Raw genomic sequence first — 72,089 nt, forward strand, 5'->3', positions numbered from 1 at the left:
CCTCAAACAGAGGAACTTAGGGCATCTGCATGACAACCCTAGGAAGAGGTACTTTCCTGTCATTAGGAAGCTGGAACATACGGAGGTCAAATAAATCCCCCAAGGTCACACAGCTGATTTGAAACCCCAATGCTCTGACTCTGGGAATCTAGGTTCTTAGCCACTTTGCAAAATTACCTCATCAAAAATTGGTTAACAGACCCATCACACAAATGTTCTATATACAAATATTCTATTTGTACTCTAATAATTAATATTAAAATTAATATGTGTCTCTTCATTGTTCTCAGGAATTTTACTCCTTCGGCATGGCTCATTTCTTTTCGTCATTCTTTTTCTAATGGGAAGTCCCATTAGCAGAGGCATGTGTTGTAGTCCCTTCTATCTGAACCTCCATCTCCCTGATCCTATGTCCCCTTACAGCTGCCCTTGAACCTTCACAGTCAATTTCTCCAATGATTTCTGTTCACTCCCTACCACTGCTTCGATTAATTAGTGAACCTCCTACCTACAAATCTACCTTGCTCTGCACCACTCCATGGAAACGGCTATGTTAAACCCAGAGGTCATGCTTATGCCTTCATTTTGTGCAACCTTTAGCAAACAGGACACAATTAATCACTCTCTCCTTTTTGAAAAGTGCTCCTTTGGTGGCATCTCTGGTTCTAAAACTGTTGGCCTTTCTCACTACCTCCGACCTTACCTGGTTTTCCTTCACCGGCTCCTTGTCCCTTACCTGGCATGAAGGTGTCCAGGGTCTTCATAGCAACAGCTCTGGCCCTCCTCCGTCATCTCCCATCTATTCTCTTACAGTCAACTGAGCTACCACATCAATTCCAAACCAGTCTTTGGCTGATCATGTTACATTTTTTTTTACCTCTTTTTCATTCCCAATATGAATATCCAATGCTTCCCAACATCCCGATTTAGATGTCTTAACTATGTCCAGAATGGGACCCTTGATTTCCCCACACCACTTGCCATCAAAAACAAAAACAATATAAAAAAGCCTTCATCCAGCTACCTTCCAACCAATTGCTTAAGCCAGAAATCTAGGTCATCCTTGATTCCTCCCCATTTCTTCTCATGCTCCCCATCCAAATCATCAGCCTGCATACCCTTATTCTATCACCAAAGGCCCATTTGCCAGATGTTGGTTGAAGGGCAGATGCGTCATCCAGTTCTGGCCACCAGGAATCAGGGGGATATTTTCTTTATCTGTAAAATGACACACAGGAGGCAATGCCTCTCTTTTCCAGGGGAAGAATGAAACTGCTGCTGCAATCTTATGGTTCTGTGAGGAGATACTGCCAAATGGTAAGGATGGCAAAGCAGAAAGACAGCAAGAACCGGGGTACAGGACTGGCTGCAGATGTAACCAACCCTGGAGGTGCCCTGTGTCTGCACTTCCTATTATGTTAAACTCTTGGCTTTAAGATACCTTTCACTGGGTCTGGTGTTATTGGAAAACAAAAGCAATCTAAACAGCATATCCCATCTGCATATCAAATTTCCTCAACACGTTGTGGTTTAAAATAACAACAAACTTGGTATCTCTCATAGTTTTTGTGGATCAGGCATTCAAAAGTGGCTTAACTGTATTTTTCTCCTTTGGGGTCTCACAGGAGGTTGTAGACATAATGAATGGGGCTGAAGGTTTGACTGCGGCAGGTGGATCCACTTCCAAAATGGTTCATTCACATGGGTCATTTGCATTCACAATCTGATGTTTGCTGCTGGCGCAGGCCTCAGTTCCAGGTCATGGGATTCTCCCCCGGCTACTGAGAATCCTCCCAACACAACAGCTGACTGTTCCCAGAATGAGTGTGCCAAGAGTAGGACAGCCAAGTAGAAGCCGATCTATTTGCCAACCCAACCTCAAAAATCACTTCTGCCGCAAGGTATTCGTTAGCAGGGAATCACTGAGTCTAGCCCAGATCTGAAAGGAAGGAATTAGGCTGCATCTTGGGGAAGAACATAGATATTTTAACAGATTTATTTTTATTTTGTAACCTTTTTTTAAAAGAATTTAATATAAAGAGAACAGATTTCATGTATTTCATATTTATAATTCTAAGAAGCAATGATGCTTCCTTCCCTCTCCCCCTCTGTTAGTCCTCCCTCCTTCCTTCCTTGTTTTCTTTAATTTTGAAATAACATACTTCCAATTAGTTTATAATCACAATCATAATGCACCACCAACCATAACGTTCAACAAGTTAAAAGTAGAAAGGCCACTGTTTCACAAGAATATAGACAAGGGCTATAAACAATAATCAAACCATAAGAAGTCAGTTTAATTCTTATATATTTTTTGTATTCTATATTAACTATCACATATCAGAGAAATATACAATAATGCTCATTTGGGAACTGACTTATTTCACTAAGAATAATTGTCACTCTCCAGTTGCATCCACTTTGTTGTAAAACACATGATTTCATTCTTTACAGCTGAGTAGTATTCCATCCAGTCATCAATTTATAGACATCTGGGTTGATTGCATATCTTAGCTATTATGAGTTGAACTGCTATAAATATGGGGATAGAGATAACTCTTTCATATGCTGATCTCATTTCCTTTGGGGAAATTCCCAATAGTGGAATTTCTGGTCATATGGTAGATCTATTTTCAGTTTTCTGAGGATTCTCTATACTGTCTTCCATAATGGCTGTACTAGTTTACATTCCCACCAACAGTTAACTAGGACACCTTTTTCTCCATATCCTCAGCAGAACTTACTGTTTTTTGACATTTGGATAGTGGCCATTCTGACTTAGACAATGTGAAACCTTACTGTGGTTTTCATTTGCTTTTCCCTGATAGCTAGCGATCCAGAACATTTTTTCATGTGTCTGTTGGCCATGTGTATTTCATGTTTTGAAAAATGCCTGTTCTCTGCTCATTTCTTAACTAGATTATTTTGCTGTTGTTGAGTTTCTTGAGCTCCTTATATATCTGGATATTAATCCTTTATCAAATGAATAGTTTGCAAATATTTTCTCCGATTCTACTGGTTGCCTATTCACTACGTTGAGTGTTTGCTTTGCTGTGCAGAAGTTTCTTGATATAATCCCATTTCCTTATTTTGCTTTCACTGTTTGTGTTTCTGGGGTCTTATCCAAGCAGTCTTTGCCTATGCCAATACCTTGAAGAGTTCCCCAATGTTTTCCTCTAGTAATTAAATGGTATTTATATCCTTGATCTACTGTGAGTTGATTTTTATAGAAGGTATAAGGTAGGGACCTTGTTTGGTACTTGTGCATGCAGAGAACCAATTTTTCCAACACCATTTTTTGAAGAGAACATCCTTTTCTCCAGGGATTGATTTCAGCTCATTTGTCAAAGATCGGTTGGTTATAGATGTACGAATTAATTTCTAGGGTTTCTATGGTGTTCCATTGGTCTACATGTTTATTTCAGTGCCAGCACCAGGCTAGTTTGCTTATAACTACCCTGTAGTATAGCTTGAAATCAGGTATTGTTATGGCTTTGTTTTTATTGTTTAAGATTGCTTTAGCTAATCAAGATCTCTTGTGTTTCCATATGAATTTCCAGATCATTTTTAACAGATTTTAAAGTATGCATTGTTTCTAAATTATACATTTAAAAAATGTATAGCTTTTGTTCTTGTTTTATGTTTTTGTTTTTATTATTTTCTTTTTTGACTCATTTGTTTCAATTTTCTGCTCTTTTCTTCTTTTTCTCCCTCATACAAACTGCTGAACTTTTTACCTAGAATAGAGTCAACCTTATGTGTATAAAGTTAAACGAAAATAGATCTTAGTAAAAAACAAGACTGGGAACAGGAGAAAGAAGAGGAAGAGGGATAACAGTGTGGGTGGGAGGGCAGGTATGGTGGGAAGAATTACTATGTTCTTAAAGTTGTATTTATGGGGCTGGCGCCGCGGCTCACTAGGCTGGCTAATCCTCCGCCTTGCGGCACTGGCACACCGGGTTCTAGTCCCGATTGGGGCACTGGATTCTGTCCCGGTTGCCCCTCTTCCAGGCCAGCTCTCTGCTGTGGCCAGGAAGTGCAGCGGAGGATGGCCCAAGTGCTTGGGCCCTGCACCCCATGGGAGACCAGGATAAGTACCTGGCTCCTACCATCGGATCAGCACGGTGCACCGGCCACAGCACGCCAGCCGCGGCGGCCATTGGAGGGTGAACCAACGGCAAAGGAAGACCTTTCTCTCTGTCTCTCTCTCTCACTGCCCACTCTGCCTGTCAAAAAAAAAAAAAAGTTGTATTTATGAAATGTATGCAAATAAAAAATTTTAAATAAATAAAATGTATTTGAGAGGCAGAGAGATTGAAAGAGAAAGACAGCCTGTATTAGCTGGTCCATTACACAAATGCCCACAATAGCTAGGGCAGGGTGGAGGCCAAAGCTGGGTTCTAGGAATTCAATTCAATCTGCCACCTGTGTGGAGGAACCCACTTACTTAGCCATCACTGCTACCTCCAGGGTCTGCGTTAGCAGGAAGCTGGAGTTAAGATCCAGCCTGGGAATCAAACCCAGGTACTCTGACAGGGGATAGTATCGTAACTGGCATCTTAACAACTAGGACAAACAGCCACTATCAGACATTGTAAAACCACCATGTGTACCTTTTATCATGTCATCTTAAACCCAGTGGTCACCTCATAGTTCGTAGAATTTTCACTCCTCTCTACTTCAGAGTTCTCTCACATGTGAACATACCTGCTTGGAAGGGTCCACCTGTGGCTGACCTTCCTGGAACATCTTTATTAAGTGGCCTCTCCCAGCCTGTTAGTCTCTGCCTTTGCCTGTTTTACATTTCAGGAGGGGAGAGCCAGCTGTATCTCTGGTTCTTAACAGAGCATCGAGTACATATTAGGCACTCAAACATAATTACGGAAGGAATGAATAAACGAATGAACATATGCACCCACAAAATGTTTTTAAAGATCTGCAGAAAACATTTGGCAAAACTACTCAGAGGAAAATGTCTAAGATGATGAGGTGCTTAAGAAGTTTAAGATGGAAAGTGACATTATAGCTATCTTTTAAATATTTAAAGGTCTATCATCAGGGAAAAGATTAAGTTTATTCTTCATAATTCATGGAGAAATGGAATGAATAGGTAGAAATAATGAGACAACAGAGTTTAGGTGAATAAAAGACATTTCTAATGATTAGAGTTATCTTAAAAAGTGGAACCAGTAGACTGAAGCGACTAATCTGCCTATCATTCAAAACGTCCAAACAGCTGCTATAACATCACCTGCCCCAGCATCAGGGAGGAAATTCAGATATTTGAGACTCACTAGACCAAAAAACTGTTGGCTCCTTTTCACATTCTAAGACCCCCCATAAGTACAAGCCACAACAGAATAGTATTTTTGAAAATTCTAAGGTTTTTTTCATGTCACAAAATAAAGAGAGAATCATTGAAAAGAAAATCTGACTCTATACTCTCTTGCTTTTGGAAGGCTTGATTATACAGAAAATGGAAACCTTTTAAAGATCCTTGCTTTCTTTATCATAATAATTATGTTTATTTTAAAATATAAATATTATCATGTTGATATAATATATTCATTGATCTCAGCACTAAGGAAACTTTAATTGAATATATTCCTATGTACAGGGCATATTTTCTAAGCTCTTTGGTTTCTGTAAATAATACACTACACAAGGGGTCTTCAAAATAGGGAAAATTTATATTATCAAAAACTTTGCATAGATTTCAAAAAATGTTTGCACCAAAGTAAACTTATCTTTTAACTATTTTCCATAAGCTTTTGGAACTAACTTTGTATAAGCTTTAGCTTCTCCACTTGCATTAAATCAATATTAAACATTGCCTAAAGGAAAAAAAAAGTCTTAAAAAAAAAAGAGATGTCTTTAGTGAGTACACAAACTCTGATACATCTACACCCTAGAATATTATACAACAATAAAATGAAATGAGCCATCAAGCCACAAAAAGACATAGAGAAAACTTAAAATGCAAGTTTCTAAGCAAAAGATACCAACTTGGGAAGGCTACACATTGTACGATTCCAGCTATATAGCTTTGAAGAAAAAGGAAAAACAATGGAGATGGAAAAAGATCAGGGCTCAGAGAAGAGGCAAGTATGAACATGTAGAGCACAGGGGATTTCTAGGGCAGTGAAAGGCATTCTAGATAATGGCATTCAAATTTGAAAGAGAAAGAGGCAATAATGTAATGTAAAAGAGTAGATTTCAAATTTGGAAGATGTAGGATTTGGAGGAAAATGGGAGAAGAGGGCACAACTTAAGCAGGCCAAGCAAAATGAATGAAGGTTCAAAAGGAGAAACATTACAACTGGGTATATTCTTACCAATAATATTTAACATCATAAATATTCATATAGGTCAGTGAAGATATTGGTCCTGACAGAGTTTATGATTAATTGATGCATTCAACCAATACCTATTTGAGCAAGACAATGGGATAGGGTAATACTTTCCAGATGTTCACAGATGCCAACCAACCCTTAGGAAGCTTGCCTGATGGCATGTGTTGTCACTGCTTAAAGTCAAAAATCTGAAAAATGCATAATTTCATAAAATAAAGCATAGACCCAGAAACTAGTCATGCCTGGAAAAGGTTTCTTGTACAACAACTCACGGCCTTTGCACCAAGATTGATACAGACAGGCTGGTGCTTTAATGGGAAAAACCAGCAATTATGTATTATGCTACCATTTTAAGTTTTAAGTTTTTCAATGGAAGAAATAGATGTATCTGTATTTCTTATTAATACAATATTGCTGGAAACTGCTATTTTTGGTAGCCGTAGGAGAGGTGGATTAGATGAATAAGAACAGGGTGTGTGATCAACTTTTCATTATATACACTTCGGCAACTCTTGAACTTTGGATATATTTCATAATCATAAGTAATGTTAAAATATAAAGAAGAGAACACATAGAAGTCATTAAATAAAGAATCCCATGATTGACAGAATAAAATATATCTGGGGCATTTTCTCTGACCAGTAGTATGATACATAGCTTACTGATGAGGTGCAAGGGAAAATAACAATCCAAGAGTCCCCAAGTGTCTGATTAATTTCCAAAGCTGAGATCCAGACCAAGATTCATCCTTATGTATCCACAGATGTGAGAGAATTGATCCTCCTGCTCATGTCTTGAAGTCACTTCTATATTAAATATCCTTACCTTTAATTTTTCAGGCCTTTAGATATTTCATTCAAAATTAAATTGTACATGTTAAGTCATAGCTGGAGGTTTCTAGAAAAATTTTTGCTACTTATTTTAGCAATGCCAGTAACTAACATGCTCAATGGTCTGATGATATTAGTAATCAGAACTATGAGGATACATTTAAAAGTTTAAAGAGTAGCAGTTGTAGGGGCTGGTGCTCTGGCATAGTGGGTAAAGCCGTCACCTATGACGCTGGCATCCCACTGCCTATGACACTGGCAACCCACTTGGGCACTGGTTTGTGTCCCAGCTTCTCTGCTTCTGATCCAGTTTCCTGCTAATGGACTGAGAAAAGCCATGGAAGATGGCCCAAGTGCTTGGCATAGAGCAATATATGGAAGTTAACAGATATCCATAGCTAGTCCTAAGTATTATTTCAAAACCACAAATCTAATTCATTTTATTCATGACCACTTTGAAAATTTATTAACTAACAAGCTGTCACACTGTGCAGCGGCAAAATCATTAACCCAGTAGCATCCTTAGACTTGAACCAAAGATGAAGCTTTTCATTTCCACCTTCTTTCTGATTAAACAGAATCTGTTTTATAGGGATTACTTGGTTTAATGCAGCTAATTCAGTACAAAACTGAGTTGGCTACATAAATTATCCAAATATACTCTTCTTTTTCAAATGTACATAAAGTAATTAAAACATTGATAGGTAAGAAGTAAAGTATTAGAGTACACCTAAAGTCAGTTCCCAAAAACACATAACTCACTCTTTCAGATAACTGAAAATACTGTGCAATCAATTGGCTTGAAAGGAAGAAGACCAAGACATTCATGTCTCAGAGCCAATATCGATAGTCATAGAAAATACTTCCACCCAAACAATCCTAAATACATGAGAACATGCAGCATGGGCAAATTCTTCTTATGAAGGATGGCCTTTAAGACAATCTGAGAGTTATTTATTAAACTGAAGTGTAGTATTAGTGCTCAGAATCAGGTGTTCTTCACAAAGGTCACATTCAACAGCAACACCTTGAAAACAGAGCTTGTGCCTGATGTTTAAGTGCACTGTGATGTTAGTTTTGCTCATGCCCTGTCCCTCTGCTATTTACATGGCCACACATGTCAGTGGAACTTCTGTTATCTCAAAAGCCTGGGAAATACAGTTACTAATCCATTACATTTTTTTTTAACAAATTAAGACTCCCAAAATGAAAAACAAGGGATAAAAAATCACACAAGCTTCTCTCTCATGGTGTGCTAAAGTGGAATCAACTAAAATGCTGCTATTTTTCTCCAGATTATGTTGATCCCAACTACTTCTGTTTTTACCCCGATTAGTCCAATTGGCCATTGTTACAAGAAGGCATCTGAAGTAGAATTTCCCTTTCTATAACAGCCCTGTTGCAGATAATCCTAAATGTCTATATTTATGAAAGCAGGTCATTCTATTTATAAAAGAAATTACATTGCCATTTAGACCGATATCACATCAAAATAATCACACTGTGTGATTATTAGAAGAATAATAGCAAACTAGAATATGTATAAAGACATACATGCCATACCTGCACACAGACCCACAGAGAAGCTCATTTTATGAAAAACTATTGCATTGAAATCAAACTAAAGGCAGCTGAACACAGTCATATATTATTTATTTGTAATGAAAATTGATTCAAAGAATTTCAGAGGTGGAGAAGGAAGATGTTAAAAGGATTATTGGGAAAAGAGACTTTAGCTAGTTGCTTTAAATTCAACAGTCATGTTAACAATTTATGGACTTTATTATACCCTCAAAATGAACAATAACCCAGTAACAACTCCAGTAGAAAGACACTAAATTTTTGTAATATGGGATAATCAGATTGGCAACCATAGATGCAATATATATGATTCAAAGAAGAAACAATTCACAATAAACAGCTGAATACAAATTTTGTATAAGAAAAAATTTCATTTTTAAGACCAAGTTAGGAGAAAAATCTTCCTCTCATTAAATCTCACCCTTTTACTTTTCCCTTCCTCTGTAGAAGAATAACAAGAATATATATGAATATCTTAGAGGCACATATGTAGCAATGCATCATAACAGTCATTAGTAACAAAAGTAATTCATCCAAAAAACGGGCTAACATTTTCCTAGGGTTTAAATTTATCACAATATTTTTTCAATTGCTTTTCTGGTCATTGATTATAATATTTCAATTTAAGGACATTAGCTTTTAAACTTAAAAAAGTAATTATTTCCTTAAACTTTATATCTAAATGATGTGTGGAACAAAATTTAAGAAAATTGCCACAACATATGCCTCTCCAATCTTCATTTAATTGTATTTACAGTAGAAACTTTTTCTCTGTAGTACAGAGGAAATAAATAGATAATGCTGAACAGAAATAACAAAAACAAAGGCATAATAATACCAGATTTCAAGACATGCTACTGAGCCATTGTTACCAAAACAGCATGTTACTGGCATGGAAACAGACACACAGACCAACGGGGCAGAATAGAGACTCTATAAATGGATGCTGGGGAAGTTGGATATCCATATTTAGCAGACTGAAACAAGACATCCTACCATTCACCCTATACAAAAGTCAAATCAGAACAGATCAAAGGTCTAATTGTTGAAAGCTGAAACTACTACAAGAAAACAGGGAAAACTCTTCAGGACATCAGAATAGGCAAAGGATAAGACCCTAAATGCACAGGAAACAAAGCCAAAATAGAAAAATGAGACTATATAGAATTAAGAACCTTCTACACAGCAATGCAAAAAATCAACAAAGAGACAATTGATAGAATGGGAGAAAATATTTGCAAATTATTCATCTGGCAAGGGGTTAATATCCAATATATACAGAACCCAGAAAATTCAACAACAAATAACTCAGTTAATAATGGGCAAAAGATCTAATAGACATGTCTCAGGAGAAGAAATACAAATGACCAACCAATACAGGAAACAAATGCTCAAAGATTACTGGCTATTAGGAAAACGCAAACCAAAACCACAGTGAGGAATCATCTCACACCATTTAGAATTGCTACTATCAAAAAGAGAAAAATATAATTCTGGCAAGGATGTGGAGAAAAGGAAACTCTTATACACTGTTGGTGGGAATGCAAATTAGTATACTCATTACAGAGAACAGTATGGAATTTTCTCAAAAAATTGAAGAGAGATACCATTTGGCCCAGCTATCATACTTTTGGGTATATATCTGAGGGACCTAAAATCAGCATTTGAAAAAAGAGATACCTGCATTCCCATTTAGTCACAATAGCCAAGATATGGAATCAACCTAGGTGTCCATCAAAAGATGAATAAAGAAAATGTGGTACACAGAAGAAATGGAACATTAATCAGCCATAAAAACAATGAAATCCTAACATCTGCAGTTAAATGGATGGAACTGGAGATCATCATGTTAAGTGAAATAAGCCAGATACTCAAAGACAAAGTTAGTAGGAAAACACCTAGTTTTAAAAAATGGGCAGACATGAGAGCATTTCAAGCATGGAAAGCCAAGACAATGTGGCAAAAAATGTTCTACATAAAGGATCTCTGTGAGTGAGACCCTAGTGAAAAGAAGTGGCCATCAAAGAAGGATGTACTTTTCTCTGAAGGGAGAAGTATTTGGACTTGTCCAAATACTGATGGAGTTTGTGGACTCAAAAGGCTTCCATAACCTAGACAGCTCATGTCAAGAGCCTTGGATGGTCATTGACATCATACATAAGAGTTTTAATTGTTAAATTAAAAACAGGAGTCACTGTGTACTATCTCCCATGCAGGACTTCCATCCTCAATGAGTTGCACTATGAGAGCTAACTGTAAAACTAGTTCTCAGTTTGTGTGTGTGTGTGTGTATGTGCGTGCGTGCAAATTGCTGAAATCTTTACTTAGTATAGAGCTGGTCTTCTGTATACAAAGTTAATTGAAAATGAATCACAATGGAAAATGGAACTGGCAAGAGGATAAGAAGGAGGAAGGGTAGAAGTGTGGGTGGGAGGGCGGGTATGGTGGGAAAAATAACTATATTCCTAAAGCTGTACTTAAGAAATTTGTATTCCTTAAAAATAAATTTTAAAAAATGGGCAGAAAGTTTCAAAAATAGTTTTATCAAAAAAGATACTTAGAAGTCAATAAAACATACAAATGTATGCTCAATAAGTAAGTACATGAAAAGCTTAATATCATATGTCATTGCAGAATTGTAAATTAAAACCTCAGTGACTTACTATCACACACCTATTTAAAATGGCTAAAATGTAGACTACTCATATCTGTCTTTTTGACAAGAATAGGAAACAATCAGAATTCTCATCCACTACTGGTGGGAATGTGAAGTAGTACAACTACTTTGGGAAATAGTTTAGTGATTTCTTAAAAAGCCAGATGAACACCCACTACATAACAAAGACATTCTGTGTATATGCCCACAAGAAATGCAAACCTAGATCCACACAAATACTTGTACATGAATGTTCAACAGCACCTTGATGAATAATAGCCAAACCTGGAAACAACCTAATATTGAATAATAGTTAACAATGTTTGTCAGGTGATGGGAATTATGCTAACAATTTAACCATTTTAACCCCCCTTTCCTTAATCATCGTATCATCCAAGTAATTATTAGCATTATCATTTCACAGATGGGAAGACTAGATTCAAGAGGATTTAAGTTAATTTTCACAAAGACACTGAACAAGCAAGTAGTGGCACAGGAATTTACATTTAGTCTGACCTAGAGCCAGATCTTTACAGTGCAAGATCATCCTTCCTAGACACATCACCAGGTGGCACAGTTAACACAGGTGGACACGGGGGATCACTGCTTTCTCCTTGAAACACTCCCTCGCCTGGGTCTCAGAAGACCACATACTCCCAGATACAACTACTCAACAGCTGCCTATTCTCAATCTCCTTTGCTGATTTCCTCTTATCTTGCCAACCTCTTCTCTTGGAGATAGCCCTTGAACCTCCTCTCTTCTCCCTGGTATCTCACTGTACTCTGAGATGGCATGCAGACTTGTTGCTTTAAATATGTTCACGCTGGCGCCGCGGCTCACTAGGCTAATCCGGGTTCTAGTCCTGGTCGGGGCACCGGATTCTGTCCCAGTTGCCCCTCTTCCAGGCCAGCTCTCTGCTGTGGCCCGGGAATGCAGTGGAGGATGGCCCAAGTACTTGGGTCCTGCACCCCATGGGAGACCAGGAGAAGTACCTGGCTCCTGCCATCGGATCAGCGCGGTGCGCCGGCTGCAGCGGCCATTGGAGGGTGAACCAACGGCAAAAGGAAGACCTTTCTCTCTGTCTCTCTCTCTCTCACTGTCCACTCTGCCTGTCAAAAAATAAAAAAAAATAAAAATAAAAATAAAATAAATATCATGTTCACTAATGACTCTGGAATCCACAAGTCCAGCTAGTATCTCTCTCCTGAATGTCAGTCTCAAAAATTCAATTACATTTCAGACACCATCACTTGAATGTTTAAAAGGTATTTTGATTAAATAGGAACACCAGTTCCTCCCACTGTCTACCCCATCTCAGTTATTGGCTATTTCATCCCTCCAATGGCTCAGGTCAAAAATTTCAAGAGTTTTCTTTACTTTCTCTCATTTTCATATCTCACATCTAATCTATCTGTTAATTTATTGGCTCTATTTTCTACATATACTATCATCTGACCAGCACTCACCACTTCCACTCTCACATTCTGATCGAAGCCACCATCATCTCTTGCAGGATGTTTCAATGGCATTTCTATTTTTACCTTTGCTCCTCTACTGCAAACAGAATAATTCTATCAGAACATGAGTCTGATCATGTGATCCTTCCTTTCAGAATACCCCAGTGATTTTTCATCTCATTTAACTTTCTTCAACAGCCTACATGACCCTATAGGACAAAATATCTATCACTTCTCTGACCTCATCTTTTGCTGTGAACATAAAGTCAGCAAGGATGCCATCCATACAATGAAGAGACCCCACAGCTGGCTCTCAGGTAACAGAACTTCCAAAGAGACTTCAACCCTGACCTAGAAAACATCTACTGTACCTTAAGAAGGAGTGAGCTTTACATCTTAAGGCCATTGCAGAAAAAGAGATTAATGTTTGCCTTTCCCTGCATATAGATAACACCCAAAGTGGGAGGGATTATTGGAATGTAATGTACTTCCTGAATCAAAGATCACGTCTGTTAGCTATTAGCTGGTGTTATTCAATTTTCAATGTGATTGATAAGCACACTTACATCTGCACAATTTAAATCTGACTTGTTTCACATCCTCACTCTGTAAGAAAAGTGTAAAACCTGTAACCAAATTGATGTGTGGAACAGCCTGCTCAGACCACTGACTAGTGGTTTCTGGGTTTAAATCCTCAGTTTAAGTTGCTGAATAAACTTCGACTTTGATTTTTAGGCCAGGCTCTGCTTTTTCAGCTAACAGCAAGAATTTCAGTGTCAACCCTGCAGCTCCACATTTGCTCTCAGGGCCGTTTCCTTGGCTAGTTGGAAAACACAGCCCCCAGCAATGCACAGGACAAATTCCATCTCCTTCATCAAATGGCAACTTCCTAGTGCTGCCTCCCTTCAATCTCTGCAATCATTTTCCCAGCTTCAGTGATCTCCGTACTGTTTATCACTTCCTGTGCTTTAATCTGTTGTAATACCAAGTCCATGAGCACTGATTTACCTACAACACACAATGGTGCCGGCTTATTATAAGTACTAAATGAACATAAAAAGGGGCAAGGAGAAATGAATACAAGTGTCTTACCTGGATTCCTTGGAAAGCAGAGCCTAAGACAAGGCCTTGAGCACAGGTACCATACTTGGGAGGTGATCTGGTGACACTGAAGGGAGGGAATAGAGAGAATGAGATAGGGGAGGATAAAAAGCCAACTGAGGTGGCTTTAGCATCATGCTGGGTCACAGACCTGATTCCCTAAGACATTCTGAGAAGCCTAAGGGATGTCTTGCCAAATTGTCCCTTGGAGGACAGAAGGTAGGCGCATTTATCCACAGGTACACATTCCCATTGGTGAATTATTGCCTAAGAATGTTAACTACCTTAAATCTTCCAAGGGCAGCTGCATGTGCCTGTGAATATCAGCATGTGTCTATGTGTGTGTCAGGGGAAAGGGGGCAATGAAATCCTTCAGGCCTCTGTAGCACCAAGAAAGCAAAGCGCAAAGGAAGACAGTGGCTGAGTAAGATGCTCCGACCATCACACCACAGAGACACCAACTTGAGCAGCTATTCACTCACCAAGTCACGTTCATAAAAGCTATGGAAGCCAAGTGAGAGAGCATAGTGCCCGGCCTTAGTACAATCACAATAAATTTAAAAATGCATTAACGAAAGTAGAAAGTGAGGAGCCACTGTGTCATCCCTCTCCAAGCTCCGAGTAGAAAGCATCACGGAGTCACTTCCTGCTTGGGAAAGGGAGAAGGAATAAAGTTTGCACATCAGACTTCAAACCCACTACCAGCTCAGCTACGGTGAATTCTGGAGTTGGACAGAACACCCCACGGTCTCTGCCCCCAAACCAATAAGTGCAGACTGAGCCTTTTGAACCTTCCTTAGAGATAGCCAAGGACAACATCCAGCACCCCTTCCCCAACCTCTGATGGACAGCACAGCAAGACTCCAATCCTTGGAGACTAGGGTAGGAAGATAAGCTTAATAGTTTGTCTTGAAGCTCACTGCCAGGCCTGCCTCTGTGAAACTCAGCACCAGAAATACAGCTACCCCAGGCCAGTGCTCATAGGTGCAGCCTCTAGACATGCCCCAGCATCAGGCAGAGACATGTGCTCTGATAGAACAGATTCATGTTGGCCCATAGAGCTGTCAGCATCATTCAGGTTTGGCACTCATCCCTGGGACCATGGAGAGCCAGGTAACTGTGAGACTGGTGTGCAACCCAGCCTGGAGTCAGCCTGGAAAGCCAACAGACTGCATTTACCAACCTTCTCCCAGCCTCAGGCAGACAGAAAAGGTAAGTCCTCAACCACTGGGGAATAAGACAGATCAGTTGCACTGGAGTAAGACTCAGCACCAGAAATAGTCTAGTGGCTTTCTATCCCCAAACTAGTACTCACAGACAGTCTTAAGGCCTGAAAAATATCGGGCAGAAATCTGTGTCTTTATAGGATAGATGAATGTTTCAGCCCGCATTGTCCCCCCGCCTCTCATGTACTTGGCATGCATATGCAAAATAGCATGGGGCCCAGTCGCTGCAAGTCTTAGGTGAACCCAGCTTACTGTCAGCAGGTGCCAAGGGACTGTCTTCACCACCCCTTCTACAGACAGCAAGGATCAAATCTCCAAACATGGGGCAGTGGGCCATGAAGTGAACCCAGAATTGCATCTGGAAAAACCACTGGGAAGATTCAAATGGTCCCTGTTCCCAAGCCAGTACCTACAGGCAGGGCCTCTGGGCCTGCTGTGGTCTCAGGTGGTGATCCGTGGCCCCAGTCAATGGATATACCTCTTGTTCAGCACCACCTGGGATTGGCTGCAGCAGCCTCAGGCTATTCATTCACCTCAGCAGCAGGCACCCCATAGCAACCCTGGCCATCCTCAGCGCTGGGCTACTCTTGGTAGCCTTTGGGCTCTGAGTATGACTTAGCATCGTGACATTGGTAGCTACAGGACTGGTGACAACATTCCTCCCCCAAGCCCAGGCAGCATAATATGGAAAAGCTTTCCTTCTGCTTGGGGGAAGAAAAGGTAGATGGAGGCCAAGCCATTGCATAGAAACCTGGGGCTGGCAGCACAGGGACTTGTGTGTGTCCCTGCTGGACTTTGACCAGAGCTACCTAACCCCTGACCACAGCTTGACCAACATGAGTACCCAAGTGACCTTTTCAGCATGACCTTTGAGCTTGTGTTCTCATGACCCCGCTAACAGTACACTAACAGCTAGTGTGACTTTGCCCACAGGCTACTACCAAGATCAGTGAATACCTGGATGGGTCTGAGAGGAGCCCCAATACCTTCACTGCTACTGTCATCAATTGCTGTGGATGGATATAGGGCAATTACACTACAGGAAATAAAGCCAAAGTAGCCCATCATCTGATATCTGAAGACACAACTATAGAAAAAAAAAACTTTTATCACAAAAGAGACTCATTAAAAGTAATAGAATGGTCCAAGAGGGATAAGATGACGATCAGCAATAGCCTCAGGATGAGTGACTTCATGGTCCAATTTTGATAAATTATATGTATCCAGAAATGTATCCCCTTCTTGGGTAAGTTCACAGTGGTTCACCAACACACACTGTGATCCACCCAATTTCTTCAGAGGCTGGAAAACTGAATGGAGAAATGACAGAAGTCATCATATTTTTAATGTCTCTACCAATCGTGCAACCATTGACCCCCATACTGTACTCCCTACCCCAAGTGAAATAAGCTTCTGATTTTCTATCTTGGACCTGGAAGGACAGATTCCAAAATATTCCACTTGGCCCATCCCACCATAACTTTTACCCAGTATCAGAGAGGGCTCTGTCAGCTGTTAAGTACGTGCCCTTGGGTAGTCCACAGACTCAACGGACATGCTGAGAGACAAACTGTGGCCAGAACTCCTTTTATCACCAAGCCTCTTGGTACTAGTGTCAAATTTAGTTACTGTGCCAAAGAGCCCTTGAAGATCTATTGATTTACTTTCCACACTGTGTGTATATGTGAGTCCTGGGGATGACGGCTCAGAACCCATAGGACATGTAATTGGGGGAACTCCTATTTAAGAGTCATGCAGTTGCATTACAGGGTTCTTCCTCAAGGTATCCGAGTCCCACACAACTGATGGTTCCAGTAGTGAGGTTACTTTTAGAGAAACAGCTGAGGTCAGCATTTTCCCTTCTAATTCCTCTGTTTTTCTGGTTTCAAGGCAAATAATATGCTTAGGCTGTCTTCTGTCTTGCCCTTAGGGACACTTTGAATACAAGCCTGAAGGTCAAGGTTACCTGCTTGACACTCTGATTTTTTTTTTTTCTGCTAGCTATGGAAACTACATAAGCTTCAGTTTGTGAGCTAAATGTTTCCCTAGGTCTTCTGCTATTCTAGAATCCTATGACCCTTGTCATTCCTATTAAAATCAGGGATCCTAGTTCCATGACAATGTCTCTAAAATTGTGATGTCAGAGCAAGCCAGGGTGCAGGCCACCCTACTTATCACAATGGACAGTAACCCTGTTTTAGTCTTTTTTCTCACATCGACCTTCTTAGCTTGAACGCCCCCAAAACCAAAACCTATGATATCCACTTCTATAAAGGCTGATTATTTGGGAGGGGATTCTAGGGAGAAGTAGTGAGGGAAGATGGAAAAGGATGTGGAAGATGATCTTAATTGTGCTACTGATGTTACTGCTGTGGGCAACAGAACTGTTTCCTTGGGACTTCTTGAAAAGACACAATATGGCCTACAAAATTATTTTTTCATAGGATAAGAAGCAGGAGTGTTCATCCACTGCCTACTGTTGCCCCTTGGTTGAAGGGTTCCAGATGTGTTAATTTACCAACACTTCAAAACTGTGTGACATGAGTTGAGAGAGCTACGGCTGGCACCAGCAAAGTCAAGAGAATCTTCAGGCGGAAAGCAACAAGTCCTGGTAAATTTGAGAAAACAGATACTGTCAGGGAGAAATGCATGGATGCTTGTGTCCTCCTAAGTTAGAAATCAGAAATGATAGGGTTGGCATGGTTAAACTGCTACTGTGACAGCAGCATCCCATATCTGAATCCAGGGTGGAGTCCCAGCCACTCCACTTCAGATACAGATCCCTGGTAATGTGACTGGGAAAAAGCAGTGGAAGATGGCCCAAGTAATTATGCTCCTGCCACCCATACGGGAGATCTAGATGGAGTTGCAGCCTCCTGGATTCAGCCTGGCCCAAAGCCTGCTTTTGCAGTCACCCGGGGAGTGAACCAGCAGATGGAAGATCTCTTTCTGTGTGTCTCCCTCTCTGTCACTCTGATTTTCAAACAAAAAAAATCTTTTATAAAAAAAAAAAAAAGAAAGAAAGAAAGGAGGGGGGATTAGAGATGATATGCAGAATGGGTGAGGACAACAAAGGTTTCTGACACAATGGGATCATCAATTTCTTAGAAGTTGAAAACAAATTCATAGCTACAAGTCTTTAATTTGGTTCACCCTATGGTTATCATAGGAGTAAGTGGGCAGAAACTGGGATTCAATATTTTTTAAATACTTTCTGTATAACAAAATATTTCAGATTGTCTCCATAATCCCACATTTGACATGCGCAAATATTTTGCAGATAGGGTAGTCAGAGAAGAGCTATAATCAGCAGACACTTGGGCACTTGACAGGAAAGAAGTGAAGAAGCAAGCCCCGTGGGTATCAGAGAAGGCCGTGTTCCAGGCGGGAACAGAAGATGAAAAGCACTGATGCTTGGTGTGCTTGGAGATGGTTCGATGCGCTCTGAAGAGTAGCCTGGATGTGAACCATCAAGAACAAGTTCAGCCCGAATAGCCGTGGAAAAGGTTCTGAACTTTAATCTGAATAAAAGGGTAGAGCCTTCCATGGTTGAAATGAGGCCTGGCATATTATATTCTGTCACAGGTTCTGCAAGGATAACTCCAGCTGCCACATGGAACTAAAGTTTGGAGTCTGAACGCTACGGTTATTGTGCAGGCATGAGTAGCTGGCACCTTGTAACACCTCCTGTACTGTAATTTTTTTATACCACCATTTACCTTCTCAAGTGTATCCCAGGACCCCTTGAGGGCAAGGAGCTCATGTGTTTAATTTATGAATTATGTATGTGACCTATAATATGCCTGCTTTATAGATGCTTAATAACTATGATATAGCTATGCTATAAATGGGTATTAAATCCATGTTATTCAAGGACATTAAGGCATCACTGAAATGCCTTATCATTGAGTCTCCTTAGGAAATTAAGTTCTCTAAGCCTCAGTAACAACATTTGTAAAACGATGGTAACACTGGTCTAAGAGCGCGGGTAAGTATTAAAGGAAAATACCTCACCAGACCCTTTTTTTTTTTCCTCACTGCCACTTAGGAAACACAGGTTGCTTCAGTACAAACCATCACTCTCAATGCAAGAAACAAGTCTTGCCCTTCTCGCATACCTGTGCAATTTTAAAAGGTGTGCGTGGTGGCATAAACATTAATCCAAGTCCTCTCTCTCTGGGTTCCAAATCATGTTTCAAAAGTCGTCCGTCTTCTCAAACTTCGAGCGTCCTCCTGAAAGTAGCATCTTCCTCCCACACCATTCTGTTTCTTAAAAACAGCTCAACGACCTTGTGTGTCGCATTTCACACCGTAAAGTGACTGCAAACGTGTCCCTACGTGTGTTCAACGTCTGAAGTCGGAACCAGTCCTCAACCTGTGGGGCTTACTTCCCAAGCGGCGCAGTGGCCGGCCACGTTTCTGGTCCGAGCCAGGATCACCCCACGTCAGAAGGGACCCGAGTGTGACGTCATCCACCCTCGGCGGGCCCGCAGGTACCATTCCGGTGAGAACACGGAGGCACACAAGGGTTCTGCGGATTTGTTACGTCTCATTTAGGTACGCGGGAGGGAAAGAGGAGGACTCGGGCTTTTTAAGTCCAGGTGACGCACTCTGCTCGCGGCCGCCTCCTCCCAGGGCCACTTCCCTCGTGGGCACCTCAGGGCTGGGCACACGAGGCGACTGCACCCCCGGGAGCGGCAGAGGCTTGGGAGCTAACAGGATGGAGACACTCTGACAGGATCGACGCCGCTTTGCTAGGGCAGAGGTGAGCCACAGCGGTACCGCCCCGCCGCGGCCCGCGGCCATGCCCAGTCCCACTCCCCGCCGCCGCCTCCTCCAGAGACGATGGCGCATGCGCGAGGGAGTTCCCGGCGCGCGCCGACGTCCGCCCGAGGCGCGAGGGGGCGGGGCCGCGCGCTTGCGCAAGCGCGCCGGGACACATAGGCGGAAGTGGCGCGTGGGCGCCGGCGATGCTAGCGGTTTCCGGGGAGGCTGCGGCTGCGGTGAGAAGCGCAGGCGGAGGCCAGGGAAAGAAGGAGGTGATGGCGATCGACTTGGGGCGGGGAGACGCCGCTTCTGGATGAGGCGCCGCCCGGGCTGGGGTCGCCCTTCCAGGTGACCTACCGACGGGGGTCGGGGGGCTGGCGTGGCCCTGGGGCCTCTCCCTGGCTTGGCACCGAGACCGCTTCTCCCTGCAGAACCTGCCCGGTCCAGACTGGGGGCATTCGAGGAGCGATCCAGCCGGGGTGGAGGGCGAGAGTGGCTGCGTTGTTTTTAAAAAGCGGAAACGTGACGCGGTTTCTAGGGAGGAGCGTCTGCCGCTCCCGAGCCGGACCCCAGGCCGCGGTGTGTGGACCCGGAGGGACGAGGCCACCTGCGGGGGTCTTCCCGGCAGTCCGGGGGTCTCTGGGCGCTGCCGCTTGCCAGCATTCCCTGGGACTGCGTTTGCAGTGTATCGCGTCCCCCGGGGGCGCTGTGCCTGGAGTGCAAGGTGCGTGTTCCCGCCGGCTTCCGAAGGCGCCGGGACTCGGTTCTGCGCGTTCTTCCCCTCTTTGCGGAGGGGTTCGCGCCCCCGGGTTCTTTCCGTTGGAAGTAGAAAGTGGAATGATTTGTTACGCCAACAGAATTTTCTTTTTATTATTTCCTCAGTGTTGGGCATCTGCATTTCTTTCACAGTAGGATATCCGACGTCTAGAATTGCTTTGAGAGATACAACCAGTATTTGCAAGTAATTTATATATACATTATATATACACATTAGATCATAATTTTGGCTTTCAAAGGAATATTTTTCAAAAATTAGCCGTGTCTCAAACTCTGGAGAGGTTTGCATAAACAAGATAATGTTATTTTTCTGTTTTATAATGTTACCCTACAGGCAGGATTAGTATCCAGAGTGCAGTTAATGGAGGCACAATGGCAGGATTCTTTTATTTGTAATATTGCCTATGGCAAATGTGGATGGAGTCACATTTTTTTTCAAGTGACCAAACTATAAGGATCTATTTTATTTTTTTGAGACGTAAAGTTACAGGGAGAGAGGGAGAGACAGAAAGAAAGAACTTCCATACACTGGTTCACTCTCCAAATGGCTCGGCCCGTCTGAAGCCAGGAGCTTCTTCCGGGTCTCTCACCTGGGTGCAGGCGCCCAAGGACTTTGACCGTGTTCCACTGCTTTCCCAGGCCATAGCAGAGAGCTGGATCAGAAGAGGAGCAGCCAGGACATGAACCCGCGCCCATATGGGATGCTGGCACCACAGGCAGAGGCTTAGCCTAGTAAGCCACAGCGCTGGCCCCAAGTTACATTTTCCTCATATTCTACCTTTCTTTGGGGGACTGTATCCTTCAGGTTGATAAAGACTAGGTAGGAAATAATTTTCACTTGAGTAGATCATTCTAAGTCAACATTATCACCAATTATTTATCGTTCTTTAAATTTTCAGTAGGTGCTGGAAAAGCTACCTTTTATTTACATTTTCGCAGTTATACCTTCAAGAAACTGAAGCTAAATATCTGTGTTGTGTTTAGAAAGAGACTTCAGGCAGTGGTTCACGCCTGTGATTTTCTTTTCTACTTTAGTTTCAAGGCTTGTGAACTTCTAAAACAAGCTAACATATCTGTCATTTAAGTTCAATACGAATTTGAATGCTTGCTTGATTTATTTTTCAGTTGCAACGTAACTAGGACTTTGATCCTTTTTTTTTTTAGCATGATAGTGAATATGTATGATTAGTGTTGGAGATGGAAGGTATATGGCAGACATTAGGATCACAGTTACTGGGTGTCAGGCCTTCGTGGATATACTTCTTGACCTGTGATGTTCTGATTAATAAACTGCATTCCAAATTCAGGGCTTTCACATGCAGGCTTTGTGGTACTGATGCCTAAAGTAAGCAAAGGAAATGAACTCATTTCCATGTTCATTTCAGATGATTTGTGGGAAATTCAGGAGAGATATCAGTATCTTTGGCACACAGAGATAGGAAGCATAACACTGGAGGCATCATTTAACTACACAAAAGGTCTCACTCTGCAGCTGCACAAGGCTGCCAGGCGCTCTATATAGTGGTGGACAGGAGCAGGGTAATGTTGATTAAATGGTTTTTATTAAAGTACAATAGAGGTCTTCATTTCATATCTTTTGTTTTTGTTATATGCTGACGATGACATCATCTCTTACCTTAAGGAATTTGAGTGTTTGTAGAAGAGGCAGACGTGAAAACCCAGGAAGTGATGTCATCATGATTTGGATGTGCTGTGAGAAACCAGGGCCTAACTCGACAGGGCTTTACTCATAGGTGCAGTATGATCTGCATTGATGTGAGCAGTGTGTTAGACAAGTTATAAAAAGAGGAAGAGATTTTGAACAGGCTGATCTAGGCAAGAGAAAATGGTTGCTTGAAGGTAGAGTTGAAAACAGATTTTAAATATTTATAGATGTAGAATCAACAGGAATCTCTAAAATGCAGAATATGAGAAAAGGAAAGACTCTTAAGATAACTCCCTGGTTTATCCTGTGTTTCAAACAATATACTGTTAGATGAGATTTGGTATATAAGAAGAAGAGAGGGTGTGTTTTAAAAAGAAAATACTGGGTTCAGTTTGGATATTTTTAATGATGAAGTACAGTGGCGTAGTATCAAAGAGTCATTTGGAAATGAGAACTGAATCTTAGAGAAAGTCTGATTTGGAAATCCAGATTTATATTCCCACTACATACAGGGTGCATCAGCTTCAGCCCACCGTATTTCTAAAAGTTGAATGATGGTAGCTAACATTTATCCACTATTCTACTGTATGCCAGGCACTTTATCATTCTAACAAAAATCCTACAATAGGCACATTTTAACCCTCCTTTTAAAGATACAGAACCTAAAACTCACATGATTTGCTAAGAGTCCCCAGCTAATAAATCCCAAAGGCAGATCTTGAACTCAGATCTGTCAGAACACTAAAGCATGGGGCCTGGCCTTGTAGTGCCGCAGATTAAGCTGCTTATATATATACCAGTGCCAGTTCACGTCTCAGCTGAGTCACTGCCCATCCTTCCTGCTAATGCACCTGGGGAGGCAGTGCATGATGGCCAAGTCCCTGGGCCCCTGCCTCCTACCTGGGAGACCCAGATGGAGTTCCTGGCTGCTGACTTTAGCCTGGTCCACACTTAGCTGTTGCAGCCGATTAGGAAGTGAGCTCATGATGGAAGAGTTGTCTCTGTATCTCTGTCTCTATCTCTGCCTTTCAAATAAGTAAATAAATCAATCTCCTTTTAAAATTCCAAATTATGGGGAAAGCATGATTATATACTACTTTTGATGTTAGCTATAGTTGTATTGAGTCATTACAGTATGCTTGGCATTTTGCTAAATTGCAAACAATTCAGAAGAATGTGACTTTGGGGAAGAGTTACCTTCTGGAGAAGTTTTTTGATACCAATAAAAGCAGGAAAAAGACATTTCCCAGAAGTTTTATTTATTCATATGTGTAAATTTACCATTATGCATATTTTTTTAAAGATTTATTTATTTATTTGAAAACGTTACACAGAGAGAAGGAGAGGCAGAGAGAGAGAGAGGTCTTCCATCCGCTGGTTCACTCCCCAGTTAGCTGCAACAGCCAGAGCTGTGCCAGTCTGAAGCCAGGAGCCAGGTCTCCCATGGGTGCAGGGGCCCAAGGACTTGGGCCATCTTCTACTGCTTTCCCAGGTCATAACAGAGAGCTGGATCAGAAGTGGAGCAGACAGGACTCGAATCAGTGCCCATAAGGGATGCTGGCACTGCAGGCAGCAGCTTTACCTGCTACGCCACAGCACCAGCTCCCATTATGTATACTTTCAGCCCAACCTGTTTTCTATAAGATTTTCAATTTTGCCCATAAAATTTGCCTACACCATAGTCCATTTTCAAACATAGGCATCAGGTGAGTGATAGCAAGAAGCAATTTGAGAGTATCCAGGGACAGAACCAGTTTATTTGGTTTATCTGAGTATTGGATGTAGAATAGATGCCAGATAACAAGGTTGTAGAGAGAAACAGTATTTCAGATTTGCCTTTAAACTTCTATGAGAGTATTCCAAAGAATTCATGGAAAATGAAATTGAAAGCTTATTTTGGTGCAAAAAATTTTGAAGTCCATGGATAATTTTTTTATAAGACACATTTTCCATGAACATTTTGACGCCCCTCATATCTTCTCCCAGCTGGAGGAATTAAGGATAGTATCACAAAGGAGGGGACAGTAAAGCAGAGCTTCAAAACCTGCCCCAAAGAAAAAAGACACCAGGTTTTAAAGAATATTATTAACAAAGGCAAGAGGGTTTTCAAAGTCCATGGTTTATTCTAGGAAGGAACAAAGTAGGCAGAGAGGAAGCTTAGAAACCGGTGTGCAGCTCAGTTTATCGGAATGGTACTGTATATCCGTGCGAACACAAATGTAAGCATAGTGTTTAGGGTTTTGTTTCCTCTACATTCTAGTGCAGATTTTATCAGATGTTTAAAGGAGATAATTTAAAGCATAGTATATAAATAAACTCACTTCTGGGCCAGCATTGTGGCTCAGTGAGCTAAGCTGCTGCTTCTGGTCCTGACTTCTGCTTCGGATCCAGCTGCCTGCTAATGCACCTGGAAAGGCAGCAGAGGGTGGTCCAAGTACTTGGCCCCTACCACCCATATGGGAGACCAGAATGGAGCTCCAGGCACCTGACTGTGAACTGGACTGTCCCTGGCCGTTGGCAGCCGTTCAGGGAGTGACCCAGCAGGTGGAAGATCCCTGCTCCCGCCCCAGTCAGTCTTTCAAATAATAAATCTTTAAGAAAGTAAAATTTTAAAAAATAATTAAAGAAACCTCTCAAGGGAGTCCCACAAGATGATGTAAAAACTTACTCAGGAGTGGTCACTTGGTACAGTGGTTAAGATAGGACTTTGGGACACTTACCCCATGTCAGAGTACCTGGATACAAGTCCTGGCTCCACTTCTGATTCTAGTTTCCTGCTGTTGTGCACCCTGGAAGGTAGCAGGTTATAGCTGGGTTTGCGTCCCTGCTACCCATGTGGGAGACCAAGGTTGAGTTCCAGGCTCCTGGCTTTGGCCTGGCCTAACTCTAGCTGTTGTGGGCATTTGGGGAGTAAACCAGGATATGGCAGATCTCTTTCTGTTTGTGTCTTTCTCTGGCTTTCAAATAAATGAAAATTTAAAAATAAATTTAGAGATGATTATAACAATGTAGAAAGTGAGAACAAAGTTAACAGGAAGTACAGGGAGAAAAAACATAATAAAGCATCATAAAACTACATTTATTGTTTAGGTATGTGGCAGGTATCCTATAAAACAAATATTTTGATGGCCTTAGTATCATTAGTTACAAGTGACCCAGGAGCTTGACCCCTAATTTGAGTTACTGAAAAGGACCTGGATAATCTCTGATTTAGCAGACTGGAGGAGCGGCATCTCTGACTCTTGCCATTTTAACATCAACGGACAGTTTATTTTAAAAAGATGATTAGGGCTGGCATTGTTGCATAGTGGGTAAAGCTGCCACCTGTGATGCTGGCCTCCCATGTGGACTCTAGTTCTTATCCTACTGCTCCACTTCTGATCCAGCTCCGCCCTAATGGCCTGAGAAAAGCAGCAGAAGATGGCCCAGTTGCTGGGTATCCACCACCCACATGGGAGTCTCATGAAGCTCCTGGCTTCAAGCTGGCCCAGCAGATGGAAGATCTCTCTGTCTCTCCCTCTGAAAAATGATTATCAAAATAGAGGGCACATTCAGAATTATCCTCATCGGTTTTTAGCCCTGAGACTTGAAATTTTCATTCTGATTGGAATCGTAATAATCTTTTTTAGTAAAATATTTTCTTCAAAAGTTTGTTCTATTGTTTGGCATAATTTGTCAGTCTATCTTCAGCCTTTGTATCAAATTCAATTTTTTCAGTTTGTATAAATCCAACGAGAAATTAGCCATCATCTATCTATGTGCCTTCACAGTTTTTCACACAGACTAACAAAATATGACACGTTTTCCTTCCTATTCCATCCCAACAGCTTTTTTAATTGAGATGATTTTTTCTAAAGGAAGAAAAAAAATTTTTTTAAGATTTATTTATTTATTTATTTGAAAGAGTTACAAAGAAAGAAGGAGAGGCAGAGAGAGGTCTTCCATCCTAGTCTCCCATGTGGGTGCAGGGGCCCAAGGACTTGGGCCATCTTCTTCTGCTTTCCCAGGCCATAGCAGAGAGCTGGATCAGAAGAGGAGCAGCCAGGACTAAAACCGATGCCCATATGGGATGCTGGCACTGCAGGCAGTGGCTTTACCAGCTATGCCACAGTGCCGGCTCCAGAAAAATATTTTTTAACCTTAAAGATACTATTGTTAAATCATATTATCCTTTTTATAATCTCTGAAAAAAAATCTAGCTTTTTTTTTTTTTTTTTTTTTTTTTTGGACAGGCAGAGTGGATAGTGAGAGAGACAGAGAGAAAGGTCTTCCTTTGCCGTTGGTTCACCCTCCAATGGCCGCCGCGGCCAGCTCACCGCACTGATCCGATGGCAGGAGCCAGGAGCCAGGTGCTTTTCCTGGTCTCCCATGGGGTGCAGGGCCCAAGCACCTGGGCCATCCTCCACTGCACTCCTGGGCCACAGCAGAGAGCTGGCCTGGAAGAGGGGCAACCGGGACAGAATCCGGCGCCCGAACCGGGACTAGAACCCAGTGTGCTGGCGCCGCTAGGCGGAGGATTAGCCTAGTGAACCGCGGCGCCGGCCAAAATCTAGCTTCTTAAGTAAAATAATTCTTTGACTTTATTTTAGAAACATGATTAGCAAGTATGTTGTGCGATTAGTGTTTAAGGGAACATCACTTACCTCTCCTACAAAATGAATATTGGCATTAATGTGGAGACTTAACTACTAAGGGCTTTAAAAATTATATACTTACATATAGAAACATAAAAGTGTGCTCAGTTCTTTGATGAAATAAATACTGAGTTAGCTTTTGGTTTATTGCTATGAAAATAAGTATGAAAGATACTCAATTCATGATTGTCTTTATCAATTGGAGGTAAATTATTTAGAGAGTAGGCCTACTGGTTTTGACTTGGAAGCCAGAATAAGAGAGCTGGTATGTTCATATTCAGAGAAAATGAGACTTAGAGTGTAATTTTAAAGTATAGTTCGGAGTACTACAAGTATTTGAAACATAATCCCTTAGGATCTTAATGTTTTGCTTTAATTGCTTGTTTCTTCTTGCAGGCCTTGACACAGCAAGCAAAAGAAAAACTCAGTGAAAGAGAGGAAACCAACAAAGATAACTTTGGAAACCCTGAATGCAACAAAATAAGAACAATGGATCTCAAGTTCAACAACTCCAGGAAATATATTTCTATTACTGTGCCGTCCAAAACCCAAACAATGTCACCACACATCAAGTCAATTGATGACATTGTAGTTCTTGGCATAAATCTCAGCAAATTTAACAAACTTGCTCAATTTTTCATATGTGTTGCTGGAGTTTTTGTGTTTTACCTAATTTATGGATATTTACAGGTAAAAAATGCATTTGTGATGTTAGTTATTTATAGCAGTTGAGGTCCCTGTGGGGACTTACTAGTAGTTTTGCTCAAGATATTTTCAGTTATAGGGTTCCAGTTGATTTGTAAGTTTTGAGTTTTTTAGTGTAGCGATAAATAGGGCTTCTTCAAAGGAACCCTTCAGAAAACAGGAATAAAATTTTAGACTTAAATATTTGAAGTGGGAAGATTATCTTATGATTACAGTATTTTCAAGGATGAAGATGGCAAAAATCAAAAGAAAGCAGCCTTGACTATTTTTGAAATCTTTTTTTTTTTTTTTTTTTTTTTTTTTTTTTTTTTTTTTTTTTTGACAGGCAGAGTGGACAGAGAGAGAGAGAGAGACAGAGAGAAAGGTCTTCCTTTTGCCGTTGGTTCACCCTCCAATGGCCGCCGCGGCCGGCGCGCTGCGGCCGGCGCACCGCGCTGATCCGATGGCAGGAGCCAGGAGCCAGGTGCTTTTCCTGGTCTCCCATGGGGTGCAGGGCCCAAGCACCTGGGCCATCCTCCACTGCACTCCCTGGCCACAGCAGAGGGCTGGCCTGGAAGAGGGGCAACCGGGACAGAATCCGGCACCCCGACCGGGACTAGAACCCGGTGTGCCGGCGCCGCTAGGCGGAGGATTAGCCTAGTGAGCCGCGGCGCCGGCCTGAAATCTGACATGATTGTGTTTATTTTTTTCTGGTGTGACAAATGGTTAAATACAATGAAAATGTATACTTAAATAATTGAAAAATTATAAAATTTTATTATGTTTATTAAGGTTTAGATATATTGAGGTGTTTTTTTTTTTTCTTAATTTTTTTGACAGGCATAGTGGACAGAGAGAGAGAGACAGAGAGAGAAAGGTCTTCCCTTGCTGTTGGTTCACCCTCCAATGGCCGCCGCGGCCAGCGCACTGCTGCTGATCTGATGGCAGGAGCCAGGTACTTATCCTGGCCTCCCATGGGGTGCAGGGCCCAAGTACTTGGGCCATCCTCCACTGCACTCCCTGGCCACAGCAGAGAGCTGGCCTGGAAGAGGGGCAACCGGGACAGAATCCAGTGCCCCGACCGGGACTAGAACCCGGTGTGCTGGCGCCACAAGGCGGAGGATTAGCCTAGTGAGCCCCGGTGCCTGCAGATATATTGAGTTTTAATATATGGTGTTTTTAAAAGAAAGAATGATTCAAATACTTATCAGTATCTTGAAACATACTTTACAAAAAAAATTCATAGCACAGTTTACTGTTATTTCTTAGAGCTCACTAATAAAAGATCATTTTTGCAAATATTTTGTGTTTTTCCACTGTTATCTCTTTAATCCTAAAAATTTGAATCATTCTGTTGTGTTTTTGTTTTGGTTTGGTTTTTTTTTTTTTTTGAAGCACCAATTGTATTCTCTTTCTTGTTGGTTTTCTCGTCTAAATAACTTTGCCAGAATCTTAGTTTTCTCTCATTTTTGCTTGTTGGAAACATTCCTAAATTGCAACAGTTTATTTCCTGTTTTTTTTATATTTTTAGATAGTTGCATCCATTCAGCCAGCGGTGAATTCCTGACCATCAAAGACGTGGGCTGGATGGATGAGGATCCAGGATAGTATAAGCAAGAATATTTGTGTGAAGGCAGTTTTATAAATGGCCATTTAAATTGTAATTATTTGTAGCCCTTAGTGATTGTACTTTTTTATGCATAATGTAAGTGAGCTTTTGTAATTCAAGAAAAGGAAAGCCATGTAGTTTCTTAAAACATAGATAATATTTCTGCTATTCTTTAGTACTGTTAAGTTAGGGTTATCTTAGAAATCATTGTACTCTTTTTCATTGTCTTATAGAGAAAATATAAAGACAAATGTAAGTGGAGAAGACGGAATTGTGACCTTTTTTTAAAAAAAGATTTATTTATTTGAAAGAGCAACAGGCTTGGGGGCAGTAGAGAGAGGGAATCTTCCATCCACTGGCCAAACGGAAGCCAGGAGTCAGGAACTCACCAGGTCTCCCACATGGATGGCAATACTTTGGCCCCTTCCATCGCCTTCTCAGGCATTTTAGCAGAGAGCGGATGGAAGGCGGAGCATCTGGGACTCCTGGCACTCTCACGTGGATGCCAGCTTTGCAGATGGTGGCGTGACCTACTGCACCACGATGCTGGCCCCGGAACTTTGTTTTTCAGTTAGCTTACAAGAATGTTATCAAGAGTATTAATGTAAAACAAAACCATGAATTAAAAAACTTAAACTGATTTCCCACTATAAGGTGATAGAAAACCGTGATAGCACGAAACAATTAAAAATATAGGCCGGCGCTGCAGCTCACTAGACTAATCCTCCGCTTGTGGTGCCGGTACCCCACGTTCTAGTCCCTGCTGGGGCGCTGGATTCTGTCCCGGTTGCTTCTCTTCCAGTCCAGCTCTCTGCTGTGGCCTGGGAAGGCAGTGGAGGATGGCCCAAGTGCTTGGGCCCTGCACCCGCATGGGAGACCAGGAGGGCACCTGGCTCCTGGCTTCGGATCAGCACAGCATGCCAGCTGTAGCAGCCATTTGGGGGGTGAACCAACGGAAGGAAGACCTTTCCCTCTGTCTCTCTCTCTCTTACTGTCTAACTCTGCCTGTCCAAAAACATTTTTTAAAAAAATTAAAAATATAAATTTGAATTTCTTGCTGAGAAATATCTTTTTTCTAAAGCACACCACTGTTACCAAATAATTTGAGAACAAAGTTAATTATTGCAAAGACAGGTGATTTGGAAATTCACCACAGGGCTAACATCATGGTATAGTGGCTTAAGCTGCCACTTGCGATGTCAGCATCCCACATGGAATGGGGACCATTCAGGTCCCGTTTGGCTGCTTCACTTCCCGTCTAGCCCCGTGCTAATGCTCTTGGGAAAGCAGCAGCAGGTGGTATAGGTGCTCCCACCCATTTGGGAGATCTAGAGGAAGTTCCCAGCTCGTGGGTTCAATCTGGCCCAGCCCTGGCCATTGGAGAGTGACCAGTGTATGGAAGGTCAATCTCTCTCTAACTCTGCCTTTCATAGAAATAAAATAAATTTTAAAAACAATTTACCCTATAAATTTCATTAAATATTTTCTATTCGGTAATCAGATAGTTTAATTTGTAAGTGCACAGTTTTCTTTTTTAATTACATAAACCACTGTTAACTATATTTGCAACTTTACCACCTTCACTTGTGAAAACTGGCATTGCTAATGACAATTGCATATCAAAATAGTTCAGTGAAAATGGTGGGTTTGTTAAAAAACACGATGGAAAGTTTGGTTTATTCAATTCAAATTAAACCAAATAAGTTAGAATACTTGTTAACAGCTTAAGAATGATTTATTAATAATAAATGTAAATGTTATATTTAGGCAAATTCACCATTCCCTCCACAGGGAGTAATTTTGAAAAATAACATTATCAATATGAGCCATGTTCCTGCAGAAAAACAGGCCTAAAGTGATACTTTTTTTTCCTAATTTTTAAAAATTTTACTTCATGTATTTATTTGAGAGGGAGAGAGACTCCATAGGACTGGGCTGGGCAGAAGCCAGCAGCTGGAAACTCACTCCAGGTCTCCCATAGGTGAGGAGTTCGTGTAACCAGCAGGAGCCCAACTGCTTGAGCCATTGACTGCTGCTCCCAGGGTCTGCAGTTCATGAGGTTAGGAGCTGGAGCTGGGTGTCAAACCAGGTATGCAGTACGTTAAGTGCATGAACGTGTCTCCATCGCTAGGCCAAAGGCCTCACCCAATAGTTGACTTCTAATGGAATATGTTTTTTTAAGATTATTTATTTATTTATTTGAAAGTCAGAGTTACACAGAGAAGGAGAGACAGAGAGATCTTCCATCATCCACTGGTTCACTGCCCAGTTGGCTGCAACAGCCAGGAGCTGTACTGATCCGAAGCCAGGAGCTTATTCCAGGTCTCCCATGTGAATAAAGAGGCTCAAGGACTTGGGCCGTCTTCTACTGCTTTCCCAGGCCACAGCAGAGCTGGATTGGAAGTGGAGCAGCCGGGACTCGAACCGGCACCCATATGTGATGCCAGCACTGCAGGCGGTGGCTTTACCTACTATGCCATAGCGCCGGCCCCTGAAATATGAGTTTTATATAGTAAATTAGTTCTTGGGTCAGACAGCTTTCTCATTGTTTTACTATGCTTTAATAATTTGGTCTTTTTGAGGGGGCTGGCGCTGTGGCGTAGCGGGTAAAGCCACCACCTGCAGTGCCGGCATCCCATATGGGCGCCTGTTCAAGACCCGGCTGCTCCACTTCCAATCCAGCTCTCTGCTGTGGCCTGGGAAAGCAATAGAAGATGGCCCAAGTCCTTGGGCCCCTGCACCCGCCTGGGAGACCTGGATAAGCTCCTGACTCCTGGCTTCGGATCAGCACAGCTCCAGCAGTTGGCAGCCATCTGGGGAGTGAACCAGCAGATGGAAGAATCTCTCTCTCTCTCTCTTTCCTTCTCTGTGTAACTGACTTTCAAGTAAAATAAATAAATCTTTAAAAAACAATAATTTTGGCCTTTTTTTTTAGAAAATGAAGCATCAGATAGTATTTCTTCATAATTACTTTTTTTTTTCCTGCTGTCCTCATACTGTGAGTTCTTTGGGCTTCTATCCTAATTTAACTATGAGAAGCCATGTGATCCGGTTTTTGTTTTCTTTTTGGTTGAGTATGAGATTCAGTTTCTTTTAAAACAGTGTATTTGTAAAAATTTATTGTGAGGAAATTAGTCTTCTACCCTGAGCTTAACATTATTCATGTGTCTTTGACAGGAATTAATATTTTCAGTGGAAGGTTTCAAGTCCTATGGCTGGTACCTTACTTTAGTGCAGTTTGCATTTTACTCCATATTTGGCCTAATAGAGCTTCAGCTTACTCAGGACAAACGGAGAAGGTATGTGTTTTGTTGTTTCCACATTTTTGACAGTAACTTCATTAGTATTATTTGAATTTGTCAGTGGTGGACATAATGAATATGCATGAAATCTACATTTCCTATAAACACAACAGATGTAACAGCCACCAGTGTTTTTCAGTATAACCAGCTTACCAAAAATATTAAATATGCTGTATCATTTACTTGTACACTGAATAAAATGACATCTTGTTTTAAGTATAATGTTACAAAATAAAAATGACAACTTGGGCTCTTAGTATTCAGAAACTATATATTTTTATAAATTTCCTTGAAATAGACATGATTACTGATAAAAATTTACAGCACAACTGACATGAAAGTAATGTAACAAATTATAAATATTTTTTTTATAGTATCTTTAAAATGTAAAGATGTTTTGTTTTGTGGAATACGTTGTCACCAACATTGTCCTGTAATATCTAGTTGCCAGTGTATTCTTAAACAGAAGGGGAACATATTTTTCATCATTTTATCAAAATCAAAAGAATTCATTTAATAGTATCTTTTAATAATCATCTCAATTTGAGAAAAATCTTGATATATTTTTGACATACAGAACAATAGTCAATAAAACAACGTAGTTAGGAATTTGAATATAAGATTTGATTGGTTAAATATAAGAATTATTGTTTTCATCATAACCTTATTTATATGTATTTCATGTGTGTTGGGCAGTTGAAATGTAATAAGAACTGTGGTACTGACATTTAATCTTCTTTGATGCAGATGTTTAATCCTTTAAATTTTACATAGCCCCCCTTTATTTTAATATGAATGATTTGGGGGGCCAGTGTTGTGGTACAGTGGGTAAAGCCACCATTTGCAGCATCAGCCTCCCACATTGCAGTGCCAGTTCCCATCCAGCTTCCTGCTCATGTGCCTGGGAAGGCACCAAATGGTGGCCCATTTTCTCGGGTTCCTGCTATCGACATGTGAGACCACGGTAGAGTTTCTGGCTCCTGGCCTTGGCCTGGCCTAGACCAGGCTGTTGCATTCATTTGGAAATTGAACCAGTGGATGGAAGATAACCTCTCTCTCTCTTTCCCTCCATGTCTGCCCTTTTTAATTAAGAAATCTTTTTTTAAAGTGGTTTTGAATTTTATATGAAAGTATATACAACTTTTTTTTTACTTTTCATTTTATTTGAAAGGCACACATACACACACACACACACACACACACACACAGAGACATGGAGAGATTTCATCCATTGGTTCACTCCCACAATGTCCACAACAGTCAGGGTTGGGCCAGGGCAAAGCCAGGAGTCTGAAACTCAATGCACGTCTCGCTCACGGGTGGCAGGGGCCCAAGTACTTGAGCCATCATCTGCAGCCTCCCAGGGTGCACAGTATCAGGAAGCTGGATCAGAAATAGAGGGCCCAGGATTCAGACCAGGCACTACAATATAGGTTGCAGGCTTCCCAAACTGTGTCTGAACCACTCTGTCAAGTGCCTGGCCATCCATCCCTTTTAATTTTCTTCATTTGTTTTCATTTTATTTAAAAAGCAGAGAGACAGAGTATAATCTAAAATGCTTGAATGTGTAATTTAGCTTTTTCATTGGTCTACTTTTGCCTCTTTATTGCCAATAAATTGTTGCCTTTTCTAAATGAAAAGTGGCATAAAGACGATACATCTCATGACTTGTTAAATTTCAAAAAGAAATGCATACCTATCAACTACCCAGGTAAAATGGGGAGTTGGCCTCCAGCCACATATTTCCCAACCTTTCACCATTACATAATTAAAATAGAATTATATGTATTAGATTTAAACATAAGTGAAAGAATTTGGGCAAAGAATTTCTGTTGTAATAAATGTAATTATGAATCGAAACCTTTTCTTTGTGGGGCACATTTTTTGAAAGTCTTTAAAGCTACATTACAATGAAAATACATCCATTCACGTATGTGTGTCTTAATCTCTGAATATATCCCCACTTCCAAATTTAGGTACTGCTGTTTAGACCTTTAATGAGCTAAGCTCTTCACTTCGCATTTGTTTTCTTCCTATGTTTATGTGAATACCATTGTACTGGGAGAAGAACAGAATTTAGAGTTAGAAAACATGGATTTGGGTCTTGGCACTGCCTCTCACTAGCTCTGTTAGGACCTCAGGGAAGTTTCTGAAACTTTCTCTTAGTTTTGAGTATGAAATGTATAAGGTGTGCTAAATAAAACACATTGTAAATTGTTTGACCTCCACATGCTACTTGTTTTTTGCCATAGATTGCCCTGTAACTTTAATACTTTGAGTTTTTAATTGGTTCTGGGGAGGTTTTTGTTTTAATAACATTATTTTTATAAATAACATTTTTAAAGAAGTAAGCAATTGAGATAGTAAATAAAATAGAAAGCTTGTGGATCCTAGAAGCAAACTGATGAAATCCAGCTTCTCCCACCAGTGAGAACACAGAGGCATCTAGGCAGAGGTTCCCGTGGAGTCAGGTAGCTGCCGCTCTCGAAGCTGGTGCTTCCTGAGTTTAGGCCCACAGAATTCCCAGCTGGTTTTCTTCCTGCCTGTACGATGCTGCTCTTCTAATGCCTTGTGATTTTTCTGACTTGAATGGTTTTATTTTCTGGCCATTGTTTTCTGCTTATCTTTGAGGAAATCTGGGGCTTGCCTCTAGGATGCTCTGCAGATGTGTTCTGTCCTCGTTCACTGATGGTAGCCCTCTGCGGGTCCAATCCCAGTCAGCAGGAAAAAGTGTTTCTGTACGTTGATGCATACTGGCCCGCCACATTATTTCACTGTTGACTCTTGGCGTTAGCACATATGTAGAAAAGGTTTAGAAATTAAAAAGCAAATGTAAATGATACATTTTCAGTAAGTTATTTTACCTTATAGCTGGTCATATAGGAGATGAAAGAATTTTGTTGCTTGATTAAAGTTCAGTACAAATCCCAGAAAAGAAATAACGTCTAAGTGTAAGATAAAGTTTGATAAAGCTCATGAAAAACTGTTATTAAAAAATGAATTTAGTGCAAAAAAATAAGTATATAGTTTTTCATAATATATTTCTTCCACATACTTATTGAAGACCCCTAATATGCATAATTTCAAAAACTTGTTGCCCCAAAATAAACATAACTTAATTGCATTTCCACCAACTTTTTGGAGTAACCTCATATGTAGCATTATCAAATTACTAGTTTGATAATGGCAGTAGTGTTCCATTGTGTTTATCACACTAATGCACAACATTATATTAGGCCATTATTCCATGTAAGCATGTGTTCACATATGGCTCAAATTTCTAAGGATGCCAAATTTAAGAACCTCTACTAGGAAATCCATATAGAGGCAATGTTAAAAGATTTGAGATCACAAAGAGAGAGATACCTCATTTTAAGGTTGAATATTGCAATATTTTATAGGATACAGACTTGTGAAATATTATGGGTATGGAAATCACGTCTAGAGTTGCAGACCATATGCATTTTTTTTTTTTTTTTTTTGGGAGCAATTCTGCTCAGGTCATTCTAGCAGAATAGGTAGAAGTATTTTTCCTAATGCTAGATGAAAATGTTAAGACTTAGAACAATAAGTGAGAATTTAAAAATTCACCTTAAAACTTAGTTAAGGTGCCTTTTACCATTAGAGAGCCAAATATTTTTTTTATTTTTTTTATTTTTTTGACAGGCAGAGTGGACAGTGAGAGAGAGAGACAGAGAGAAAGGTCTTCCTTTGCCGTTGGTTCACCCTCCAATGGCCGCCGCGGCTGGTGCGCTGCGGCCGGCGCACCGCGCTGATCCGATGGCAGGAGCCAGGAGCCAGGTGCTTTTCCTGGTCTCCCATGGGGTGCAGGGCCCAAGCACCTGGGCCATCCTCCACTGCACTCCCTGGCCACAGCAGAGGGCTGGCCTGGAAGAGGGGCAACCGGGACAGAATCCGGCGCCCCGACCGGGACTAGAACCCGGTGTGCCGGCGCCGCTAGGCGGAGGATTAGCCTAGTGAGCCGCGGCGCCGGCCCAAGAGCCAAATATTTTTTAAAATAAATGCTTTTTTTCTGAATTCAGCCCAAATGGTTTTTCATCTGTAGTTAGAACTGTTAAAAAAAATTATCAACATTTATACCTCCAGTAACAATCAAAGTGTAACTATCTCTTAATACACCACTTTTCACATAGTTGAAAGTTCTCATTTATGTAAGCTGTTCTTTTTATCTACCTTCTTTTATACAAGTAAACAGTGATACAGCCTTCAGGATAGAGATATTTTTACTGGTATTTCCAGATTTCCTAACCAGAAATTAGAAAAGTAAGTAGTCATTTACACATTGTGAACACACTATCTTACAGTAGTATGAATTGGGTCCCAAAATGAAGGTTCTAAAAATTGTCTTTTACAGAATACCAGGAAAAACCTACATGATAATAGCTTTTCTAACTGTGGGTACTATGGGGTTATCAAACACTTCCTTGGGCTACCTGAATTATCCTACCCAAGTCATCTTCAAGTGCTGCAAATTGATTCCTGTTATGCTAGGAGGAGTTTTTATTCAAGGTATAGTAATAATATATTTTCATACTGTTTGAAACTAGTAGGATATGTTATAACATCTAGCATTAGGAAAAACATTAAACTTCTGTTAATATATTTAATAGCAGTCTAGAAATTGTAACAATTCTGAGTGATAGTTTACAAATAACATATTATAAAAGCACTGATATTTCTCTGGTATTCCTTAGTACTTGAAATCAACAACTTGAATTTGGGAAAAAGAAGAAAGTTTTTTGGGTTTTTTTTTTTTCCTCTTTTTTTTTTCCTTTGAGAATTACTGCTTTTTCATCAATATTATATTTACATTTTCAAAAATACCTGGAAAGTTTTCATCTCTTCCATTCTATTCTTCAGAACCCCACATTCTCTCCACTGTACATTGGTCAGTTCTCAAAGTAAAACTTATTCTGGGCAGAACTGCTTTTGTAACTAACCCTGCTGGCTTATTGATCTCTTAGGCCCAGATAAGGGACAAGATGTGCAGAAGAGGAGGCAAGGGTAGCATAACTGTCATGAGGAATATTCATATTTTCATAGTAGAGTGTTTTGTGTCACTGAAGTTCTTACACAGCCTGATTGTATTGTATGTATCAGATGCCTTCCCAGAAACCCTTTGCATGTTAAATGAGAATGTAATGTCAACAGCTTCACTTATCACTTCAGGGGAACTGTCCTCCCTCTACCCCTATTAAAAATCCCAGTTAACTTCCTAGCGGACTTTGGACACATGATACAAGGGGGCTTCAAAAAGTTTGTGAGGAAATGGAATTAAAAGATACTCTCTGCTTTCCATTAACTCTTGACCCCTCTCCCCTTTGTATTTATTTATAATATTTACAAAGAGTTCCACTGTATTTTAGTTTTTAAATATGGATATAATATAATGAGCTAGTTCTCACCTACCTAGAATTATCCCATTACATTGTCTTTAAACAGTAAAATAGCAAGTTTATTACCCTGGTTATGTTATAACCTTAAAAACTACAAGAAAATAAATGTTATATTTAAAGTAAAAAGGCACTAGTTTCAATGAAATTTTTAAATAATTGTGTTATCAATTTTCATTGAAAAAACTCATTATTGTAACATAAAATAGGGTCATTTTTTAACTTATAAAGACACGTTGGTACCCACTATCTTCGGAACTGCCCTTCAGTGACTATCTGAGGCGTTGACCTGAGGGTTCTTCTCATAATTTTGGCATTGGATGGAAAAAAAAAATCAGATCCCTTCGTGCTTGGGTAAACGGATCTGCCACTGGCCTGGTGGGCGCTTGCATAATGAGGCAGAGTTCTGTCTGTCCCTGCAGGGAAGCGCTACAACGTTGCAGATGTGTCGGCTGCAGTGTGTATGAGCCTTGGCCTCGTCTGGTTCACCCTGGCTGACAGCACAATTGCCCCAAATTTCAACCTAACAGGTAAGGCAGTTCTGTTCCTATTACATAGGTATTTTAGTTTCAGCCAGAAGTTTTGAAATTGCATGAGAATTTTAAATGGTGTAATTGTCATATCTAATAAAAGGCTTTGGACCTTTTCATATAACATGTAAAATATCACAACTCTGGAAATAATAATTTGTTAGTGTTCTTGTACTTTGACCTGACAGGAAGGTGTTTGCTCCGTGAAAATCCGTAATTTTCTAGTAGATGATATATAGATCTTTAATCAGCTGAATGGGGCATAAATCCTAATAATTTTCTTCTCATTTAAAAAAAAACTCTGAAATTTTCACATCTATTTGTCATTGTTTTAGCTAAAGCAGGAAAGATATGCTGTACTTTAAAAATAAACTTCTTATTCTGTGAATTATTAAGCCTATTTAATGTAATTTTAAAATATGTTATCTTAAAAACTAAAAAAGAGAAAGGGGGAAGGGAGGGGGAAGGGAATTTAAAAAAGAAACTGGAGAATGTAAATGCAGACAGAGTATTCAGGTCTTCCACTGTAAACAAGTTTTCCTCATAGTGCATTTTTTAAATTTTGTTAATTAAATTTATATTATCAAAAGCAGAATAGGTATAACAGTGTATTTAGAAATAAATAAGAATTTTTAAAAATAAGTATTAGAATCCTATTTTTACTCTAAAGGCCTTTCAAAGAAATTATCTAGTGTCCTTTAAGTATGGTTATTCTTGAATTATTCAAATTTTACCAATAAGACTAATTTAGTGGTAGCAGTTTTAGAGAAGGAACAGAAATTGTCCTAACTTGACAAAAATAGTGTTTAGAGATGTAAGTCTTCAAAGAAACATAAGTGAACAACAAAATAATAAAAGTAGTCTTGGCAACTGTAATTATTTGTAAGGAAAAAAACTATTATGTAATGAGAAAAAACACAGCTTCACTGCCCTTCCTAAGAATCAAAATGTCAGGCCGGCGCCGCGGCTCACTAGGCTAATCCTCCGCCTTGCGGCGCCGGCACACCGGGTTCTAGTCCCGGTCGGGGCGCCGGATTCTGTCCCGGTTGCCCCTCTTCCAGGCCAGCTCTCTGCTGTGGCCAGGGAGTGCAGTGGAGGATGGCCCAGGTGCTTGGGCCCTGCACCCCATGGGAGACCAGGAAAAGCACCTGGCTCCTGGCTCCTGCCATCGGATCAGCGCGGTGCGCCGGCCGCAGCGCGCCAGCCGCGGCGGCCATTGGAGGGTGAACCAACGGCAAAGGAAGACCTTTCTCTCTGTCTCTCTCTCTCACAATCCACTCTGCCTGTCAAAAAAAAAAAAAAAAAAAGAATCAAAATGTCTTCTCAGTTGTCAGTCTTCCTTATTAACTGGCTAAGCAGGTCGAGTTAATGGGGAATGTAGAGTTCTGCCTCTTGGAGCAGCTATCTAACAAGCACAAGATTCCGGTAGAACCTGCTACACCTGTGCTTTCCACGTGGCTGCACGCACGCCCTGCCTGGTTTTAAAGAAAGCCTGTAGTTACAGATGTTTTTAACCAGGCTGAAGTTTTTGAGGAACCTTTTATTTTCACATGGCAGAGACTAAACAGAAGTTATTCTTGAAAACAGAACTCACTCTTCTGCTTAGGAAAAGGCAGTTTTAGAGAAGGAACAGAAATTGCAGTGAGAGATACAACTTTGACTTTCCGTCTGAATTACATGGAAATACAACATTGGATAAATTCCCAGACCCTTTTGTGCTTCATCCTTGAAAAAGAAATAATGGGGGCCAGCATTGTGGTGTAGTGGGTAAAGCTGCCCCTGTGATGCGGGCATCCCATGTGGGCACCGGTTCATGTTCCGGCTGCTCCACTTCTGATGCAGCTTCCTGCTAATGTCCTGGAAAAGGCAGCAGAAGATGGCCCAAGTGTTTGGGCTCCTGCCATCCATGTGGGAGACACGGAGAAGCTCCTGGCTCCTGGCTTCCATCTGGCTCAGCCCTGATCGTTGTGGCTTCTGGAAAGTGAACCAGCAATAGAAACTCACTCTCTCTGTCTCTCCCTCTCTCTCTCTAACTCTGACTTTAAAAATAAATAAATAATTCTGTTTTAAAAAAGATAAGGAGGGGCCAGTGCTGTGGCATAGCAAGTAAAGCCACTGTCTGCAGTGCCAGCATTCCATATGGGTGCCCATTCGAGACCTGGCTGCTCCACTTCTGATCCAGCTCTCTGCTATGGCTTGGGAAAGCAGTAGAGGATGGCTCAAGTCCTTGGGCCCTGCACCAGCATGGGAAACCTGGAAGAAGCTCCTGGCTTCAGATTGGCACCGCTGCAGCCATTGTGGCCATATGGGGAATGAACCAGTGTATAGAAGACTCTCTCTCTGCCTCTCTGTAACTCTGCCTTTCAAATAAATAAATCTTCAAAAAGAAAAAAAAAAAGATAATAACTGCCTCATCCAAAGATACTGGGAAGGAAGAATGAGATGATGGAATAGTGGATATGAAATCACCTGTACCTGACAGCAGTGGAGTGCTGACAGTGACAAAGAGGGACTGGGATGGTTCCAGTGTTTCTAGAATTTCACTGTAACCTATGGTAACCTTTGCTGAGTTCCATGGACATATTTTTAAAGAGAATTAGAACCAACCATAGTTACTCATGAAGAATAATTGATGACCACTTATGTCTAATAGATGTAATAGATGTCTGATCTTTTAGAGTATGTTTGTTTTTTGTTTGTTTGTTTGTTTTTTGACAGGCAGAGTGGACAGTGAGAGAGAGAGAGAGAAAGGTCTTCCTTTTGCCGTTGGTTCACCCTCCAGTGGCCGCCACGGCTGGTGCACTGCAGCTGGCGCATGTGCTAGTGCCGGCCGCAGCAGCCATTGGAGGGTGAACCAACTGCAAAGGAAGACCTTTCTCTCTGTCTCTCTCTCTCTCTCACTGTCCACTCTGCCTGTCAAAAAAAAAAAAAATGGTTATTTAAGATAGGTATAAATAAATCTTTGTGTAAAGTTTGTACATAAATTTACTTGCTCAACTGTGCCTTTAAAATACTCCCCTAAGCATATGAATAAGATTGTTGACATTACTTGGAACATGTTTGGACTGCCTTTGAATGGCTTCTGAGGAGTTAGGACTTGAATAAGTATGAATACTTGAAAAATCTTAATTGAGGTACATACACGTGTACATTTCTCCCCTAAACCTTATACAACAACAACAACAAAAAAGAACTTAAGTAAACTCCATCAGACTCCGAGGTGTAACTTAGACTGCTCTTTCCTCTTTTAGTTAATAACCTGCTCCTCACATACATGTGCACATTTGTACACTTCCCGGGAAGGAGTTGACTTGCCGATTTATTTCTGCCTGCTGTACTTGATACTGTAATTGTGAAATAACAATATATGTAAACTATTCAAAAATGAATGTGAAAAGAGAATTGTTTATCTGGAATCTAAATTGAAACAATTTAGTTGACAAGCCAGTCACTGCTGAATGAGGTGTGGGTCAGAGAACTGTATAGATAGGAAGGGCTCATAAAAATATGAAAGGATCCCTTTATTTCAGAAGTTCTTACGTTTGGGATGCACTTTTACACAGAAATGACTTGGAAGTCAGAGAGAATATATAGTATGGAGTATTGTTCATATCAGTATAGAATTCTAGTCAGGACCTATTCTTAAAGAAGAAATCTTGAGAACTGTATGCTTGCTTATGGCTTTTAAATAAATGTTTTAGTTTTACATGTTAAGTACCACTTACCTGAAATGCTTGGAACCAGAAGTGTTTCACATAATGGATGATCTTGAGAACAGGACCCAAGTCTCCACATAGAATCCCCTTCTGTTCCATGCACACCGTATGCACGTTGTGTGCAGTTAATTTTATGTAGTATTTTTAGTGTGTCTGTATTTGAATTGTGACCTGTCACATGAGGTCAGATTTGGAATTTTCTGCTTGTGGCACCATTTTGGGGCTCAGAGTTTTCAATTTCAGAACAGTTACTCAAGTAGATCTTCAAATCTTCAAGGTGTTCTCTGATTTAATAAAGTCTTTCAAGCATATAATCTTGTATAAAAGCAGAACAGTTATTTAACATGATATTGAAACAGTAATGGTGATAAGCATTAACTGTTAGTGTAGATTGCTTTTTTTTGTCTTAATATTGTCAATGTGCTTGTTAAAACTGGCTGTAGATGAGAATATTCATTTAGCGTTATGGAGCAAATATGGTTGAAAATCTGCTTTTGCTTTCTATCAATTAAGTTTCTGATAAAACTTGCTGTAGTCCATATGTTTAATAAAGAGTTGTTTTTTTTTTTTATACTTCTTGAAGGTGTGATGCTTATCTCCCTGGCACTGTGTGCAGATGCTGTCATCGGAAATGTTCAAGAGAAAGCGATGAAGCTGCACAATGCCTCTAATTCTGAAATGGTAAACATTCTAGTGTTTTCCTTCACATCAGACAAACTAAACAGCGGTGATACACCTCAGATAGTTTGTCATCATTATTTGCATGAAAAAACAATCACTGTTATTGCTGACAGCTTATTATATATTTGATACACTTTTCCCCTGTTGGCTTATAGAAGTTTTTAGTATTTTTAAAAAATTCTTTGTTATGTCATTTCCTGCTTCTTTGTATTTGATGTTATTTTTCCTGTAGAAGTTTGTGATTTTTATGTGATTCAATTTATCTTTTCCTTTATGGCTTCTGGCTATGTGTCATGGTTGAAAGGACTTCTCCAACTCTTTTTAAGATTTAAAAAAAAAATTATCCCTATTGCTTACTTGTTTTATGATTTACTTTTGTATTAAATTCTTGGCCCAATCTAAAGATTCTAAAAATGTGTTTTCTTCCATATGGCTACTCATTTGTCCTAAAACCATTTATTAAATAACCCCCTTTTCCAAATAATTTTAAATGCCTTCACCATATTTACATTCTAATACAGGATTCAGGGTTCTATTCTTGTGAGTTTACTTTTCACCTGTACCTTAAAGGCAGCAACTTGATCTTGCATGGGCCATGTTTAGCACTAGCCACCAGTACTGCTTCTCTTTTTCAGATTATTGCTGTCAGTAGTTATTCTTGGGTGTTCGTATCCACAAATAAACTAGAAATCCCTTTGATAATGTGCTTGATATGGCATTAAATTATAAATTAATTAATTCAGGGAGAATGGCATCTTTACACTTGGTTGTTTGAGTCCAATAATGAGGTATGATTTTCCTTTTGTTCAAGTGACATTTTTTAATGTCTGTTAGAATGTTTAAGTTTTCTTCTATAAATCCAGCACATTTTTCCTTATGTTAGGTGCTTCATCTTTTTAATTTTAATGTAAATGATGTCTCTTCTTTTTCAGTTCATCTTCTAACTGGTTTTTATTTGTATATAGGAAAGTTGTGTGTGTGTGTGTCTAGGTGTTTACTTTATCACCAGTCACCTGGCTGGACAATAAAGCATACTGAATTAACCATATATGAATGTAGGACTGTTAAAGATAGGCATGTAGGACTATTCTTGCCTATTACTTTTTTTTTTTTTTTTTTTTTTTGACAGGCAGAGTGGACAGTGAGAGAGAGAGACAGAGAGAAAGGTCTTCCTTTGCCACTGGTTCACCCTCCAATGGCCGCCGCAGCCGGCGCACCGCGCTGATCCGATGGCAGGAGCCAGTTGCTTCTCCTGGTCTCCCATGGGGTGCAGGGCCCAAGCACTTGGGCCATCCTCCACTGCACTCCCTGGCCACAGCAGAGAGCTGGCCTGGAAGAGGGGCAGCCGGGACTAGAACCCGGTGTGCCAGCGCCGCAAGGCGGAGGATTAGCCTAGTGAGCCGCGGCGCCGGCCACCTATTACTTTTAAGTACTTTAAACTTGGTCAGGAATTTCTTGATTATAATTAGTCTTTCTAGATAAGGTAATAATGGCCTGAGGGAAACCAAGGAAGTAGTTAGAAAGCTAATATAATACAGAGGTTAAGATAGTAGAATCTAGAATGATAGCCTCAGTCCACAGCATAGCATCCCTAATTCTTACTTGGAGAAAACTACTTAATGTCTCTTAAGTCTTGGTTTCTTCATATGGATATTGGGCGACTTAAGAGTCCCCATCTGATAGACTGTGAGAAGTAAATGGAGTGATCCATACAAAGCAGTAACAGAGTATCTGACACACAGCAGGTTTCAAAGTTTGCTGCTACTGCTGCTGAATCCTTCTATGGGAGGGTAAAAGACTGGGAGAAAAATGTTAGTAGGAAATACACCAATAAAGAATGCCCTGTACTGGTTAATTTCATTCTGTTTTAATGTCTTTTGCAAGCTTAATGTTTGTGGGTTGTTTTTTTTTTTTTTTCATGTCTTTTAAAATAGCTTTAAGGGTTTTTTTTTTATTTTGTTTATATATATTTTTAGAGCCCTGGCATTAAAATCTGGTTTGAATTCAGTAATTAAGCCAGGTAAGAAACAAATATTTATGTAAACATATATGAGAACATTAGAACTGCTATATTATTTGTAACGTTAAATAACATGAAGACCTAAACCATTAGAATCAACTATCATTTCCAGAAAGTTAAGCCATATTGAAATGATGATACCACTTTAAAAATGTTTTCTTTTGCAAACTTAACTAAATACATTCATTGAGCCATATCTCTGTAATCTTCTGTTTTCTACTTTTGGTTTGATAGTATTTTTTTCCACTTTGTTTTTATCTACTCTAGGTTTTGTATTCGTACTCAATCGGTTTTGTGTACATTTTATTGGGCTTGACATGCACTAGTGGATTAGGCCCTGCGGTAACATTTTGTTCAAAGGTAAGCACTAATGACATTTTTTAAATAACCTTCCATTAAAGTTTTCTCTATATTTCTGATTCCCCTTGTTCAAAAATAGCTATTACTGAAGCAATTTGGTAACTCATTTAATATAATATATGCAGATCAGATATTATTTAATATGATTGATATTTAAACTTATTTTATTCTTGCTGTACCCTATAAGTTCATTTTTAAGCTGTTCATGATGTAGAAATTGGAAATTTTTAATTTCATTATTGTTACATTAAGTCAAAACTAAATAAGAATCTTTGCTTGACTGCATTGTCAGATGGCTTATTATTGCTCAAGAGGTTGATTAAAATCCTGTAGTTCTGTTTCATTTGTAATACCTCAGGGTTTGTTTTGCATTTTTCTAACAGGCTTTTTTTATTTGTTGCAGAATCCAATTCAGACCTATGGTTATGCTTTTCTTTTTTCCCTCACCGGGTATTTTGGAATCTCCTTTGTTTTGGCTTTGATTAAAATTTTTGGTGCACTTCTCGCTGTAACAGGTAGGAGAGAGAGATTTACTTGCCTAAATTAGGAAATGACCTTTTACACTTTCTCTAATGCTGTTTCACAAAAACAAGGGCAGCATCTCTTCATTAAAAAAGAACATTACATATTTCACCCATTTATTCTTTGTTTAGGGTATTTCTTTAAAATTCTAAAGAAAATGATGCTTGATCTTAATTTCTTCTTTTGAAGGTGTAATTTTAAAAATAAATGTAAATGTTTGTCTAAATAATAACTTTTAGATTATTTAAGAACTTGCTGTAAAAGGATAAGGTAACACCTTCAAAGAAATACTACCTTTTTTGTACATTTAACTTACAACTGAAAATTCCACTTTTGTTGCATTTAAAGTATGACAGTAGAGCCTGGGGACGGGTAAGTCAAGGAAGCAGGTAAAACAGCCTCGTGGGATGCCAGCAGCTACTACAGATGTTGCTGTGGCTGGGGGTGGAGTGCTGCCAATGGAGATGCACGCAGGTTCTCTCCTCTGACTGGGACAAGGGAAGGATCTGCAGGCCTCGCAGCCATCTTCCAGCTGCAGTACTGTGCCTTCGAGGGAAACATTAACACAGATGTACAAAGAGGATTGTGAAAGTTACTTGTCTTACCCAGAGCTGGGCACTACTAAGATGTTAACATATCCTTGAAGTCACTGTTTTTGAAGGACAGCCACTGCCTTAGGAAAGCCTCTCTGTTCTGCCAAATTAAATCAGTCTCTCTAAGGTATGACTTAGAGACTCCATGACTCCATGGTACCCTGGCCTCTGTCTACTATTTATGACAGTTTACTTGTTCATTATTTACTGTCTAGTACCATGAGATGGAGTACTCCTTAGTTGCAGGAGCAACGACTTTGGTGATGGGTTGGTTTTCATTTTCCACTGTTTCCTTGTAACCTCGCATAGGTTCTGTCATAAAGTCGGCTAAAATATTTGTTGAATAAGTTTTTCCAAAATAGTATATAGTAGCATGTTGTAATGAGCATTTTTACTCCCTACAGTGACAACCGGAAGAAAAGCAATGACCATTGTACTTTCATTTATATTCTTCGCTAAACCCTTCACATTTCAGTAAGTATTTTTAATTCAAAAAGTTTCTCAATTTTTTTTTATGTTTTTTTTCTTTTTTTTCTTTTTTTTTTTTTTTGAAGATTTATTTATTCATTTGAAAGACAGAGTTATGGAAGAGAGATGAGAGGTCTTCCATCTACTGGTGCCTTCCCCAAATGGCCACAGTGGGCTGGGCTGGGCTGAAGCTAGGAGCCAGGACCTTCGTCCTGGTCTCCCACATGGGTGCAGGGGCCCAAGCACTTGAACCGTCGTCTGCTGCTTTCCCAGGTACATTAGCAGGGAGCTAGATTAGAAGTGGGGCAGCCAGGATTCAAACTGGCACTCCTATGATAGGGATGCTGGTGTTGCAGGGGGTGGCTTAACCTGCTGCTCCACAAAGCCAGCTCCAAAGTTTCTCAGTTTTTAAGATACTGTGTCTTACATTTCCTCTTAAACAGCTTCAAACTCAACTTTACTATTTTTTGCAATAAATGTATTAATTGTTATGTAGCTTCATGTGTATTTTTTTGATCTCTTTGATGTGCCTTCTGTTTCAGAAATGTTTATTATTCAGTATTTGGAATTTTTGGTTTTATATACTTAAGTTGCCTATCCAGATTCCATTGTGAGTAAGAGTAATGTGTATACTGTTGAGATTCATGGATCCCTCCTTACCTTACCTATGCCCTTGTAGTTCATGCTTGTAACAGTTATGAGTTTGTTTACTGCCCCCTTCCACAAAGGATTTGAGGTGGGAAGTATTCTGTAAGTTGTATCCTAGTGACTTACTTACTTTTGGCTTTTTGTGAAAGCATTTACTGGTATCTTTATTGTCTAGTGTGTATTTGAAATTAGCTTCTTTTAAACTTATGTTGGTCAATAATTGTGATGTTTCAAACCCAAAACCAGTATAAAAGTTTAAAGGTAACCATAAAATGTATTTCCATCACTATATTATAGATTATTATTTGTTGTCTATAAACTGATTTTTCTTCCTGAATGTGCTAGGTATACATGATTATATATATTTACAGTATAATTATGATGATTCCCTTACTTTCTCAGGGATATGTCCCTTTTTCTCCCTTTATATTCTTCCCAGCTTAGACAACTGTTAGGACCATTGCTTTGAATTCCCAAGATGGCCTTTGGTAGATTTATGTGGCCAGTGCTTTAAGTTTATTCATATGACTTTTGGTAAAGATTAGACTTGACTATGCTGTCATCTCCAGAGTTCAAATGAACTACATTTTGTATCATATTTTGTAAAATACCTTTTTGTTGTACATACTCAGTGTGAAAGAAAACAGAAAACCATCTAATCTAACAATACTATTTTTATTTTAATAATATCATTATAGGCTTCCATTAGCAAAATTTTCTTTTGTCAAGAATTTATTATGGACTGATCACCACAATTCTGTGGTAATAAGTTGTTGCTCTGTCAATTTTAATATTCTTTTCTTATTTATTTCTTTTAGGTATGTATGGTCTGGTTTGTTAGTTGTCCTTGGTATATTTCTCAATGTTTACAGCAAAAATATGGATAAAATAAGACTACCATCACTGTGTGATTTGATAAGCAAATCACTGGAAGGAAGAAAGTCAAGGACGTTGGCACAAACTGTATAGGCGGTGATTCATCCTATTTAACATAGAATGTGTAAGGGAGCAATCATGAATTAACTTTCCAAAAGGATTTTTTATAAAAACCACAGGATCTGAAGGCATTCTGTCTCTTTGTGGATGAATTCCATCCCAACTGGCTGTGGCTTCAGCTTTTCTGCAGAACCCTGTCGGACTGTTCGGCTTCTGAAGCAAACAAGAGAACTGCGGCCGGCACACCTTACAATAAAACGTCAGTTTGAAGGACTGTAATTCCTAGCAGGTTCCTGAGAGTTTCACTGGAAATGGACCATAGTGCAAGACTATCGGATATCATTATAACATATCGAAAATGTTGATATGTAATAGCAGAATGTTGTGTCTTCATTCTCTTTCTGTGGTGGTGTTTAATTGATTCTCTGTTATAAGAGTAAACTGATGATTTAGAGACTGGAGAGAATAGCATTCATTACAAATAAAATGATTCTATGATTTTTTTAAGGAATGTTTTAGTAGTATTTTGTGATAGAGATAGAAGTGAAGATTAGAGTAAGACTTACAAACTTTAAAACAGATCTTTCTGTCATAATTTAAAAATATTTTTAGAGAAAAAAAATGCTTTAACCTTTCTGTGGGATATAGACAAGATAGTAAAGCAGTCATCGTCCTGCCTCATGTAAGTATGTGCCACAAGAAAAGTCCACTGCTGTTCATGATGAAGTACTAAAAAATAGTATTTTAGATTTTGTAATTGAAGACAAAGTAATCTATGTTTTAAATATTTTATTAAATATTAATAGCATTATCCAAGTTTTTCACATAAAAGTGAAAATTCAGAAGTGTGAAGGTGAAATAAGATAAATTTAAGTTACACAAGTAGATTTGGCAAGTTTGGATAGTATTTTATGGGTAGTTTGTGAACAACAGAAATTTATTCCGCACAGTTTTGGATGCTGGGAAGTCCAAGATAAAGGTGACAGTGGTTTTGGTGTCTGGTGAGGGCCGAATCTCTGGCTCATATTTTGACTCCACTGGCTGTGTTCTGACAGGGCAGAAGAGGTAACTGCCCTTTGGTCTGTTTTGTAAGGGCATTAAACCTTCCTAATTACTAACACCTTGGGAGTTAGGACTTCAATGTATGAATTTTGGGGAAGGACATAAACATTCAGACCATAGCAATATTGCTTCCATAGTTTGGCGTCTAAACTCCTAGATTTTGGTCCTAGCAGTGATTTTTGGAATTATTCCCACTGTATTGAAATGAAAATCCTGTTCATCTTCATTTTTCAGTATAAATAATGCTGGTTTAAAAATCTTAGCATCTGTGCTATTGGTGATAATATTTATATTTTATAACTATAATTACTTGAAATATTTAATCTCATTCTTAAAATTCCATTGTATTCTGATGGGTACTTTAATGCCTTCTCTGCATATATAGGTACAACAGAAGCCTGTGAAAATACATCATGAGGAATCCTGACTGTTTTCATATTTCCCATTTGATAAATTCTATTGATCTTTCCCCAAGAAGTAATCACTTTAAGTTTTCATATCATAAGAATGAAGCGATCTGAAAATATATACTGCCTTGACCTCTTAAGACAATAAGTTAATTCCACCAAATCCTTCATGAAAAATTATATTGACTTCAATGTCATTTGATATGCTCAAATGAATATTATCTCAGCAACTGAAATAAGTTCCAGTAAGAGAATTCAGAACATTCGCAGTTTTGTGTGAGGATGGAATGAGAGGTTGACAGTGTACAGCCCAGAGAGGGCCCTCACCAGAACCTGGCCTTGCTGGCACCAGGTCTTAGACTTCCAGTCTCCAGAACAATGACAAATAAATCTCTTGTCTAAGACACCAGTCTGCAGTACTTTGTTACGGCAGCCCAGACTGAAACAATGAGTGAGTGTTTTCCAAGTGTAATTAGTCTGTTTTTTATTACTTTAACTAAAATACCTGAGAGGAACTGCTTTGAAAAGAAGCACTACAGATTGAAGTTCCAGGATGAGGGAGCCTGTAGTCCAGTGTCCGTGGAGGCTGTGAATGGCGGGAGCAGAGGCAGGATCACATTGTGAGTCAGGAGGCAGAGAGAACCAAGGCCGAAGTTGAACTCATAAATCGAGAACCACCCTCTGAGAGCACACCCCCCACTTACCCAGAGATCTCCCCGTTGTCCCACTTCTCAGATGCATCAGAGGAGATCAAGTCTCCTCTGTTAATCCATCAGCCATTAAGACAGAGCTTTTTTTTTTTTTTTTTTTTTTTTTTTGCCCTAAATATTTATTTGAAAGGCAGAGAGAGAGATCCTCCATCGCTAGTTTACTTTCCAAATGGCTGCAACAGCCAGACTGGACCAATCTGAAGGCAGGAGCTTCTTCCGGGTTCACCACGTGGGTGCAGGGGCCCAACCACTTGGGCCATTTTTCACAGTGTTCCTAGGTACATTAGCGGGGAGCTAGATCGGAAGTGAAGCAGCCAGGACTTGAAAGATGCTGGTACCACAGCAATAGCCCAACCCATTGTGCCCCTTAGCTCCTTTTTCCTAGCTACTCCGTTGCCTCTATCAGTATTAACTACCAACCAGGAGATCTTGTTTTTAAAAAAATATCTCAATTCCCTAGTGTTGCTGTGAGGCTGAAGATTCAGCTGCAAGAAGCTTCGAGGTTTCGCTTAGGCTGCCACTGCCCTCAGTGGACCACTGCGGGAGGAGCAAGTTTGTAGCAGGTGTTTTCAATGTCAGGACATCTTAAAGTTTAAAGAAATTTTACCTAATTTTCTTCTCAGGCTTCCCATTCTGTGTGGTTTGACCTTATTATTCCTCTCATGGTCTCTTTTCAAACTGAAGAATAATCTTATGTTGGAGAGTTGCTGGTGTCTGTGAAAAGAGTTCTTTAGTTATTGTTGGTGTTTGAGAGTTAATATTCATTACTTTCTCCATAAATTTTTTTAAGATGTATTTATTTATTTGAAAGGCAGAGTTACACAGAGGCAGAGAGAGAGAGAGTCTTCCATCCCCTGGTTCACTCCCCAGATGGCTGCAACAGCTGGAGCTGGGCTGATCTCAAAGCCAGGAGCCAGCAGCTTCTTTCAGGCCTCCCAAGCGGGTGCAAGGGCAGAAGGACTTGGGCCATCTCCTGCTGCTTTCCCAGGCCATAGCAGAGAGCTGGATTGAAAGTGGAGCAGCCGGGTCTCAAACAGGTGCCCATATGGGATGCCGACACTGCAAGTGGCGGCTTTGCCCACTATGCCACGGCACCAGCTCCACTTAAATGTTACTTTTAAGAAATCTTCAATGAAAGTTAAGATAAACCTGTAATTCCCTCCCAGTCATGGTCTGTTGTTTTAATGTCATGGCATGTAGTTAGAATACTACTTATGCTATTTTGTAGTGACATTATGAAGAAAATGTTCACTTCAATGATTTCCTGCTGTTTCAGAATGAGCCATGTGGTACAGGGAAATAGGTCTCAACACTTAAGGGATTCTTCTGAGGCTTTAATCACAAAATGTGTTACATTAAGTGTCTTAATCCTGTGATCCCCCCCCCCCATTTCCAACATAATTAATTAGATCACTTTAATCATTTTAACACAATTGATAAGGTTTAAATAGATAAAATAAGTAAAGAAATGTGGGTCGTTATTCACAATAGTTAATGATAGCAATAAGATGTTGGAGTCTGAGTATTATAGATCTCATTGTGGGACTCTGCGCCCATTATTTTTCTCCTCGTGCCAGCTGCAGTGAGACTAAAAAGAGCTGTAGATGGTGTTTCCTCTCTGATTCAGTCGTGTCTATGACCAGTGCAGCACAGGAGTAAGACAAAAGCCCAGCCTGCTATAGTCTGCTGCTGAAGTAGACTCAGTGCAAGGCGACTACAACCAGCCACAGGTGCTCTTGCTGTGATGGAAGTCCAGTGAACTGTGGCTCGAAACTCTGCCTCATGCTAGAGCAGGTCTAGAACAGCTACTGTGCAGCTACTGGCTTGAGGCTGGGTAACCATTAGGATTTTGCCCATCGTTGAGTTTTAGCAGCCCAACCCTGTGGCCCCGTGGTCCTATGGTTCCTTGCTGTCTGTCCTAGGTTTGTGGAAGGGTGATAAAGGCAGCCCCTTGGCCATCCATACTGGCACTAAGCTGGGTGTTACCTAGTACCGTTACTGCAGCCTACAGCGTCTCAGGGGTGCATACCAAGCCCCCTTGAGTCTAGTGGTGATACACATCAGAGCACAGCTCTCCACCTGATGCCAGGACATGTCTAGAGGCTCCATCTGCGAGCACCTGCCTCAGGGCTGGAGGCCTTTGAGCGTCACCCAGTGGTGAGTCTCGTGGGTTTCAGGACTCCGCTCCAAGGCAAGCTCCTAAGCTCCCTCGCATGCCCTACTCTCTAGCCGCTGGAGTTCCATTTTAGATTTTTGCCAGTGGTTGGGGGGTGGGGGGTGGCAGAAATAGAGCCCTGGCCACCTGGCTAAGAGGGTTCAAATATTCAATCCGGGTACAGTCCTGGGGCTAGGGGCCATGAGACCCTGTATGACTCAGTTTCATTACAATGGGCCTGGCACTTGGAGTTTTAAAAATATTCCTTACATTTGCTTTATGTTACCAGTATATTTTCCTTTATGTGTCATCATCATTCTGAATTTCTGGGCTGTCTGTTCTAATCATTGTGTTTCCAGTGGCAGCTGTTTTCAGTTAACTCCTTTTCTTTTGCAGTAATCATGTACCTAGCACAGTCATTAGCAGTCTCCCACCAACCTTTCTTCTTACTGCATATGCACTGTACTCCTTCCTCCACTTGTTTCCACTTAGCCACAAGGTTAAGGCAGCCTCAGTCTCCTCAAGATGTCTCACTTCAGGGTATTGTTTTATTTTTTCCTAGCATACAAATGTCGGTCTGTTGTAATTTCTCCCTCCCTCTCTCCTTTCTCTACGCTTCCTAGTTCCTCGGTGGTTGTTTGTGGAAGAAGCTGGGCCTGTGCTAGTCTATCTTGGCAGGAACCAAGACTAATTAAAAAGTAAGTTCCTCCAATTATTTGTCTTAATGATTTATACTCATTTTTCTCAGATTCGCTGTTCTGACACATGTAAATGATCGTTTGCTGGATGCTATTTTAATTCAATTTATTTTAGAAATATTTGGTTGCCAGTGTAAATTGGTAAATTCAAATTTAGGCAGTAAAGTTTATAATATGCTGCAATTCAAATATGAATTTCAAACTTGATGGAGGAAAAATTAAGGATGGAAATATAAAATAGGATTCAGTCTTAACACACAGAAATATAGATTGATTATTATGACTAATTAGGTAAGGATGCTTTTAAGACATACACATAATTGAGATTAGGAAACTTTACTCCACCTTAAATGTTTGATTATTTGAAAGTATTACCAACTCATATGCTTTATGAATTTCCCTAATTCTATCATTTGTACAAATTCCTGTGAAATTGGGAAGGAATAGGTTGTCTTTTACAGACATGGAAACAGGTCTCTGGGAGACAAAAGAGATACCTAAAGTCCCCTGGAGCAGATGACAAAATGGCCCTGAATCAGCTTCCTTGAGCCTCAGTGCGATGCCTGTGTCATAACCCAGCATTCCAGACCCTCGTGCCTACAGCACCAGGTGAGAACTGTCACCCTCTCTAGCTGTTTATGGCCTCCCAAATGACTCAACACTGCCGGTCCTCTCTGGCTCACTTAATCTGGACTGAAACATTTTTCCAGAAAGGACTTCTATGGGCAATCCTGCTGGTGTACCTATTAACCTGTCTAAAGAGACTGGCCTCCTGAACCTGGCTTTAGGGTGGTGTGCAGAAAGGGGTTATCTGCTCACGGTTCTTATCAACCAAGTCTACCTGTGATGAGGGAGATGGCCTTGTTACAGGTAGTCACTTCAGTAGTCCGTCAGTAGATTATGGGACTTAGTCACAGACACAAGTGTTTAGGTAGGTACGACATGGGGTGGGGATAGAATCAAAACACCAATCAGAACCCAAGTGTCAGTTTAAAGGAGTTACTGGGCAAGGAGGCAAGGCAAATCTGCTCAGAAAACATCACTGGGATTAGAACACAAACAGAAACTTAATCAGAAGGAGAGAAAGATAGAGAATGTCATCTCCAATATCAAGGAGATCCAAACAGAATTTGGTTTGCTGAGCTGTGAAGTCCAAGGTCACTTTGTCTCCCCTAGCGAGAGATCCAGATGGGATTAAACCTAAAGCTCTGTAAGGGTTAAAGGTCACTAACAATGAATTTTTTTTTTTTTTAATTTGGGAGCAAGGTCAGAAATTATACTTGATTTTATGTGACTCTCCATGTTAGCTGGAAGCATTGTTACCAAAAAGAAGGATGAGACTAGGATTAAGGATCAATATTTCAGAATTGTTATTAGTAATGTGATGAGATTTAGCAGCATCAGCTGCTTCATTTCAATATTTCATTCTCCACATTGAAAAAGGGGTGATTAAAAACAGCTTCATTGAATTGAATTTTTTTCTTATGACATTTGCATTAATAAGTGGTTAATCATTTGAAATCCAATATGCAAGACTCAAATTACTTGATCCTAAGCTTTTATGAGCACATGCCTTCAATAGTTTTATGGTTTGACTACTCTTCGAAAAGATATGACAATTCAAATGATGTGGTTATAATGTCAGAAGGCTTTTTTATAACCATATAAACATAGACTTTTCCTAGATGGCAGAACCCTATCAGTAGTTCAGCTATCTCTATTTTAAAGTGATGTTGACATAAATCTACTCAAATTAATAGTCCCATCTAAATGAACTGGCTTTTCACAAAGGTTGATAATAGCAACCCATGGGCCTACGTAATTCCTCTTCTGGAAAGTATAAAGTTTCTACAGTTGTTAACAACCGCTGAAAAATCGGCAAGCTTTCTCTTTCTGTTTTCTTTTTCCATTGATATTCCAGTGACACACATTGACAAAATATGTAAGAAGCAAATGGCAGGGCTTTCAACAGATACCCATGTGTGTGCTCCTAGCTCCTTCGCAAGGAGCCTTGAGCAAATTGTTTATCTTGTTTTCTTTATGAAGAAAAGTGGAGTTAGAGCACCTTTCTTTGCAAAATGATTTTAAAAATCAAGCAAAATAATGCAGATAAAAGAACAGCCTGTTTTGCCAAATGATTGGGGTATAAGCATCTATTTTAAGAAGTTAGGAAAAAGGGCTGGCATTGTGGCGCAGTGGGTTAATGCCCCAGCCTGAAGTGCCAGCATCCTCTATGGGCGCTGTTTCTAGTCCCGGCTGCTCCTTTTCCAACCTTGCTCTCTGCTATGGCCTGGGAAAGCAGTGGAAGATGGCCCAAGTCTTTGGGCCCCTGCACCCACGTGGGAGACCCGGAAGAAGCTCCTGGCTCCTGGCTTCGGATCAGCACAGCTCCAGCCGTTGTAGCCACTTGGGGAGTGAACCATCGGATGGAAGACCTCTCTCTCTCTCTCTCTGCCTCTCCTCTCTCTGTTGAACTCTGACTTGCAAATAAATAAATAAATCTTTAAAAAAAAAAAGAAGTTAGGAAAAAATATTCAGCAAATGAAGGTCAAAAAAATAAAGAAGTAAATGATAAGAGAATAAACAGGACGGCACTGTGGCGCAGTGGTCAATCCTCCATCTGTGGCTCTGGCATCCCATATGGGCGCTGTTTAGAGTCCCAGCTGCTGCTCTTCTGATTCAGCTCTCTGCTATGGCCTGTGAAAGCAGATCATGGCCCAAGTCCTTGGGCCCCTGCACCCGCATGGGGGACCTGCAGGAAGCTCCTGGCTCCTGGCATTTAGATCAGCCCAGCTCCAACCACTGCAACCGTTTGAGAAGTAAACCAGCAGATGGAAGACCTTTCCCTCTGTCTCTCCATCTCACTGTCTGTAATTCTACCTCTCAAATACATAAATTAAATATTTTTTTAAAAAAAGAATAAGAGGCCGACGTTGTGGCACAGCGGGTTAATGCCCTGGCCTGAAGCAACGGCATCCCATATGGGCGCCAGTTCCAGTCCCAGCTGCTCCTCTTCCAACCTTGCACTCTGCTATGGCCTGGGAAAGCAGTGGGAGATGGCCCAAGTCCTTGGGTCCCTGCACCCACGTGGGAGACCCAGAGGAAACTCCTGACTCCTGGCTTCAGATCAGCGCAGCTCTGGCCATTGCAGCCATCTGGAGAGTGAACCAGTGGATGGAAGACCTCTCCCTCTGCCTCTCCTTCTCTCTCTGTGTAACTCTTTCAAGTAAAACAAATTTTAAAAAAGTCTTTAAAACAAAAAAGGAGAATAAATTAGGTAGATGAAATAAAAAGAAGCAGCAGAAAATTTAAGACAAGTTTTGGTTCTTTTTAGAAAGATGGTTAAAATTAATAAATATCTAACTTCACTGATCAAGAAATTAAGATAAAAACTATTAACTGGAAAAGTAAATATTACCAAATGTTCTATGATATTTTTAAAAATAAGAATATTGTTAAGATTGGCTCAAAACACTTTATGCCAGTAAATCTGAGAATTTAGATGAAATAAACAGATTTCTTAAAAAATAGTCTTCCAAACTGACTTAAGAAGATACAAATTCTTCTTTTAAAAAGACAGATGTATCCATAATTCAAAGCTTTAAAAAAAAAAACCTACAATCCAGTTGTCTTTCCCAGTGAACTCTACTGAACATATCAGAAAGAACTCCAATCATAGCAAAAACATTTGTAGAGAATACAAAAAAAAGATAAACCTTTCCCAATTCTTTTGTGAAAGTAGCATAATCCAGAAAGCAAATCCTGGACAAGACATTCTGAGAAAGGAACATTACTGGCCAGTCTCTTTTATGAACATAAGCAGAAATATCCTAATAAAGTTCAGAGATACATGGACAGTGTAGTAGATCATTGCCAAGTTTAAAACCTGTAAGAATTAATGCAGGCTAACACTGAAAACTCAATCTATGTAATCCACCACATTAATACAATAAAAGCATTCAGGATCATCTCAATAAGTCCATAAAAACTACTTGATAAGACACAATATCAATTCTTGCTACATATTCTTAGCCAACTAGTAATAAATTGCAAAATACCTACATAAAGCCTACTTCAAGCATGGTACTTAACTGTAAGTCCTAAAAGCATTTTCTTTGATTTGGGGAATGAGTAGGTATTCCTATTATCAATACATCTATGCACCATTGAATTGGAGGTCCTCACCAGTTTAGAAATATCAAGAAAAAAAAAACTATAAGAAAAACACTGTTTTTACTCACAAATGACAGAACGGTCTGCATAAGAATCCACAGATAAGCCATTAAATTAAAAAGGATTTAGCAAGGTCTGTGGGTACAAGATCAAAATGCATTTCTGCACACTAACAATAAACAACTAGAAAAATTTAAATTTAAAAGTGAGCCTATTCTACTTCACAGTATAAAATATAAAATACTGTGAAATCCTTTGGAAATATAAGAAAAGAGGTGTAAGAGCCCCGCTAAAAACCTATAAGCGGTTTATTGAAGAGACAAGTACCCATATGAATGATGATATATCCATGCTTCTGTGTTGGCAAATGTGATGTTGTGAACTGTCATTTACCAAATGGTTTCTGTATTCAATTCACTTCTTCCTTGCCTGTGTGTGTGCACACATGTGTGGGTGTGAAAATTAGCAAGCTGATTCTAAAATATTTAAGGAAATGCAAAGGGCCAAAATAATCAATGATCTCTTGAACAAAATGGTGAGTAGGTGTGTTGCACCCAATATCAAAATTTCTGATAAAGCTACAGCAATGAATGCAGTGTACTGTAGTGCACGAGACTAATAGACCATTGGAATATCACAGAGCGCTCAGACACTGGAATATCCTAGACTGCTCAGACACAAAGTGTAAACACATGATTTATCTGACACATCATAAAGATAGGACTACAGACCAGTGGGGAAACTTTTTTTTTCAATAAATGAGGTTGGACCAGTTACGTGTGAAGGCTATGGAACTTGGCCTAAACTTATAAATTACAAATGAAAGGTTAAATATAGCTTTTAAAAGATATGAAAGGAAAAAAAATAGAGGCTTTCTGAGAAGGACAAAAAAATTAAAGAAAGCATTAACTATAGGGAGGAGACTAACTGTACTATTATCAAAATTCATCTTATCATGAGAAAGTATCAGAGAAGTTCAAGTTGAGGTTCATTCTACAAAGCAGCTGAACAGTCATCAAAGTCCTGACTACCTATATTAGACTGGGGAAAAAAAGAAATGTCTGTGATATATATGAGAGGTCTTTAAAAATTTGTAGAAAATGTATATTTTAAAAAAAACCTATACAGGAGTGTTTTTTCAAAATCTACTGAAATAAACCTATCTTTAAATTTCATTTTCCATGAATTTTTAAGTACTCTGGTACATATAATGGAATGATAGGAAAGAATTACCATTACCCACAGCAGCAAGAATGAATCTCACATAATATTACATGAAAGATCAGAGATCCAGAAAATATGTAAGCTGTATGACTGTAGGAAGTTAAAAAATGTAACAAGCCAAACAGTTCATGCATGCATGCTTTGATGACAAAATTATCAGGAAAGGCAAAGAAGTGATCATGTAAGTGACAGACAAATTCAGGTAGTGGCAGCGCAGTGGACAGGGTGCGCGTCTGTGGTGCAGGCAACATTTTGCATCCCTGTGGCTGTTGGAGATAAATCATTCAGCTGTACTATTTTTCTTGGGTACAGTTTTCTGTGTGTATTATTTTCCACATTGAAAGAGTTTTCTAAAAGAGGAAATGGGGCAGGAGAGGGAAGGTTGGGGGGTGGGGAAGCAATGTTCTTTCAAAGATGGCACACCAGCTCTCCAAAACCCGGGAAATCCTAAATCGATCTGTGCTTAGTTCTTTGTCTTAAGTCTTGTTTTCCTCTTCTGGGAAAAGATCTATATCTTCCTTTTGGATTGCATCAGACATTTTTAATAAAATACAAAGCTTTCTTTTAACGGTGCTTTCTCTTAAATGGAATATCTTTCCCAAGCTCGAGGTGCACACTGAAACAGTTGTTGGCTGGTCAGTGACAGCAGCAACTGGTTTACCACCTCCACAAGTAACCTGCATCCTCATGAGGGTGCCTACCTGCACACACACACTTGTTTCTAATGCCTCTGCAAAGGCTGCACTTTGACTTCAGTGGATGTGTTCAGTCATTAGATACTTTATCACATGAAGCATTAGGGGTTTCCATCTAGAAGACAGATCTGAAACACCAGCCTTATCTTTCTTAAGTTTGCAATTTAAACACAAAATCTTGCCAGAGTTGCATCCATTAAAATAAAGTGGTCTCGGAAATTAAGCACTAATGTCCCTTTAAATGGCCATGTCTGGGTTTGTTCTTTCTAATTACCTCTGTAATGAAGTAGCCAGTGTTGTGGTAGGAAGTGATTTCAAAGGCAGCAATCCCTTATTATGAATCATATACTTTATTTTCTACCCTAATGGCAGTCAGCCTTAGTTATAGAAAATACATGGGCAAACTCCATCTCTGCTGAGACCAAAATAGTTTTGCAATAGGAAATTATGCTTTCGACTCAGAGTAGGCTTTCAAAAAATTCACTAAAGCACAAGTGAAGAGAAAAACCATTGTATTCTCACTTCAGGATCACTTCTGACCTTGTTCATCTATTGCTTTCAGCAACAGAGTTTCATTAAAACCCTCAATATTAACAACAGAGTTTCTTAAAACCCTCAATGTTAACATCATCTGATAAGGACAACTTGTATCAAAATAGAAATCAAATACTATAAAATATTAATTTTGTTAGGCTTGATCTAACCACTCACTTCCCTACCACTGATCATGGCATCCACCCTGCTTTCAACAGAGACAGCTGCCCTTTCTGTCTCCTGTCAGAGTGAGACTTGGCCAAATTATTATGCTTTCATCGGTCCAAAAGGAATTTCTTTTGAAAGGAATTATTTATTCAAGAGAGCGAGCGAGCTCCTAATTGCTGATTCACTCCCCCCAGATGCTTACAACAGCCAGGACTGGGCAAGGCCAAAGCCAGGAGCCGGGAACTCAATCCAGTTTTCCCATGTGGGGAGCAGGGACCCAACCATTTAAGCTACCACCTGCTACCTCCCACTGTACAAATAAGCAGAAAGCAGAGACAGGACTCAAACCCAGGCACTTTCATAAGGAAGTGTAGGCATTCCAGCAGCTATCCTAACGCCTAGGCCAAATACCCATCCCAGGAAGTTTTCTTTTAGCTGGGATCATACCACATGTGGACTTCCCATCCCTCTATGTCCCCTTAAATTATTTCCTGTCAAATAACTACAACACACCAGTGCTTCTTGCCTGTGAATCATGGGTTGGTAACACTCTGAGTTGTGCACAGAACTGGAGCCGCAGTATTAAACTGCTTCTGTGAATCTGTACTTCAAAATAGGGATAAGCATGGACTCCAGTCTTGGGTGTCAGTTATCAAATTTAAATAGGAATGCATTAGTAAGTGAGCTATTAAGATTTCTGATCATGAGCCATGCTGGGGTCAGCAATTTGAACCACTGCATCAGTTTATTTTTGTTCCCTTTCTTTTACCTGAAATCACTTTAGCCAAAAGACATTATAGGGAAAAGACACACATAGGCGCTAACTCTAAGTCTCAGGTGCAGCAGAGTGACCTGGGTGTCATTAGCATCTAAGAAAGGCCAGGTTTGTGGCTTTCTCAGCCCTGTGCTGTACTGCTGATGGCTTCACTCAGCATTTTCTGGAGACTGTTCCAGAACAGTCTCTTGGGTGCAAATGAGGGCCAAATAATTGTAACCTCTTATCTATTATTTATCAAATACTTAACAATGTTCTAAAAACGTCCTATGGATTGCTTAACTGAGTTGTTTTTTTAACTCTTTTTATATTTTAAGGATTTAAAATAATATAGAAAGTGTAAAGAACTCATTGAGCACACATATATTTAACAATTTTTATCATTTTGCCCTCTTTGGAAAATGTAAATATTATGTATTGCTCATGCGTATTATTTTGGAAGGCAAGGGTGGATGCACTAATATCACATAATATGAGATTTGTGATAAAGGTCATAAAAGGAGCAAAACAGAGTATACTGTGATGTAAGGGGTATAATTCAGTGAAGGCAACACTTACAAACATCTGTATTCCAAATAGTATGGCATCCACACACGTTTTAGATTAGACCACAGATGGCAGCAGAAAGACCTTGGAGTCGGGGTTTTGACCTTTGGGAGTAAGAAGCTGTAGTAGGACTTTCAGCTGTACCGTGTTCGAACAGATGCCTCTGAATGACGGGGAGACTGGAAGGGGAGCTAGTGAAGATATGTATTTACAATAATGCACATTAGACTTGATGAGGGCTCTGTGGGAGGGGTATCAAGAGGGGGAAGACTTTGATATTAAGGAGACAGAGCAGTAAGAATGGATGAATATGTGGGTGTGAGGAGGGAGAGAAGGAAATGGAGAATGACTCCAAATTAACTATTTACAACAGTGGGAGGTGCAGAGAGCAAGGTGTGGGGAAGGTAGTGAATTTACGTGGGTGCGTGTTGAGATTGTGTTTTTCTGTGAGTCATCCAGGCAGAATGGTCCAATCCAAAGAGATGGGATTTATGTTTCTGCAGGTCTCAATGGTCTGCGCCAGAGATGAAGTCATCAATGTAGAGATGGTAGGGGAAGATGAGTGAGTGAGATCACCATGCCCACTGACCCAGGGAGAGAGCTCTGAGAAACACCAGCAGCTAATGGGTAAGCAGAGGAAGATATTCCCCCAAGGGGTCTAAAAACAGCTGGAAAGGAAGAGAGAGTCAGGAGGCTGGGGCAGGCAAGAGAAGGGAAATGTTATGTTCTGGTGAAGAATGTCCCCAAGTATTTTCCTTCCTCATTCCTGAAGCATTTTAAAAAGTCATAAAAGAAAATGAAATTGTGGGCATATATCTTCTAACTTTGAAATATTAAAAATGTAGCTGAGTTAAATCAATCTAATGATAATGGAGTGCCAAGTAAGAATTAATTTAAAAATTGCTGCATTCAACTTCACAGCACCAGAGTCTAAGAGAAGAAATACTGCTGGCATCTCTTGACATGATTTAACACACCATCATGGCTTATGCATTTGTGAGCTTCTAAGAGGAAAAGTAAAGCAATATAATGTGCATCCGCCTTCAATGGGAAGACCTGAATTTAAATATGAGTCTTGCCACTCACCAGCTGTGGACAAATCAGTTAGTGTCTCTGAGGTCCAAGATGTCTGAGATGGCAAATTCTTAAAATTAAAGGTGTTAACTGTGATATTTAATAATTTAATTAATATTCCTCAACTCTTTTCTATTCATTGCATTCTCCTAAATACTAGAAAATTTGGTAGCATTCTAGAGATTGGTTAATATTTTCTTTTAGCATAACACCTGCTTAGAGGTAGCACACACATGCCTATGAGACAGTAGAAGTTCTTTCCTTCCCTGTGAAGATTCTGGGGCAAATTAATGCAGAGAACCTCTTAACTGTGACCATTTTAAGTGCAATAATTTCAGTGCAACTTAACATTTTAATCAGCTCGTAGATTCCATTACAAATTGAGACTCTCTGATTCATGACAGAAGCACAACAGTACAGATGTCTTCTTCCCCACCCCCACCCTTCCCAGTGTGCTAATATCTCACTGCAGCTGGAAGGTGACCTCTCCATTATATCGTAACCCTGAATAATAAATAATGGCAAATGCCTAAGGCCCATCACAACAGCATTACGCTCCGTCCTCTCAGAATTTCCATGCAAAAGAAGCTGGCAGTCCATTTGTTACCTCAGTCATTTTGAAGGGATGCAAAAGCGATCATTTCATTCTTAGAAATGATCGAATTGAAAGCAAATACATAGCCCTTGACACACTTGACTGGAAGTTGGCTTGTTTTTATGGTTTTTCTTTTTTGCATAGGCTTATTGAAGCCCAGGCATAATGTAGTAAAATTCACTCTTTACCACATGCCATTCTGTGAATTCGGACAAACATATACAGTAATGTAACACAGAGCCCCATCGCCACAAAGGGACAAGTAGTAGCATCCCCTCAGCCCATCAGCTCAATAATGCTTCCAGATTCTAGAGTTTTATCTTTTCCGGCATGTCGTATAAAATGGAATCAAACGGTATGTATAGCTTTTTGAATCTGGCTTCTTTTAATTTGCAGAACGTATTTGAAATTTACCCATATTTTGGAGCATATCAGCAGTGTGTCCCTTTTCATTCCTGAGTAGTATTTCATTGTGTGGCTGTACAGTTTATTATTTTACCTGTTGATGAACATTTGGGGTATTTCCAATTGGTTATTAATTAAGCTGCTATTAGCACTTATAAGCATGTTTTATGTAAATATGTTTCATTTCTCTTAAATAACTGGGAGTGGGATTTTTGTGATAAGTAAATATTTAACTTCGTAAGACATTTCCGAACTATAAACTTCCCAAGTGGCGTTCCGGTCAACAGTCTGGAAGAGTTCCAGTTGCTCTACATCCTCACCAACACTTAATATTGTAAGGTTTTAACTTTTATTGCTTTTTAAAATTTTATTAATATAAAGAGAACAGATTTCATATCTTTCATAGGTTTTTAAGCTGTAGCAATTCTAATAGGTTTAAAGGTGGCTCACTGCAGTTTTAATATGCAATTCCCTAATAGTTATTATGTTATCTTTTTAGGTACTTATTCTCCATTTGTATATATTTTTTAAGATTTTATTTATTTATTTGAGAGGTAGAGTTACAGACAGTGAGAGGGAGAGACAGAGAGAGAGGTCTTCCATTCGCTGGTTCACTCCCCAAATGGCCGCAACAGCCAGAGCTGAGCTGATCCGAAGCCAGGAGCCAGGAGCTTCTTCCAGGTCTCCCACACAGGTGCAGGGGCCCAAGCACTTGGGCCATCTTCTACTGCTCTCCCAGGCCATAGCAGAGAGCTGGACTGGAGAGGAGCAGCTGGGATTAGAACTGTTGCCCATATGGGATGCGGGCGCCACAGGCGGAGGATTAACCTACTGCGCCATGGCACCGGCCCCTCATTTGTATATCTTCTTTGGTAAACTATCCAGTCAGATCTTTTGCCAATTTTGTATTGAGATGCTTCCTCATTGAGTTTTACAAATTCCATATATATTGAAGATAACAAGCTTTTTATCAGATGTATATTTTGCAAACATTTTCTCCCAACGTGTGGCTTGTCTTCATTTTCTCAACAATGTTCTTCAAAGAGAAAGCACTTTTAATTTTGATGAACTTGGGGCTGGCGCTGTGGCACAGCAGGTTAAAGTCCTGACCTGAAGCACCGGCATCCCATATGGGCGCCAGTTCAAGTCCTGGCTGCTCCACTTCCTATTCAGCTCTCTGCTATGGCCTGGGAAAGCAGCAGAAGATGGCCCAAGTTCTTGGGCCCCTGCACACATGTGGCAAACCTGGAGGAAACTCCTGGCTTCTGGCTTCGGATTGGCTTAGCTCCAGCTGTTGCAGCCAACTGGGGAGTGAGCCAGCCAGCGGATGGAGGATTCTCTCCTTCCCTCCCTCCCTCCCTCCCTCCCTCTCCCTCTCCCTCTCCCTCTCTTTCTCTCTGTGTAACTCTGACTTTCAAATAAATAAATAAATCTAAAAAAAAAGGATGGTAAATTATTTTTAAAAAAATTTTGATGAACTCCAATTTATCACATTTTTCCTTTTGTTGATCATGCCTTTGATCATTTTCAAGAAATCCTGGCCTTACCCAAGGTCACAAAAGATTTTCTGATAGAATTTGTTTTGTTTTGTTATTATTTTTGGGTTTTACATATATAAGTCTATTACACTTTTTGAGGTAACGTTTCCGTATAATGTGAGGTTTGGGCCAAAGTTCATCGTTTTGCCTATTAGATATTCAGTTGTTCCAGCATCATTTGTTGGAAAGTTATTTCTTCCTCCACTAAACTGTCCTTGCACCTTTTGTCAAAAATCAATTTATTATATGCATACGTGAGTCTACTCAGGACTCTAATTCTGTTCCACCTGTAATGTGTCTGTCTGCTCACCAATACTACATGATCCTGAATCAAAGGACTCAGGCAGTGTGAGTTCCTATGCTCTTGTTCCACTTTTCCAAAATTATTTAGGCTGTTCTACTAATTTGCCTTTCCACATACATTTTAAAATCATCTTGTCAATTTCTCTTACAAACTGTTACTGGGAGCGGGGGAGGAGGGTAGCATCATGAGGTAGGAGGTGAAGCCACCTTTTGCAAGACCAGCACTCTGTATTAGAATTCCAGTTTGAGTCCTTGCTGCCCCACTTTCTTTCAGGCTTCTTGCTGATGCGCCTGGGAAGGTAACACAGATGGCCCAAGTGCTTGGGCCTCTGCCACCCATGTGGGAGACCTGGATAGAGTTCTTAGTTCCTGACTTCAGCCTGGCCTAGTTGATTGTTGACAGACATTTGGGGAATGAGTCAACAAATGGAAGTTTCTCTCTCTCTCTCTCCCTCTCTCTCTGCTGTCACTCTTTCAAACAAATAACTTTTTTAAAATGTCATTGGGATTTTGATTAGATTGAGAGGAATCTATAGATCAATCTTGGAAAATAGTCATAAAAATATTAATGTTTCTGATCCATGAATACTGTAAATGTCCATGAATACTGTAAATATCTCAGTGTTTAGGTAATTTTAAATTTCTTTCTTTTTTTTTTTTTTTTACAGGCAGAGTGGACAGTGAGAGAGAGAGAGAAAGAAAGGTCTTCTTTTGCCGTTGGTTCACCCTCCAGTGGCCGCCATGGCCGGCGCGCTGTGGCCGGCGCACCACGCTGATCCGATGGCAGGAGCCAGGTGCTTCTCCTGGTCTCCCATGGGGTGCAGGGCCCAAGCACTTGGGCCATCCTCCACTGCACTCCCTGGCCACAGCAGAGAGCTGGACTGGAAGAGGGGCAACCGGGACAGAATCCAGCACCCCAACTGGGACTAGAACCCGGTGTGCTGGCACCACTAGGCGGAGGATTAGCCTATTGAGCCGCGGCGCCGGCTGTATTTTTAAATTTCTTTCATCAAAATTCTATAGATTTGAGCATACATATTTTTAAAAGATTTGTTTATTTATTTGAAAGGCAGAAATAGAGGAGAGACAGATCTTCTACCCACTGGTTCATTCCCTGAATGGCTGCAATGACTAGAGTTGGGCCAGGTTGAAGCCAGGAGCTTTTTCCAGGTCTCCAACCTGGGCACAGGGGCCCAAACACTTGGGCCATCATCCACTGCCATCCCAGGTGCATCAGCAGGGAGTTGGATCAGAAGTGGAGCAGCCGGCACTGCAAGTGGAGGCTTAGCCTTCTGTGCTGGCTCCTAGCATACATATCTTGCACATGTTTTCAGATTTGTACCCAGATATTTGGGGTACTGTTCTAATATTTACTTTTTGAAATTTGAATTTTCAATTGCTCACTGCTATATAAAGAAATATAATTGATTTTCCTATATTGATTAGGATTTTATTTTCAATTACAAATTTCCCCCTGGATATTATAAGTACTACAGAACAGTGGCCCTCAAATATTCAAAATCACTCATAGACTTATATCTATCCAAATATGCAGATTCCCTGGCCTCCTCCCCAACAGGTTCTTGTTTCATAGTTCTGGATTAAGATTAGAAATTTATATTTAAAAAGATCCCCTTGGTCATTCTGTCTTCAGGGAGGTTTAGGAATCACTGTTAAGCATTTATGAACATAAAGTGTTTAATAGAGAAAGCAAATATGACAAATAATGTAATTCATTTCCCACACTGACGTCGCTAACCTACATTTATCATGCATTTTCAGCTGAATTTCTGGTGATGGATTTGCACTGATATATTTGGTCTGAAATCTAACCTTTCCTTCTCAGCCAGTGACACATATTTGTTGGAAATTTCCAGATCACTAATGGGATTTAGAAGCTCATTAAAAGTTCATCGATAGCCATGCTTAGCACAATTAGGAAAATACTGCTAACTATTAGAAAGGACCGTGTAGGGTTACTTTGAGGAGAGGGCAATAAGGGGATCGCTGATTGAGAAAAAGTAATGAAATTTGGGTGAACTCTAGAGTGCTCTGCCAAGATGAAGGATGGCAATGAAGGGACTGGTGAGGGGCCAGCATCATGGTGTAGTGGGTGAAGCCACCGCCTGCAATGCTGGCATCCCGCACAGGCACCAGCTTGTGTCCCAGACGCTCCACTTCTGGTCCAGCTCCCTGCTAATGGCCTGAGAAAAGCAGCAGCAGATGGTCCAGGTGGTTGGGCCCCTGCTATCCTGGTGAGAGACCTGGAAGAAGCTCTTGGCTCCTGGCTTCCGCCTGGCCCAGTGCAAGCCATTGTGACTATCTGGAGAGTGAACCAGTGGATGGAAGTTTTATGTGTGTGCGTGAGAGAGACACGCTCTCTGTAACTCTGCCTTTCAAATAAATAAACTTTAAAAAAAAGGTGGGAGGGAGGACTGTTGAGTTAAAGTCGTGTTTAAGATGGGTAAGTTTGGTGGGCAGGGGCATTGTGGTATCTCTTAGAGGAATCCTACAGCGGGAATGGAAAACTGACCTTCCAGGATCTGGAAGGACAAAGAAAGCCATGAGGACCCCAGGCGGTTGCTCACGTTCCTTCTGCCCACAGGCCGGCTTCTCGCCTCTCTTCTCATTTTTTTCTGCAGACTGTCTTTCTCGGCTCACTCTCAATACAGACTGTCCCTGAAGGGCCTACCTTCTAAGTCTCCAAGGCCCCAGAAGTCACACAGATGCCCAACCAACCAAGGAGATCACCTAGCTTGCACTAACTGACAGCTCCTTAATGCTATTGACTGATGGGGGCTATGGACTTCTGAGGAGGGGGGGGACCCTTAGAGAAAGAGATTATGCAAGACTTGCAGGTTGATTAACAGCTGCCGCATATGGAATCCCCTCCCTGAAGTACACACGATGGCCGTATCATGACATACATGACATGGTATGTTTCTACCATGTAATTCTGTGACAACATCATCCAAATTCATTTTTGAATTGTTTAATCCACTAAGAAACAGCATTTGCTGTTAACTCTAAAGCTAGTAAAGAAAATATCCCATGGACCCACAGAGCTTAAATTTAGACTCTCCTTTTTTAAATGAGCATTAAAGGGAATGATATTGACGGAATTAAAATGAAACTACTTCTAAATAAACTAGCCAGCTGCATCACGGCACAGCGGGAATGAGGCCCCTAACTTGGATTTCATTCTGTTTTTCTTCTTCGCTACTCCTCAGATGACAGCGGTTTCCAGACTGTACCTCTGAGTTTACCAAAGTTGAGCACAAGGCTTGGCATTACAGAGGTGCCTGCACTGAGGAGTGGAAGGAAGGGTGAGTAACATGGCAGTTGCTCTAGAACCACGGGAACCAGCATCATGAGGGCTCATCAGGCAGCACATGGGAAACACACACGAAAAAGCTGTGCAAGGGTTTCCAAAACATTGTGCACGGAAACAAACTGATCTGTGAATAAGATCCTTCCACGGTGTTTTGAAGTCCACTCGCACGTTCTCTAGGAATAAATCTCCGAGTTATAGAAACTGACTGCTCAGTGCGGAATAGGGCACCACAGTGTTCTCTACTTCACTTTATAGGAGACGAAACTGAGGGCTCTGGGAGCTGTGCAAACAGTCTCAGGTCGTTCTCTAAGTTATTGAGCACTGTATGTAGGCTTCCGACTCCCAGCTGAACTTTCTTCTGTAAAACTCTGTTTTCTCGCCTGAAAGCTCTGGACAAGAGAGAAATCATGAAAGTGAGCTCTTGAAACAACCCGGTTTTTTCTCCTTGAAGAAGCAGGGCTGAGCAGGGTTTCCTCAGCTCTTACCTTGCGGCTGACGGCCACATCAATGAGGCTGTAGTCCTTTCCTTGATTAAACCTGTCCTTGCCATCTAATAGGACTCGTGTCCTTATAAGAGGAGGAAAGGTGTTTCCAGAGACCACAGAGTGTGTTCTTGTGAACAAAAAGAAGAGATGATCAGCTGGAAGTAAATGATGGGAACCAGAAGCCTTTCTCCTCACCACCCCACTCTAAGATGAAAGGAGAGTGCAAATAAAGTCACCAGAACCCACATAGAAACATAAAGTGAAAAATACTGTTTGAGAGGGAGCGGGAAAGGGGAGGGTTGCGGGTGGGAGGGAAGTTATGGGGGGGGGGGAGCCATTGTAATCCATAAGATGTACTTTGGAAATTTATATTCATTAAATAAAAGTTAAAAAAAAAAAAGGTAATTAGATGAAAAGAAAAAAAAAAAAGTCACCAGAACCATCTCCTCCTCCCGCCATGTGCACACAGAGGAAGCCAACTGAGACTCAGTGAGAAGGTGGCCCAGAAACCAACCCTAGCACCTGGATCTTGGACTTGCGTCTTCAAGAATTCAAGAGAAAATGGATGTGTGTTGGTTAAGCCTCCAAGAATGTGATCTGCCATTGCAGGAGCCCGGAAAATGGATCTAATGAGCAAGACTATGTAGCGTGTTGTGAGATACAAAAGTGCTTTCTGAACTATGCGTGGCACCTCGAATGAAAGAGATAGCAAGCACACCTGCAGAACTTAGTGCAATGTATATGTGTGTATATATATATATATATATTATTTTTTGACAGGCAGAGTGGACAGTGAGAGAGAGAGACAGAGAGAAAGGTCTTCCTTTGACGATGGTTCACCCTCCAATGGCCGGCGCGCTGCGGCCAGTGCACCGCGCTGATCCGAAGGCAGGAGCCAGGTGCTTCTCCTGGTCTCCCATGGGGTGCAGGGCCCAAGCACTCGGGCCATCCTCCACTGCACTCCCGGGCCACAGCAGAGAGCTGGCCTGGAAGAGGGGCAACCGGGACAGAATCCGGCGCCCCGACCGAGATTAGAACCCGGTGTGCCGGCGCCGCTAGGTGGAGGATTAGCCTAGTGAGCCGCGGCGCCAGCCTGCAATGTATATTTTTAAATTTATTTATTTTCATTTTATTTGAAAGACAGAGATAGACAGACATCTTCCATCCACTGACTCACTCCCCAAATGTCCACAGCAGCTGAGGCTGGGTCAGGCAGGAGCTCAGTCTGAGTCTTCCATGTGGGTGGCAGGACCCAAGCCATCAAACCATCACCTGCTGCCTCTCAGGTGCATATTAGCAGGAAGCTGGAATCTGAGAAGAGCCAGGACTCACAGCCACAGTCTGATACGGGATGTGGGTATTCCAAGCAGCCTCTTAGCCACAGTGCCAAACACGTATGCCAGTAAATATTTTTCTTTTCTTTTTTTTTTTTAAAGATGTTTATTTATATATTTGAGAGATAGAGTTACAGACAGTAAGAGGAAGAGACAGAGAGAATGGTCTTCCCTCCGCTGGTTCACTCTCCAAATGGCCGCAATGGCCAGAACTGCGCCAATCCAAAGCCAGGAGCCAGGAGCTTCCTCCAGGTCTCCCATGTGGGTGCAGGGGCCCAAGGACTTGGGCCATCCTCTTCTGCTTTCCCAGGCCACAGCAGAGAGCTGGATCAAAAGTGGAGCAGCTGAGACTCGAACCGGCACCCATATGGGATGCCGGCACTGCTGGCAAAGGATTAACCTAATCTGCCACAGAGCTGGCCCCAATATTTTTCAAAGTTCGTTTTCACTCCCCTGTGTCAGCCTCTTTAAATATTACTGGGGTATGTAAGTAATAACATATAAGTGGCTCCTTCTATCATAAAACGTTTTTAGCAGATTTCTTAAAACAATCTTGAACAATTTGCAAATATTTATGTATCGCATTTATTTCAGATGCACCATTTGCTAACATTTCCCCATTTGGTCACCTTTCATATTATTTTTTTCTAACACTTCTTTGGCGATTTCAAGTATTGTGACTCTTTGTCTATTTTTCTTAATTTCAAAAGTACTGTGTTTTTATAAAGTCCTATTCTTCCATTATATAAACTTTACATTATAAATACTCAATGACAGATTAATTTTAATCTTATCTGATTTTTAGGATTTCCTAAAAATGAATTTTTTTCTGTTAAAGAAAGTTTATTGTCTCATCTTAACCGAAGATTTACATATTTTTTTATTTGAAAGGTAGAGTTACAGAGACAGAAGGAGAGAGAGAGATCTTCCATCCACTAGTTCACTCCCCAAATGGCCGCAATGGCTGAGGCTGAGCCAGGCCAAAGCCAAGAGCCAGGAAATTTATGTGGGTCTCCCATGTGGGTGTAGGGGCCCAAGAAGTTGGGCCATCTTCCACTGCTTTTCCCAGGTGCATTACCAGGGAGCCAAATTGGAAGTGGTACAGCCAGGAATTGAACCGGTACCCATACAGGATGCTGGCAGCTTAATCCACTGTGCCACAATACCAGCTCCTATTGTCTCATATTTCATCATATGCAGACCTGACTTCTAAGATATTAGAAAATTGTGACTGGTAACAGTTAACTTACATACCCTGGAATATATAAAATCTCTAAATAACAGATTGTTCCATTTTACCAATACATTCCAGAGTAATATGGAGAGTTAAATATTATTTGCA

General features: G+C 40.5%; 1 protein-coding gene across 6 annotated transcripts; it reads left to right on the top strand.

Moving 5' to 3' along the window:
* The first annotated feature begins 20,111 nt into the window (after positions 1–20,111).
* On the top strand, positions 20,112–49,039 carry SLC35B3 (solute carrier family 35 member B3). 6 transcript variants are annotated; one of them, XM_089333432.1, is made up of 11 exons: positions 20,126–20,244; positions 27,446–27,739; positions 31,324–31,431; positions 32,520–32,641; positions 37,020–37,174; positions 38,481–38,588; positions 42,888–42,985; positions 45,273–45,365; positions 45,769–45,880; positions 46,885–46,954; positions 48,415–49,039. In XM_089333432.1, the coding sequence occupies exons 5-11, from the start codon at positions 37,039–37,041 to the stop codon at positions 48,563–48,565; spliced, it is 768 nt and encodes a 255-aa protein (XP_089189558.1). In that variant the 5' UTR covers positions 20,126–20,244; positions 27,446–27,739; positions 31,324–31,431; positions 32,520–32,641; positions 37,020–37,038; the 3' UTR covers positions 48,566–49,039. The 6 variants fall into 6 exon arrangements, with proteins under 6 accessions (XP_051711094.2, XP_051711093.2, XP_089189558.1 ...); XM_089333431.1 differs by having other exon boundaries at positions 20,146–20,320; XM_089333430.1 differs by lacking the exon at positions 20,126–20,244 and adding an exon at positions 20,404–20,696.
* Positions 49,040–72,089: the final 23,050 nt, after the last annotated feature.

The sequence above is a fragment of the Oryctolagus cuniculus genome, chromosome 5, assembly GCF_051225735.1.
Source record: "Oryctolagus cuniculus isolate XC-2025 breed Fujian yellow rabbit chromosome 5, ASM5122573v1, whole genome shotgun sequence".
Taxonomy (NCBI): domain Eukaryota; kingdom Metazoa; phylum Chordata; class Mammalia; order Lagomorpha; family Leporidae; genus Oryctolagus; species Oryctolagus cuniculus.

Bases quoted from the DNA above. Each gene is read 5' to 3' on its own strand.
- SLC35B3 (XM_051855133.3), top strand. From the start codon at position 20,176: ATGCTAGCGGTTTCCGGGGAGGCTGCGGCTGCGGTGAGAAGCGCAGGC. The intron at 38,589-42,887 runs GTAAGGCAGTTC...TACTTCTTGAAG, and splicing joins CCCAAATTTCAACCTAACAG to GTGTGATGCTTATCTCCCTG. The intron at 45,881-46,884 runs GTAGGAGAGAGA...TACTCCCTACAG, and splicing joins TGCACTTCTCGCTGTAACAG to TGACAACCGGAAGAAAAGCA.